General features: G+C 39.8%; 1 protein-coding gene across 1 annotated transcript; it reads right to left on the bottom strand.

Moving 5' to 3' along the window:
- Positions 1–29,739: 29,739 nt before the first annotated feature.
- LOC121990912 lies at positions 29,740–60,202 on the bottom strand. The gene is made up of 5 exons (XM_042544960.1): positions 60,041–60,202; positions 30,419–30,820; positions 30,258–30,319; positions 30,059–30,168; positions 29,740–29,798 (listed from the first exon to the last, which is right to left on the bottom strand). Exons 1-4 carry the CDS (start codon positions 60,200–60,202, stop codon positions 30,138–30,140), a joined length of 657 nt encoding a protein of 218 aa, XP_042400894.1. The 3' UTR covers positions 29,740–29,798; positions 30,059–30,137.
- Between the last annotated feature and the right edge of the window lie 11,887 nt (positions 60,203–72,089).

Below are 72,089 nucleotides of genomic sequence, written 5' to 3'. Positions count from 1 at the left end.
CATGAACTTCACATGCAATGCTTTATGATATGATAAGAGTATGACATGCTGTGATGTTTATTTGTTTATGTTAGGTCCTATTCATGATATGCTATGAGCTTAATTTCATGATATGCGGTGTGCTTAATTTCATGATATGCTATGTGCTTAAGTTCATGATATGCTGTGTGCTCAATTTCATGATATGCTATGTGCTTAACTTCATGATATGCTGTGTGCTCAAATTCATGATATGCTATGTGCTTAAACTCATGATATGTTATGTGCTCAAATTCATGATATGCTGTGTGCTCAAATTCATGATAGGTTGTGTGCTTAATTATGCATGTGATCATGATATGCTGTGTGCTCAAGTTCATGATATGTTGTGTGCTCAAATATACATGCTTTAAGCTATGCCTAAAGAGTTGCTTCCCTATAAGTGGGATCAAGAGCACTCTTCATGACATGAATATGACATGAGTGATATGGACTATGTAGATATGACATGCTATTTTACTTTTAAGGCTTGTACCAAGGGTGGGCTCCATAAGCGCCCCGGGGTCGATGGACTAAGAAACGGGCCTCGTTAGGGATGGGCTCCTAAGTGCCCTTAGGTCGATGGACTAAGAAACGAGCCTAGTATATGTATGCCTTGTAGGGTTCAAGACTTGCTACCTTGGACCTACTAGGACGCGCGCATTTATGTACGTGGTACAAGCCGGGATCCCCTCTTATGTTGAGATTATGTTTAAGTATGTATGTTAATAGTTTTCAAAAGACATGTTGCATATGTTTTCATGATGCATGTTTAAGAATACACCTTGCATAGACCTTATGATTATGCCATGATATTTATGATAACGTTATGATATGTCAAGGTGCATTTGATGATCATGTTATGCTATGCCATGATACCTTATGTTTATGCCATGATGGTTATGATGATGCTTATGACAAGTATGATGTTTATGTTATGCTATGCCATGATACCTTATGTTTATGCCATGATGTTTATGATGATGCTTATGACATGTATGATGATTATGTTGTGATTATGCCATGATATGCTACATGATATGAAGAAATTATCTACATGTGATATGACTTGTGTTTTAATATGCTATACGGTTTTTGTGAGTAGGAAAGGAACTTACTGAGCCATGAGTGCTCACAGCTTACTTTCTTGTACTACAGATAAGGGCAAGGGATGGATGAACTAGGGGAGCAGCAGGAGGGGCTAGAAGGACATGTGTGGTAGTGATCTGGGTAAGGATAAAGAAAATACCTACTTCCACTAAATAAGAATTATGCCTAGTTTTATGTCATTTACTTTATAACTTCATGACATTTTACTTTGTGTTGAGTATCATGACTCGAAAACAATATTAAGTATGCTATGTGGTTTATGTGATTAGATGATTAGTCATGGTGAATTTTAAAGTCATGAAAAGATTTTAAAATGTTACGAATAAGACTTCCGCTGTAATAAGTAAGTAAGTATGGTAAAGTAACCCCCGTGGCCTTAGCAGGAGGGGCGGGGCGTTACACCTACGACAACGGATAAAATCCATTGTCTTTTAATGTTTTTGTTGTAGTGCTCTATGCCATTCGGACTAAAGAATGCAAGAGTTACTTATCAAAGACTTATGAAGAAGGTCTTTCAAAAGCAAATTAGGTGGAACATGGATGATATCCTCATCAAATCTCTTCAAGCTACGAATTTGATCAAAGATATAGAAGAAACTTGTAGAACTTTGAGGTTGTATGTGCTTAAGCTTAACCCTTGCAAATGTTTATTCGGAGCTAAAAGTGAAAGATTTCTATGTTGGTTGCTATTCGGAATACCGTTCTAGTTCCCCTGTACAAAAATTTGTACAAGCATAGAACTTAACCTAGCTACCCATGTGCTCTACTGAAGTTAAACTTGGATTGCAAACGATGCTTAACATTATTAATTCAAGTTGCTCTTCAGAAGTTAAACTTACATTGGAAATGATACTTAACATTTTTACTCCAGGTTTAACCGATGTGATCTTCCTAAGTTAAGCCATATTACAGAAGTTGATTAAATATCTATTTCAAAGATCGACTTTCAAGTTAAACATGCCGAGGCACTAGACCTTCTTGGGTATGGGATCATCCACCACTTCCTAGACAAAGTCTTTCAAAGAAATCGGATATTTAACTTCTTACAGTAAACTAGATTTAACTACAGAGACCTCAATAGAAGCAAAATATCGAAACATGAAATCGAAACTCAAAAATGATAACAAAAACGATAGCATAAAATCGATAGCCTCTTGTGTTTGATTTTTCAAGATCTATACAAAGAACATGAACTAGTTATGATGCAGAAACAAATAACTAGTTATACCTTTCTTTGTAGCTTATAGACCTCTTGATCTTTTGTTGTATGCCTCTCCTTCTCTTGGACGTCGTGTGGACGACGATCTAACAAGATGAAATCCACCCAAGCTCCTTCTTTTCCTCCAAGACTTTTGAGCCACCAAGGGATGCCAAAATAGGAAACTTTCTTCCTTTCTTCTCCTTATTCTTCTCCTTCTAGTAACCGGCCACCTATGTAGAGTCTTCTCCATTTTCCTTCAAGTTTCAGCCACCAAGGAATATGGATGCCGACCTTAGAAAGAAGAAAAGAAGAAAAGAAGGAAGGTGTGCCACCGGCCTAAGGAAGAGAGAGGGAGGAAGGGGCCGGCCACACCAAGGAAAAGAGAGGAGAGAATAGGGTTGTGTTCTCTCTTGAGGCACTCTCTCCTTCTCTTTTATAATCCTTGGTCAAGGTAAAAGAGGAAAGTTTTAAACATAATTAAAATTTCCTTATTTGTGACCTCCCTTTAAAAAGGAAATTTTAACAACTATTAAAATCTCTCTTTTCTAAATTTCCTATTGTACATGGCAATAAAGGAAAGTTTTAAAATTAATCTCTCGCTTTTAAAACATATAGACAACTACAAAAAAGGAATGATTAATTAAAACTTCTCGTTTTAAAACATGGTTACAAAAAGGAAAATTTTATCAAAAATTAAAATCTCTCTTTTAAACATTATAAATAACTACAAATAAGGAACTATTTTAACAAAATTAAAATCTCTCTTTAATCCTTTGTAAATAGCTATAAAAGAAAGATTTTAAAACTCTCTTTCAAAACCATGAGGATGGCTATAAAAGGAACGTTTTTAACAAAATTAAAATCTTTCTTTTAACCATTGTAGATAACTACAAAAAAAGGGAAGATTTTAACAAAATAAAATCTCTCTTTTAACCATTGTAATTACTACAAATAAATAAAGATTTAACAAAATTTTATTTACAAAACTTTCTTTTATTTTACTTTGGCCAGCCCCATGCTTGGTCCCCAAGCATGGCTTGGCCGACCCCTACTTGGGCTCCATGAAGGGCTTGGCCGGCCCTAGCTTGGGCTCCAAGCTTGGCTTGGCCAGTCACAACAAGATGGGTAAGAAACTTGGCTTTAAGTGGATATAAGGTTTTAAAAATAAGAGGCTATAACAAGGACCGAGAGGAGAAATTGGTTTTGGTCTCCCGGTGAGCTTGAGCTTCCCGTGTTCACCCCGAACACCCAACTCAAGCTCATCAATAATAACTCATACTACTAAAGAGTTATTATTGCACTACCGCACAAATCTCATATTACAATATGGGCTCATTCGTATCATGAGTGTGGTAGTCTCCCTACGTTTAAGATATCGAATGTCCGCTAATTAAATAAGTTTCTGACAACTCACTTAATTAATATCTAGCTCCAAGAGACCTTATTGTGGACTAAGTCCACTTGCAGGGTTTACATGACAATCCTTATGAGCTCCTCAAGGGGACATCATCAACCTAGATTACTAGGACACACTTTTATTCTATAATCAACAACACACCATATAAATAATATCATTTTCCAACTTATCAGGCCTATTGATTTAACGAACTAAATCGCACCCTTTGATAAATTAAAGAAATAAATATTAAGTATACGTGCTTGTTATTATATCATGATTAAGAGTATGTACTTCCATAATAACAGAGGTTTTGTTCTTTTATGTAGTCAGTATAAAAAGAAACTACCTCAAATAGTCCTGCTCAATACACTCATAGTGTACTAGTATAATTTTATAGTCAAGATAAACTAATACCAGATTACACTACAACCACTCCAATGGTTTGCCCCATTCCATCTTGGTTGTGAGCTACTATTTATAATTTATAAGGAACTGATAACATGATCTTCCGTGTGTCTCCTCATACCATGTTATCTACAATATAAATTAAATAGACAACTACACTTACCATAAATATAGACTTTTGACCAGTGTGATTCTTATAAATGTTTATACAAAAAGCTAGGATTTTAGTATACATCATAACATTCTAGACTACATAGTCACAGAGCAAGGGATCGAAGCCAAACAAGTAAAGTACAAGCTCTACAGAACATGTAAAATACCGGGAAAATGGCGAATAAGGATAAGTTAATTTTATGGAATTTTTAGAAATTTTTCTGGAATTTTTCGGAGATCGTATGGATGAGTTTACGGGGATTAAAATGTGGCCCGGAAAAGCCTATTTAGGCTACCCCATTTAAGTGAGGAAAAGTTTTTTTTTTTTTTTTTTTTATCTTTTCCTTTTTCTTTTCTATTTTCCCCTAATCGCCGTCTTTTGCTCTAAACCTGCGCCATTTCTTCCCCAACGCCCTCCTCAGCCGCCACTGCCCACACACCGTCGACGATCCATTGCCGGCAGCCGATCCCTTCCTTTTCCTCTCTTCTGCCCGACGCCGACGACGCCAGGGAACAGAGAGTGAGCATTACGGCGCTGGCACTGCTTTGCCTTCCTCGAAGCCCTAGCCTCTGCCCCGAATTACTTCTTCTTTCTCTGCGCCTTCATCACCACCGGTGAGCAGGGAGCAACGCAAGGTTTCCTCAGCCCTAGCGCCTTCTCAGCTGCGTTTTCTCCACCCGACGGTCGTCGCAACCGAGGTTGTGCCCTAACCTCTCCACACAACGCCGAGCCTTGAATTTGATTCGCCGGACATCCCTTCCCTCTGTGCTGCTGCCACCTTCTCCGACCCCAGACCAGTGCCGAGCTTTATGCTTGATTGATTTTGCCAAGCCGTGCCCTAGCCGGATCTTGGAGGGTGCTTGGATTGAAATTCACTGGCATGTGAAATGTGAAGGTTTTAAATTTGAATTGGAGATTTTTGATTTAAGGTAAGTTATGTATAGTGTTTTGGTTGATCTCTTATTAGTATTAGGTTGATATGGATTGGTAACAGATTCTATTTGAGATGTTAATCTGTGATTACAGGACTAATGAGTAATTAGTTATCTTAGGTTGGAATTTCAGATGTGATTGAGGTGCGGATTGTGGATGATTTACATTGAGGACAGTAGCTTCATGGTTGCTCCGACTAGGATTTTCTGATCACCACTTCTCTGACTGCGAGGTGATAAAAGGAATACTCACTATTGGGTAAATTTAGTTTGATTCATGATGGTTGAATTGAGTCGATAAAATGAATTGTATTAGTTGAGATTGTTCTTGAGTTATAACAATTGGGACCACTTGGGATTGATTCAATTTGGGTTTCCTTAATCGAAAAGGAAATAGGTTTATTTATTTGGTCCTGATCTTCAGTTAGCTAAAGGATACTTGTCAGAGTAACTAAATTGAATATTTGTATGCAGGACCCTGGTTACGGGACGATTGTTCTGATGTGAGGATTGTTTATCACAGACTACAGTTAAAGGCGGATACCTTGACTTATCTTTTTGATATGTCTTGTTGATATGTCTAGTAGGTTATAGCATTTAATAATAATTATGTGTAAAATACCGGAAAATAGGCACTACCACTGTCCCTGTCAGGCGTTCATGATGTATTTCACCTATCGATGCTGAGGAGATACGTGTCTGACCCTACACATGTGCTGGCAGATATTCCAGTTCCAGTTCAGCCTGACATTACATATCAGGAGGTTCCGGTACAGATTCTTGACCGGAAAGAGCGTCAGTTGCGGAACAAGACTATCCGGCTGGGTAAAGTCGGATGGCAGCATCATTCAGACGAGGAGGCTACTTGGGAGCTCGAGGATACTATCCGAGCTCGATATCCCCATCTTTTCACTTGAGGTATGTGATTTAGTTTACCGTTCAGCATTTATACTTTCTGTCTGTTGTTAGTACTTGCTGATGGTAGATAACGAAATTTGGGGACCAAATTTTTATTAGTGGGGGAGAATGTAAAATACCGGAAAATAGGCGAATATTAATAAGGGAATTTTTCGAAATTTTTGGAAATTTTTCGGGAATTTTTCGGAGCTCGTATGGATAAGTTAACTGGGATAAAAACGGAGCCCCGGGAAAGCCTGTTTAGGCTACCCATTTAAGTGAGAAAATGTTTATTTATAAATACATTTTCTTTTCTTTTTTCTTTTTCTTATTTCTTTCTCACTCCGCCGAATCCATGCGCCGACGCTGAGTCTTCTTCTCCCGAATCCCTGCCCTAACCGGTGCCTTCTCCTCCTCTTCACCATTTCTTCTTCTTTCCTCCCTCGACAGCCATTTCTCACCACTGCCGAAGCCCTTCTCTGCCGACGCCGCACTTTCAAACCCCAGCGCCGATCGTTGTCGCTTGTGCCCTAGCGTCGGCCTTCTGCCCGCGACGCTGACCCCCTCTCCCGCCGGCGACGAGAGCCACCTTTACTCTCTCCTCCTCTGGTCCGACGAGCCACCGCCGGACACCCTTGCTCTCGGCCCCGTCGCGACGATCAGCGGCCACTGGATGTCGATGCGCGGAGATCACGCCATGCCCTAGCATTGTCGCCGACTGCCAGAATTGATCCAGCACACCTTGTGACACCGCCGATCCCTTGCCTCTGCCCTAGCCTTCAGCCGCGTGCCCTACTTGATCTTGGAGGTCACGGATTGGTGAAGTTTTGTGTAATGTGGGGTGTTTTTGATTCCGGCAGCAACCCCATCATGCAGCATCCTGTTCCAGCACCAACAGAGGCTAGGTAGTGAGGTAAGGATTAGAGAATTTTATCCTTGCTATAGATTCAGTGTTGTTTGAACTATTGTGATGATAGATTTGGATTTAGATATGAAGTAGAACTGGCTGTGGGGATTGTTCTTGGTGTTGGACAGCAACTCCATCTAGCTATTCTCTTTGATTTCAGTAGCAAGAACGACTGAGAGGTTGAGGTAAGATGAGTAGATTTTGTTCTTGAATCAGGTTATTGTTGGTTTTGGATATTCTGTTCTTGATCCGAATAGTGTAGTTTGTTTCTAGTATGAGTTGGATTTTGAGTTAGGTTTATGTGATTGTTGATTAGGGGTTTGCCCTAATTTAGTGTAAGAGATTTTTATTTAGCTATTTATAGGAGTATAGCTAAATAAAATATTTATTTATTGGTGACTCAGGGTTTTGACGCGAGACGAGTATCTCGACGTCGGATTTGGACCGATTGGACTTTTCCTATTGGAGGCGGGTACTTTTGACTTATTGTCTTTGATATGCTTAGTAATTAAATTAACAAGATGCATTAATTGTGTTTCTTACTTGTTTCGGTTAATCACTGCCCAATACATGCTATCTATTGATTGATTGTTTGTTTACATCTTGTATGGATATGTACCTGATTCCACATGCTCATGGGTAGTGATATAACCATATTTTACCATGTCAGGACCTAGGTTTGATACCTTATATGATCAGATACCTTGATATGATTCATTCGCTTTGGTGCACATTATGATATGTCCAGAGATTGGTTTAGTATATTACCATGTTTAGTGACATGCACCATTCGCATGATTGCATGCTGAGTGATTGATTGCTCCTTTATTTTCATCACTGTTCGGTGCTCCGTTGTGACGCTCATGGGTAGCGGGACACAGCGTGGTAGCACGTCAGTTTGGCTCTTCCGGTGCTCCGTTGGTCCGCTCATGGGTAGTGTGACGCAGCGTGTAGCACGTTAGAGATCCCTCCCCGTCACAGTGTACCGGGAGATGAGAGCATGGCGCTCCCCCATTTATGATTTGGGGTAGGAGTACTTATGTACTCCGACAGCATCCCGTCCACTCGATCACTCATCAGGAGTAGTGTTGCTGAGTGCATGGTTGTCACAGCCCTACCCACTTGGTCCCACTTTTGTTGTGAGTTGGCTGACTGGCGTCAGGGGTGACCATGACATTGGCATCATATGCATGATGCATTTATTGTTTGTGATTGTGTTTGCTGCATTTATATGCTGCATATTGTTTGGATACCTATGTTTGACATGCATACAGGTCTTCTATACCTTTCGGACTGTTTGTCCTTATACTGGGTCCTGGTTAGTACAGATTCTCTCCTATCTTCTTCGGTTTGCATTTACCTTTATCTTTATCAGGAGACTGTACGCATGATTAGTGCTAGGTGTTATTTCTTTACTTTGCATATCAATTGTACCTGCTGAGTGTTGGACTCACCCCGCCTCCATTGTTGTTATTTTCAGGTTGATGCTGTCAGGAGGGAGTTCCAGTTGCTAGTCCCCTGCAGACCTCCAGCTATTTGCTATCGTTTGTATTGTTTTTGATTCTCACTTGACTATATTTGGATTTGGATGTTGAATACTTAGATATTATATAATTTGTCTCGTTGATGGATTTGTTTTCGATTTTATACTACTACATGCCTGCCTGGACGGCAGAAGAGGTAAGAAAAAAAACAGATTTGGGCTTTACGAGTGTAGTTGAGTAGGGTTGATTTCGAGTCAGAGTATTATTATGTTGTTTATTTTATTAACTGTGTGGTTGTGACAGCCAGAGGCTGAATACATATATAAACTGCGTGATGATTGATTTTATTTACTGTTATTATTCCAGCCGCCTGTGGCTGAGGTATATGGGTTATGTAGAAGTTTCAGATTGTCCGCCGTACAGGGGAGATGTTGCCGAAATTTCTTCGGACAGGGACTCCTCTGGGGCGTGACATTATGTTCATCCTTATTTCGGTACATCACTACCGGATACTCGTTACATGCTTGTTTGCTCACCTGTTATACATTTTATGCTAGTATCCATATGATTATATATATGCTCAGTGAGGTAGTGACATACCATGCTTGTTATGTTCAGGACTTAGGTTTTTGATATCCTATCTGACCTGTGTACTTTAGTTCTTCGTATTTGACCATCGATACTACGATACTCATGTTATATATATGGATATGGTTATGCTGATCAGTTTATTGCTATGCTTAGTGTCACGCATCATGATTACATGCTGCGCGATTATCGACTCCACTATGGTAGAGCACATCGCCAGTCACATATACTGCACACACCACTACTCATGGATTAGTGGTATATCAGACAGGTGTGTGGCGGTTCTGCTGTTTGGCTCCGTTGGTTTGAGGAATCAACATGGTAGCCGGTAGACAGTTCTGCTCTATTTGGCTCCACTGGCATTTAGTGTAGCAGGGTAGTAGCCGGCAGACGGTGGACTCTGTTTGACTCCGTTGGTCAGGTGACTCAGCGTGGTAGCCGGTAGAGATACCTCCCCGTCATCGTGTACCGGGAGATGAGAGCATTGAGCTCCCCCATTTATGATTTAGGGTCAAAGGACAGGAGTACTCCGACAGCATCCCGTCCACTCGGTCACTCATCAGGAGCAGTGATGACAGAGTGCACGGTTGTCACAGCCCTACCCACTCGGCCTCACTATTGTGTGTGAGATGACTGACTGGCGTCAGGGGTGACCAGGACACATCATTGGCATCATACGCATTTATGCATTTACTGCTTGTGTTTGCTGCACTTATATGCTGCATTTGGATGGATGCATATGTTTGACATGCATACAGGATTTATGACACTTCCGATCTGACGACCTGATTATTCTGATAAGTGGCCCTGGTGAGTACAGTACTCTTCATCCTTTTCTATTATGCATTACCTACTTTTGTTCAGGAGACTGTACTCCATAGTTATTACTATTTGTTATAGTTTACTATACATGTCAACTAGGTATCTGCTGAGTTGTTGAACTCACCCCCGTGGACACTATCTTTTTCAGGTACTAGGTTATTTATGGAGTCGCTTGGAGTATCCTGCTTGTCGGTCCCCACGTCACATCAGAAGACTTGTCTCTGCCTTTGTTTATTGTTATTTTTTGTATATGTATTTGTGTACTTAGCTTTATGTTCCGGTTTTGTGTTCGGAGTGTTGTTTTGGTTATGTGGTGTAAGTCTAGCCGGCTAGCAGTGTTTTATTTGGTTTTGTATGGGCTTGTATTTTATGTTTATCCGCTGTATTGGTTTTGTTTCAGCCGTGTAAACTGATGATATGTATATAACTGCGTGGTTGTATGTATATTCCAGCCGTCTGTGGCTGATGTATATTATGCCTGTAGAAATGCTTCAGATTATCACCCGTACAGGGGAGGTGCTGCCGAAATTTCTTCAGACAGAGACTCCTCTGGGGCGTGATAATTTAGTGGTATCAGAGCCGGTATACGATACTTGCTATGTGATTTGGATTTTCGAGATTTGTCTGATATCAATTTATTTGGTATCAGAGTTCGGCTTATGAGTCTTATTTTCCTGTGTTTTGGATTTCGTGTTTTAGTCTTCTCGATGTGACTTTTCGAGTTTTGGGACCTGGCAGCAACAGGACATCTCCAAGCTATAGGAGGTATGTTGGTATATTGTCTTCCTACCTCTTGGTTAGTAAATGCACTATTGACTATTATAGTTTATCACATGTATTAGCATTCTTTATTAGTACCTGTCTGGTTGTTGTAGCATATATTACATATGATGGGATAGCCACTGATCTTGGTCGACCTTAATAGAGATTAAGGGTTATAGTTTCTAGTGATTTATCATATCATGCACCAGTAGTTTTTAGCTTCTGTTATTACTTGTTGGTTAGCAGATTGAGGCACATACCAGCCTCTGCTATTGTTAGCTGGGTAGTGGATGATACCTACACATTCTTGTTGACTTAGCCAGTAGAGTTTTTATACTAATATCTTTTGGATATTAGGGTACCCGATATGATGAAAATTGGTCATTTGGTGAGTTATCATGTTTGATCATTGTTGAGAATAGTTTGAGGTAGAGATGATATAAAAGTTGTCTGGATATGTATGATGGATATTATTAGATCACATTTTGTTTGCCATATCACATTTTATGTGGAAATTGTGACATTCTTCTACCACCCTGACTGTCTGTAATTGTTATACTGTTAGTATAATGGATAAACATTTTCAGCAACTACAAATTAGAAAATCATGGAAAAAAAAAATGAAAAGCAAAATGTTAGCAACCAGTATAATTCAGGGAAATACATAATCAGCAGAATTAATGTAACACTGAGACATTTCTAAAATGAAGCCCCAAAGCACTGAAGCTAGGTTTTGGTGTCATATCCAAGCTGAACGACTTAACCAAAATCTATCTTTACTGGTAAAGACCTTGTCTATTAATAACACAGTGATCACAACTTCCCCATTATCAATTCCAAGAAGCTTTGGAGAAAGTTCTCGATTTCCAAGAAGTCCTAGTAGTGAATTCTCCTTTTCACATTGCAGTGCATATATTATGAAGTTCTGCTAATTGATTTGGTTAAAACCTTGGTTATTTATTTGATGTATTTAGATCAAACCTCATCCGCATTTATCCAAACTTTGAAAATTTCAAAATATTGCACCTTGACCTTTGATAGTGAGATACTGAGATTGGATTGAACATTTGTTACTTACTCTTGGTAAAAGTTTATCAGAGCAACAATAACTTGGTGAAAACATAAAAAAAAATACTAATGAAAAATTTATCAACAAAAGGTTTTTTGTAGGAAAGAAATGAAAGGTTCTTTTAGTCTTGTTGGGGAAATTAATTCTTTTGCATGTGCAACATAAGAAATTTTTTTTTTATTTCCTAATTTTGGCTAATACTCATAATGGGTATTTTCTTTAGGTTTCTTGTTGAGGTTCATGTGCCACAATTGACGTGAAGCACAATTTACTTGCACATTGCTTTGTGGGGCATACCAAATGTTCATTTAATAGCCAACTAAATGTTTAATACTTTTATTTTAAACTAAGCTGACATGTTGTATGTTAGCATGGTTATTGCCTACTTGAATGGTTTGATATCCTGTCATCACTTACCTAGTTTTCTGGACTGATTTTGTTGCTGTGGTATAGTTAATAATATGGTATGAGGGAAAAGTGAAATGTAATAGTATCACTGGAACGTGAGCCAATTCAATGTCAGTAAAGTGGGATGTACTGAACTCATACACATATTGAAATGGTTTGATATAGAGAAGGATGAGTTGTATATCAGCCTGGTAGGTTGAATGTAATGGTTTTAGTGACAATTTGAATATGCACAGAGCTATCAAGCTGTATGTTCTGGTAGCATAGGGTTGGTCTCTTTGATTGAGCTAGTATGCTGATTATGCATGTCTATGTTGCATGTATATTATGATTGATATGTGTTGTAGGAGTCCTGTGGTAGACTGTCCATTTGCAAGTAGTATTTGTATACATGTTCTGATATAGTTATTGTAGGTTCCTTGTGAATTTTTAGCTATGTAGTTAGATGTATGTGTCTGATTGTATTATTGAAGATATCTTGTCGATTAAATTCGAGTTGTGGTATAAGTACATCTGTGGTGTTTTGATGGAGGTATCTTGTCGATTTAATCTGAGTTGTGATATGTACATATGTGTTTGGTGTGGTATCTGAGGTATCTTTTTGATTATGTTTGATTTGAGAGTGCACCTGGGTTTAGTATGCTTTATTGGAAGTTGATGTTGATTATACTCTTGGCATAGACGTAAATATGTCATGTGAGTGTTGTTAGAGGTGTATTGTCGATTATACCTACGATGATTTATGCACACGGGTTCAGTTTGTAATGTTGATGGTATCACACTGATTTTTACCTGTGTTATGAGTATGTTTGGTGTGTTCTAATTGCAGGATTATGTCGATCATACCTGTGTTGTGTGTGCCTGGTGTATGGTGGGTAGCATTATGATGATTCTACCTATGTTGGTGCCTACATTATGTTATTGGTGGTATTACCCTGTCAACTAAGTCTTCTATTTGTGGGTGACCGACCCACTAGGATGATGATAGAGTTGACTATGGATTTGATTTGCTTACTAGGTTGCTATATCCTAGGCTACCCACAGTGAGCTGTGGTAGAGAGATCTCGTGCAGTCTCTAGTTGGATAGTTAGGTGCCTTGGGCACTTATGTATTGGTTGTGGTGGAGCGTTGCTCCCACATATGGAGGATTTCTTGTGGTAGAGCGTTGCTCCCATATATGTGGTATTTCGTGTGATGGAGCGTTGCTCTCACACTAGAGGATCTATTCCTTGGTGATTTATGTTGTTGGTGATTAGATTTCTGACTTATTATTAGAGATCTTATGGATATGAATGTCTGTGATACAGATGTTATGTGTCTTGGTTTTTACCATTAGGGCTTGCAGAGCCTTAGATGTTTTCAGAGACTTGATGATTCTGGTATTCGAGGATGTTTGGATCGAATTCCATTGTCTTTGTTGACGATGATGTGATCTATTTCGGATCTGAGGTGAGTCATGTACACTACCTTTGCATAGATCTAGAGATGATTCGACGAGAACATCTATATGTGATTATCACTAGTGCTGATTTAGATTGTCTTGTGTGATGATGTTTGGGACACACGGTCACCAGTAGGAGTGTACCGTGGTTCCACAGGAGATAGAGGTTGTTACCGTTGGGAGCAGCCGAAATCAGTGTAGGAGATCCGCAGTCTTTTGTGACTCGCAGGATATTACAGACCTTTCGTCGAGGGTTTCTTCCGCATAGCTATGCTACTTTCACGCGTGACTATGAAAGGCGTGAAGTTCACGTGGTCCGAGGATTGCGAGACCAACTTCTGGAAGCTGAAGTGGAGATTGGTGTCAGCTTCGATTTTTTTGTTTTTGGTTTTACCTTTTGGAGAGGACGGATTTGTCCTCTACACCGACGCATCTATTCAGGGTTTGAGCGCTGTTCTGATGCAGCACGATAGAGTAGTCTCCTATGCTTCTCGTCGGTTGAAGAAGCATGAGAAGAACTACCCTGTACATGATATGGAGCTAGTCGCCATTATTTTTGCCATGAAGATTTGACGACATTGTTTATATGGCGTTACATTTGAGATTCTCACTGACCATAAGAGTCTCAAATATCTATTTACTTAGAAGGAACTTAATCTCCGACAGAGGAGATGGATGGAGTTCCTGAAGGATTATGATTGTACCATTAGCTATCACCCGGGGAGAGCTAATGTGGTTGCCGATGCACTTAGCCGGAAGTCTAGAGGGACTTTGGCTTGCTACCGAGTTGTGGTTACGGACTTGCTTCAGGGGTTCTCTGGATCGATTGGAAGATCTGTATTGCCGAGAGATCATCGGATTGCATGGTGTTCCTTTGAGTATTATTTCAGATAGAGACCCCTGGTTCACGTCTCGTTTCTAGCAGAGTTTGCAGCAGGCCTTGGGCACTGAGCTCTGTTTCAGTACAGCTTCCCATCCGCAGACAGATGGACAGTCAGAACGGACCATTCAGAATCTAGAGGTTTTGCTGAGATCGTGTGTATTGGATTTCGGAGGCAATTGGGAGGACCATCTGCCATTGGTAGAGTACGCCTACAACGACAGCTTTCTTTCGGCTATCCAGATGGCACCGTTTGAAGCGTTGTATGGTAGGTCTTATCGGACACCCACCCTCTGGGATGAGGTTGGGGAGACCCAGTTATTGGGACCTCATAGAGCTCAGCGTAAGGCAGAGTTGGTCCATACTATCAGACGGAGGATGTCAGAGGCACAGGATTGCCAGAAGAGTTAACTGATCGGAGACTTAGACTCTTAGAGTTCTCCATTTGCGACTATGTATTTCAGCGAGTTTCACCCAAGAAAGGGGTGGAGAGATTTGACCTCAGAGGTGAGCTAGCTTCGCGATACATTGGCTCTTTCCAGATCTTGGAGAGGATTGAAGTAGTAGCTTACCGGCTGGCACTACCATTGTTCCTGGCAGGTGTGCACGATGTATTCCACGTATCTATGCTGAGGAGATACGTACCCGATCCGACACATGTGCTGACAGATATACCAGTTTCCTTTCAGCCTGACGCCACCTACGAGGAGGTTCCGGTATGGATTTTGGACCGGAAAGAGCGTCAGTTGCGGAACAAGACTGTCCGGCTGGTTAAAGTCGGATGGCAGCATCATACAGACGAGGAGGCTACTTGGGAGCTCGAGGATACTAATCGAGCTCGATACCCCCATATGTTCACATGAGGTATGTGATTAAATTTACCGTTCGCATTTATACGCTTGCCTGATGTTGGTATTGCTGATGGTAGATAAGGAAATTTGGAGGACAAAATTTTTATTAGTGGGGGAGAATGTAAAATACCGGGAAAATGGCGAATAAGGATAAGTTAATTTTCTGGAATTTTTAGAAATTTTTCTGGAATTTTTCGGAGATCGTATGGACAAGTTTACGGGGATTAAAATGGGGCCCGGAAAAGCCTGTTTAGGCTACCCCATTTAAGCGAAGAAAAGTTATTTATTTATTTTTTTATCTTTTCTTTTTTCTTTTCTATTTTCCCCTAATCGCCATCTTTTGCTCTAAACCTGCGCCATTTCTTCCCCGACACCCTCCTCAGCCGCCACTGCCCACACACCGTCGACGATTCATTGCCGGCAGCTGATCCCTTCCTTTTCCTCTCTTCTGCCCGACGCCGACGACGCCAGGGAACAAAGAGTGAGCATTACGGCGCTGGCACTGCTTTGCCTGTTGGTTGCTACTCGGAAAACCTAGAGGTTCCACTGTACAAAAATTTTGTACAAAGGTCTGAACTTTTTCCTAGCTACCATGTGTTATTTTAAATTAAATTTTGGATCGCCTGCGGAACTTAACACGTTTGATCCAAAACTTAATCTATTTGTTCTTTTAGGTTTTGACTTGGATCTCCTGTGGAACTTAACACGTTCGACCCAAGTCACCTTAAGTTATTAATTCCATTAAATATTAATTTCCATAATTGGTTCCCAGTACTGACGTGGCGAGGCACATGGCCTTCTTGGATATGGGAGCAACCACCACCGACAAGACAAAACCTTTTATGGAAAGCTAATATTTAATTTCCTAAAATAACTTTAGGTTAACCGAAAGGAACAATCAAATCACAAGGAAAAAGAAAAACAAAAGAACACAACATCGAAAAACATATTCGAAATTCTAGAATCGTAAGCCTCTTGTATTTGGTATTATTTCCATAAATAACTAGTATGATGCGGAAAGGAAAAATTACTAGTTATACCTTCTAGAAAGACCCCTTGATCTTCTACCGTATTCCTCTTCTAACCTCGGACGTTGTGTGGGCAACGATCTTCCGAGATGAGAAACCACCAACCACCTTCTTCTCCTCCTAGCTAGGTTCGGCCACAACAAGGAAGCTTTACCAAGGATGAAGAACAAATCACCAACCAAGCTCCAAGAGATGCAAGCTTTCTCTCCTTCTTCTTCTTCTTCTCCAAGTAGTATCCGACCTCCACAAGATCTCCAAGCAATAGGGATGATTCGGCCACCACAAAGAGGAAGAGAAGAAAAGAGGTTGGCCGGCCACAACACCAAGGAAAAGAGGAAGAAAAATAATAGAAGTTGTACCTCATGAAGGCACCCCCTCCCCTTCTTTTATATTCCTTGGCCTTGGTAATTTAGGAAATTTAATTACAATAAAATTTCCTTAATTTTCCTTGACATGAATTAATTAAGAAAAATTAAACAAAATTTCTTAAAACAACATGTCTTGGCCGGCCACATCAAAGAGAAGCAAATTAGACAAGTTTCAATCAACAATTAAAACTTCCTTATTTGTCTTTGGAAATTTTAATAAATAAATTTTCCTTTTAAAATCCCTTCATGGTTGATAAAAAGAAATTTCTATAATTTTAATTTTCAACATGTGAATAATTTTTCAAAGAGAAAAAATAAAATATCTTTCCAATCATCAAATAAGGAAAGAGATCTAATCTCTTTCTTTTAATCTTTTGTAGATCTTTTAAAGAGAGATATTTTAATTTTAATTCTCTGTAATAAATTATATCTTCCACATAATAAAAATTAAAATTAAATTTTTTTTTAATTTAATGTGGTCGGCCCCTTCTAGCTTGGGTTCAAGCTAGGGCCGGCCACCCTAAACCATGCTTAGGCCGGCCCTAGCTTGATTCCCAAGCTAGCTTGGCCGGCCCCTTTTAGGTGGGTATAGAAGGTGGGTATAGGTGGGTATAGTACTCTATAAATAAGAGGCTACGATAGGGACCGAGAGGAGGAATTGGTTTTGGTCTCCCGATAAAATTAAGCATCCCGTGTTCGCCCCGAACACACAACTTAATTTTATCAATAATAATTCATTCCACTAGAGAACTATTATTGAACTACCGCACCAATCCCAAATTACATTTTTGGGCTCCTTCTTATTATGAGTGTGTTAGTCTCCCTGTGTTTAAGATGTCGAATGTCCACTAATTAAGTGAGTTACTGACAACTCATTTAATTAATATCTTATTCCAAGAATAGTACCACTCAACCTTATCGTCATGTCGGACTAAGTCCACCTGCAGGGTTTAACATGACAATCTTTATGAGCTCATCTTGGGGACATTATCAACCTAGATTACTAGGACAAAGTTTCCTTCTATAATCAACAACACACACTATAAGTGATATCATTTCCTAACTTATCGAGCTTATTGATTCATCGAACTAAATCTCACCCATTGATAAATTAAAGAAATAAATATCAAATATATGTGCTTGTTATTATATTAAAATTAAGAGCACACACTTCCATAATAACTGAGGTATTTGTTCCTTTATAAAGTCAGTATAAAAGAAACGACCTCAAATGGTCCTACTCAATACACTCTAAGTGTACTAGTGTAATTATATAGTCAGGATAAACTAATTCCTAATTACACTATGACCTTCCAATGGTTTGTTCCTTTCCATTTTGGTCATGAGCTACTGTTTATAATTTATAAGGTATTGATAACATCATTTTCTGTATGTGACACCACATACTATGTTATCTACAATATAAATTAATTGAACAACTACAACAAATGTAGATGATTTGACCAAATGTAATTCTTTATTCAGAATAAATGTTTACAAAAGCTTAGGCTTTCAGTATACACACTAACAATCTCCCACTTATACTAATGACTAAGCTGCCACATCTTCTGCCATACATCTGATTCCCATTCCCTCCACATGCCGATCGAAAGCTTTAGCTGGAAGGGCCTTAGTGAAAGGATCTGCCAGGTTATCTGCTGATGCAATCTTGGCGATGACAACTTCTCCTCGCTTCACGATATCTCGTATCAGGTGGTACTTGCGCTCTATATGTTTACTTGCCTTATGGGCTCGTGGTTCATTCGAGATTGCAACTGCACCACTATTATCACAATAAATTGTGATGATTTTGGGCAAACCAGGAATCACATCTAAGTCCATTAGAAAGTTCCTGAGTCATACTGCTTTTGAGCTACCTCATAGGCTGCTACATACTCAGCTTCCATGGTTGAGTCCGAAACGCATTTCTGCTTAACACTCCTCCATGCAATGGCTCCACCTCCTAAAGTAAACACATAGCCTGATGTAGACTTACTATTGTCCCTATCTGATTGGAAATCTGAATCCATGTATCCCACAGGGAGCAAATCATCTGCTTGGTAAACTAGCATATAATCTCTAGTCCTTCTCAGGTACTTTAATATATGTTTTACCGCAGTCCAATGTCCTTGTCCAGAGTTACTCTGATATCTGCTAACCATGTCCACGGCAAAATAGATATCAGGTCTCGTACATAGCATTGCATACATTAGGCTTCCTACAGCCGAAGCATAAGGAACTGCTTTCATGTCCTCTATCTCCTTTGATGTCTTCGGAGACATCTCTTTAGATAGAGCTACTCCATGCCTAAAAGGTAAGAAACCTTTCTTGGAATCCTGCATGCTAAAACGAGCAAGGATTGTCTCTATATATGAATCTTGGGACAGACACAACATTCTTTTCTTGCGATCCCTTATAACTTTGATCCCAAGAATGTGTGCATAATCTCCTAAGTCCTTCATATCAAATTGTTTGGACAACCATACCCTTATGTCCGATAATACCTTGACATTGTTGCCAATTAACAAAATATCATCTACGTATAGTACAAGAAATACCACCACGTTTCCGTTACACTTCTTGTATACACAAGACTCATCCGGACACTGAATAAATCCATATGACTGGATTACTTCATTAAACCGGATGTTCCAAGACCTTGAAGCTTTCTTCAGTCCATAAATGGACCGATTGAGCTTGCACACTAGATGCTCTTTGCCTTTTTCAATAAATCCTTCTGGTTGCTTCATATGGATGTTCTCTTCAAGACTTCCATTAAGGAAAGCTGTCTTGACATCCATTTGCCAAATCTCATAATCCATATGAGCAGCAATGGATAAGAGTATCCGGATAGACTTAAGCATGGCTACCGGTGAAAAGGTCTCCTCATAATCGATTCCCTCTTTCTGAGTGTACCCTTTCGCAACAAGCCTAGCTTTGAAGGTTTCTACCTTCCCGTCTGTCCCTCTTTTCTTTTTGTAAATCCACTTGCATCCAATGACTTTTACACCATCAGGTGGTTCTACAAGCTCCCAGACCTTATTAGAGTACATAGACTCTATTTCAGAATTCATTGCCTTTTGCCAAGATGTTGCATCTATATCTTGGAGTGCTTCGTCATATGTTCGGGGATCAGGTTCATGTTTACCTGGGATCAAGTCCGAAGACTCTCCCAAAAACATGAATCTTTCAGGCTGCCTTACAACCCTCCCACTACGATGAGGCACTTTCTGTGGTTGTGTATCATGTGTGACACGTGTTGATGTCTCTTGTGGTACTTCATCTTGTACTGTTGGTACTGAAGTAGACGTGTCCTCTCTAAGTTCTTCTAAAACAACTTTGCTACTGGGCTTGTGATCCATTATATAGTCTTCTTCTAAAAACTGGGCATTGGTGCTAACAATGACCTTCTGGTCTTTAGGACTATAAAATAAACCACCTTTCGTTCCTTTGGGATACCCCACAAACACGCGAACTTCTGTACGAGATTCTAACTTATCAGCATCTGGTTTCAGCAGATATGCTTGACTACCCCAAATCCGAATATGTCTTAGACTGGGCTTTCGCCCATTCCATAATTCTGTGGGAGTAGAAGAAACTGATTTAGAAGGTACTAAGTTCAGAAAGTACACTGCTGTTTCCAGAGCATATCCCCAAAATGAATTTGGTAATTCTGAATAACTCATCATCGATCTAACCATCTTCATAAGAGTCTTATTCCTTCGTTCTGCCACACCATTCTGTTGGGGTGTACCAGGTGCGGACAGTTGGGATTGAATCCCGGCCTCTGATAAGTAATTCCTAAACTCTTCTAAGAGGTATTCGCCACCACGATCAGATCGTAGTGTCTTGATACTTTTACCTAGTCGTTTCTCCACATCATCCTTGTCACGCCCCGAGAGTAAGGTTGTCCGACGAAAAATCGGACAGCACCTCCCCTGTAGCAGTGACAAATAGAATCGGTATACAACACCACAGATAATACATATGCAAATATATCACAACCACGCAGATAATACGCAGCCCACACGGCTGTAAAGTCAAACACAGCAGAAAACAAGAATAACAAAGATAAAATAAAAAAAACTCACCGCGGGCGGGCCCGGCTTGACTCATCGGCAAAACAACCAAATACAAATAACAAGTCCACAGCTCAATTATTACAATGCTAAATTCAAAGGTTTAACTCACAATAAAATGAAAACCAAAACCGTAAAACCATCCTCAGAAGTGACTGGGACCGGCAGTCGGGATCCTCCTCCAAGCGTACTAGCATCGCTATCAGCTACCTGGTGAAATTACCAATGCGGGTGGTGAGTATAAAACTCAGCGGGTAATAGGATAGACAGTGCATGAGTATAGTAAAGAGCAGGAATACAAAAGGATACAGTCTCGGAAAGATAAATAGCAGATACTACTAAGTAAACAAAGTATATTTCCATACCTGAAACCATATCCTAGGCTAACAGTGTAAGGTCTGAGGAAAACATAAACTTCTAGAGTACTACCCATAATCACCCAGATCACATGTAAGGTATACTGTAAAAGAAAACAGTGTCCAAGCATACATAGCAAATATATGTGGTATCAGAACAGCATAAGTAGACATATAACAGCAGAAGCAGGTATAATAGAAACGACGTATGCACGGATGGTCACCCCGCCCACCTCTCTGCACCACGACCCCTGTATGGTCGAGAGACCGGATCGATGACAACTGTACAACACTCCAACCGCCAATACTCTCGAGTGACCGAGCGGACAGTTTGCATAGTAGCTAAATAGCTACACAGCAATAGGGTCCCTGCGCCTCACAACTCCAGCCGCCACTACCCATGAGTGGCCGAGCGTGCGGCTTTGGCTAATGACTGTCTCAACCACAAGGGAGCCAAGGTCATCGGCGATGCATGCATGACATGGTGCGAATAATGCAACAGTCATCATATATACAAAAAATCAGGTATGCTACATGAATCTGCATGCTCAATACTAAGCATAAATAAACAGTAGTCAAACAGGTAAACATGACATATAGTATCTGCTAGTTATCAAGAATAATAACGGGAGACTGTATAGATACGAAAATGAGCATCTCGAAGATTGAGTGGATAAAGTATCAAGCACAAGAAATAAAATGAGTGGAGTCAAGATAAACTCTACTTTATCTGAGCTACTCATGCACCAAGAACAACAACTAAAGAAATAAGTAAAAGTACCCGCCTCTAAGTGTAGGCTGAATCCAATGCCAATCTCGTCACGACGCTCGTCCCGATCAAAGTCCTGTATCAACGTACAAAATTTAACTAACTACATATGAAACTAAATAACTATACTAATGTACATGACAGGTGAATTTAATCCAAGTTTCATTCATTACCCCAATGAAACCATTCTGACCTACTAACACTCAATCCACAACCCTAACCGTATGCCTTCAGATCATAAAATTAGGATTTCCCCAAATCATGCATTTTTCCCAATACACCAATGCACAAAAGATCGGTTCAATTAAACTAGGTATCGGAAAACCTAAACCTTACCTTACACCCCCACTGATCACTCACTGCCGGAAGGTGAGGTCTTCGGCTCAAGTCTTCCAATGATGTCCACTGCCAAGATTCATGAACAGAGCACCAACAGAGCCTTCAAACTATTGCAATCACACTATCAATGCACAAATTGAAAGGAGTACAACCGCAGATCCACAAATCTACTGTCCTAATACTGTAAATATCTTACCTACGAGTCCCGGATGATGACCAGCTGTTGGAGGTTGTGGCTGAGCCCCTCACAGAAAGCCACTGCCCAAAACCAATCCACAATCCGTTCATCCTCCAATCTGGGCACACATCATAACTTCCACAGCTACCAAAAAAAAAACCCTAAATAAACCATCCTTACCTCCAATACCTCAATGACTGCTACCACCACCAGCGGCGAGGCGAATTCCGACGAATTTGGCCAGGCCCTAAAGCTCGGGAAGATGAGGTATCTTCCTATGGTGCAGATCCTCGAACAGATTCGAGCTCCGGAAATGCGATTCAATCTCCGGCGTCCCCAAAGCCTAGATCTACTCTCCCGACCACGGATTCTTCGCGAGCAGTGGCGGTTTGAAGGGAACGCTGCAGTCGAGGCCGCCGACCACACGTGGAGGAGGCCGGAGACTCGTCTCGCAACCAAGCGCAGGCGATCGACCGCGGGCGAGCATCGATGCTGATCCCGTCGGCGGATAGGGTGAGCTCGAGGGGAAATCGGCGTTTCGGCGGAGTGGACACGAATGGAATGCGAAGGGAACGAGGTGGCCTTTAGGGCTCAAGTACTGTAGTTTCCTATTTATATAGGTAGGGTTTAATTACTCCACCTAATTAACTCCCTAATAAGCCTCTCAAATGGTGATTTCCATTATCCCTTTAAACCCTGTCATAAGTCCTCCAAATAAATCCAGAAAAATATATAAAAATTCCCAATAATCATTATAGGTTATTTTATTTTGTCGTATCTCACATTCTCCCCCTCTAATAAGAATTTGGTCCCCAAATTTACGACATAAATGCAATAAACAACCAACGACATGCGAGATCAATCATTAAATGAAATAACCTTCATACCTTCACCAAACAACCGTGGGTACCATGCTCGGATCTCATCCTCCAGCTCCCAGGTTGCCTCGTCATCTAAATGATGCTCCAATCCAACCTTGACCAATCGGATTGTCTTGTTTCGCAGCTGGCGTTCCTTGCGATCCAATATCCGCACTGGAGCCTCCTCATATGTTACATCTGGCTGAAGGGTGATCGAGACATCTGTCAAAATATGCGTAGGGTGTGGTACATATTTTCTCAACATAGATACGTGAAATACATCATGCACCCCGGCAAGTGAGGGAGGCAGCGCCAGTCGATATGCTACCTCACCGATCCTCTCAAGTATCTGAAAGGGTCCGATGTAACGAGGAGCTAACTTCCCTTTTAATCCAAACCTCCTCACTCCCTTGGCAGGAGACACTCGCAGGAACACATGATCGTCCACAGAGAACTCTAAAGGTCTCTGTCTCCGATTTGCATAACTTTTCTGTCGGTCCTGGGCTTCTGACATTCTGCGTCTGATGGTGCCAACCAACTCTGTATCTCGCTGAATACGCTGGGCCCCCAAGACTGATGATTCTCCAACCTCGTCCCATAGAGTAGGAGATCTACATGCTCTGCCATATAACGCCTCGAATGGTGCCATCTGAATCGCTGAGTGATAACTGTTATTGTATGCAAACTCCACCAAGTGCAAATGATCCTCCCAGCTACCGCCGAAGTCCATAACACACGATCTCAATAAATCCTCCAAGGTCTGGATAGTACGCTCCGACTGTCCATCCGTCTGAGGGTGGAATGCAGTACTAAAACGGAGTTCCGTACCCATGGCCTGCTGGAGACTCCGCCAAAATCGAGAGGTAAATCATGGATCTCTATCTGATATAATACTCAGAGGTATACCATGCAATCTGGTGATCTCTCTGCAGTATAACTCTGCCAATCGATCCAACGAATCCGTCCGACGGATCGGTAAGAAGTGTGCAGATTTGGTTAACCGATCAACGATTACCCAAATCGCATCATGACCCTTCCGGGTCCTGGGTAGTCCTACCACAAAATCCATCGTGATATGCTCCCATTTCCATTCCGGTATTTCTATCTTCTGCAGTAACCCAGCTGGTCTCTGATGCTCTGCCTTAATCTACTGACAAACTAAACACTGTGCCACAAATGTCGCATTATCCTTCTTCATACCATTCCACCAGTATGATCGTTTCAAATCCCTGTACATGCGAGTACCTCCTGGATGAATCGCAAATCTAGATCGATGTGCTTCCCGTAGTAAGTCCTCCTGAACAGGATGTGACTTAGGGACACACAATCTGCCACGGAAATACAGAATTCCACTATCATCACAGGCAAACTCTGTCTGCTGTCCTGAGGTAACCCTGCTACGTAAAAACTGCAGATACTGATCTGTAGCCTGAGCCTCTTTGATACGCTCTACTATAGGTGACTGAGCAACCATGGTGACTAGCAAGCCTCGCTCTGTCTGTGCTTGCTCCGTCAACCCCAACTCAGAGAAGCTCTGTATCAACTCTGTAACCATCACTCGGTGGCATGCCAAAACTCCATGGGATTTCCTGCTCAAAGCATCAGCCACCACGTTGGCTTTCCCCGGGTGATAGTTAATGGTGCAGTCATAGTCTTTCAAAAATTCCATCCATCTTCTCTGTCGCAAATTCAGTTCCTTCTGGGTAAACAGATACTTGAGACTTTTATGATCTGTATAAATCTCAAAGGTGATCCCATATAAATGATGTCGCCAAATCTTCAGCGCGAAGATGATAGCTGCCAACTCCAAATCATGGACTGGATAGTTCCTCTCATGATCCTTCAGCTGACGTGAGGCATATGACACCACACGATCGCGCTGCATAAGTACGGCACCCAATCCCTGATATGATGCATCCATGAAAAGTACAATTCCATCCACACCAGAGGGAAGTACTAACACTGGTGCCGTAACAAGCCTCCGCTTGAGCTCCTGGAAGCTCTGCTCACAAGATTCTGTCCAGCTAAACTTCTCTCCCTTCCGGGTCAATCGTGTCAATGGCAAGGCTATGCTGGAAAAACCCTCAACAAATCTCCGATAATACCCAGCTAATCCCAAGAAGCTATGAATCTCCTATACTGTCTTCGGCTGCTCCCAACTAGTGATGGCCTCAATCTTCTGTGGATCCACAGATATCCCTCTGCTGGAGACAACGTGTCCAAGAAAACCCACCGAAGGCAGCCAAAAGGCGCATTTACTAAACTTCGCATAGAGGTGTTCTCGCCGTAGCGTCTCCAAAACTATGCGAAGATGTCGCCTGTGTTCCTCCTCAGACCGGGAATAGATCAGAATATCGTCAATGAACACAATAACGAACTGATCCAAGTACTCGAGGAATACTCTGTTCATCAGATCCATGAACACTGCTGGGGCATTAGTAAGCCCAAATGGCATTACCAAGAACTCGTAATGACCATAACGAGTGCGAAATGCTGTCTTCGGAATATCCGCATCTCCAACCCTGAGCTGATGATAGCCTGAGCGCAAATCAATCTTTGAATATACACAGGTATCCTTCAGCTGATCAAATAAATCCTCTATACGTGGCAGTGGATATTTGTTCTTGACAGTGACCGTATTCAGCTGTTGGTAATCAATACATAATCTCAGTGATCCGTCTTTCTTCTTAACGAATAATACTGGTGCTCCCCACGGAGAAACACTGGGACGGATAAATCCTCTGTCCAACAGCTCCTGCAACTGAACCTTCAGCTCCTCTAACTCCTTTGGTGCCATGCGATAGGGGGTCTTAGATACCGGTGCGGTTCTCGAAACCAACTCAATGGTAAACTTGACTTGCCTTTTAGGAGGAAAACCGGGGAGTTCGTCAGGGAACACATCTGGAAATTCTCGGACGATAGCAACATCCGAGAGCTGTGGTAATGCATCTGAACCAGCTTTAACCATGGACAGCAAATATCCCTGACAACCCTGTGCCAACAATCTCCTCGCTTGCATTGCTGATATGACTGCTATCCCATCACTTTTGGTTCCAAAGAATACCCAAGATGGTAGACCGGGAGGTCGGAAAGTGACTACTCTAGCTCCGCAATCGACTGTGGCATGGTTCATGGCCAACCAATCCATGCCTAATATTATATCAAATTCCACCATCTCTAATACCTGCAGATCCACCATAATAGTCTGACCATTGAAGTCTAAAGGACATCCTTTGACTTCCAGACTAATACTTAGTACCTCGCCAGATGGTAAAGATACTGTCAGCCCGTGTGTCCGACGACTAGGCAATCTCCCGATTTTACCCAGAAATATCCGAGATATGAATGAATGAGAACTACTAGTATCTATCAACAAATCTGCAGTAAATGTATAAACTGAAATAGTACCTCGGAAAACTGATCCCTCAGCTCGCTGTGCCTCCTCCCGTGTAACAGGATAAACACGACCCACCTCTGAGCTCGGGGAACCGGCTGCTGATAATGAGTCTGAGGCTGATATGCTAGATAAAGCTGAGGTGGATGAAAATCTGGCTGTACTGGAAGGGCCTGATGAGAAGACGTCGCAGCAGAATACTATGTAGTCGCTGGTTCCTGACCCTGAATATGATATATCTGTCCCTGAGAAGACGGTGGTCGCTGCTGACGTGGAGCACCTTGACTCTTCTGTGATCCTTTCTGTGGTCGCATCTGTGAGGGTTGTCCCCCCTGTGATGTACCCTTAGTAGCCTCCAACTGTGCCTTCAACGTACAATCCCGACTCTCATGCCCTGGTTGTTTGCAATAATAACAAATGGGATGATCCAACGGGCAATGAAATTTGGTATGGCTCTTGGAGCCACACTGGTAACATCTGGATCCCGTTCTATCTTTCTTCCAACCATGCTGAGTAGGACGAGATGTTCCATCAGATGTCCGTCCTGACTTCTGCGGCCAAGAAGATCCTCCCGTGGTAGCCTGTGAACTCTGGCCTTTGTTCCCTCTCTTTTGTGACGACTGCTTATCATGGCCTTTCTCCCGATTTACCTGCTGCTGAGTCATCTCGATAAACAGTGCACGATCCAAAACTTCTCGGTAGGAGCTACCTGGAAATCCTGACATCCTGAGCTGAATATATGCTGCTAAACCCTGGGTGAACTGCTGCATCCGATCATAATCCTGCGCCACCAAATGAGGGCAAAACTCAGCCAATCTGCAGAATTCAGCATTGTACTCCATCACCGATCGATCACCCTGCTTGAGATTCAGGAATTCCTGGCGTCGAGCTAAACAAAATGTGGCTGGAAAATACTCCGCTCAAAAGCATCCCGGAACATCGCCCATGTGATGCGCTGTTCCCCAAAGATTGTCTTCTCCATCTCCCACCATGTGACTGCCTGATCCCGGAGATGATACGCAGCCAATTCCACTTTCTCTTCATCTGAACAACTCATGTATCCGAAAGTGCTTTCCAAATTCTTTAACCAGCCCACGCAATGCCCGTGGATCCGCCTCAGTATAGAGTAACCGTCCTGACTGACGGACTTTGCCAACAAATGGTATACGCGCTTCATCTCTCATCCATTCAGAGTAGCAGGAGTAGGAAATGCCGATGGTATCCCGAGGAACTCGAGGCTGAAATTCCGATTTCACCAAGGTATGATCAAGGATCTCCGAGGCCGACGCCCCGATCTCTAGGAGTCTCGATGGGTCTGCCCTCATCAACTGCCTCTACAAGTTGGATCCCTAGAAGAATCCGCCTCCCGAGTCACAACCGGGTTCCTCCCTCAATGGGTTGTTTACGTGGTCGTCTCCCACCACGAGAACCGCCACCGCCGACCACGTCTCATACCTGGTGTAAACCACTAATAAGTACTACAAACAATTTAAGTTCGTACTTGTAAAACTTACAGCCTGTAACTTGGAGGTGTTCCGTCGCCGCCTGGTCCCAAATCCCAAAAAGTCACTACGAGGAATAAAATCACGGAAAAATCCAAAACGTACGAATCTGGCATTGTAAACCTGTGGCTCTGATACCAAATAATTGTCACGCCCCGAGAGTAAGGTTGTCCGACGAAAAATCGGGCAGCACCTCCCCTGTAGCAGTGACAAATAGAACCGGTATACAACACCACAGATAATACATATGCAAATATATCACAACCACGCAGATAATATGCAGCCCACACGGCTGTAAAGTCAAACACAGCGGAAAACAAGAATAACAAAGATAAAATAACAAAAACTCACCGCGGGCCGGCCCGGATTGACTCATCGGCAAAACAACCAAATACAAATAACAAGTCCACAGCTCAATTATTACAATGCTAAATTCAAAGGTTTAACTCACAATAAAATGAAAACCAAAACCGTAAAACCATCCTCAGAAGTGACATGGGACCGGCAGTCGGGATCCTCCTCCAAGCGTACTAGCATCGATATCAGCTACCTGGTGAAATTACAAATGCGGGTGGTGAGTATAAAACTCAGCGGGTAATAGGATAGACAGTGCATGAGTATAGTAAAGAACAGGAATACAAAAGGATACAGTCTCGGAAAGATAAATAGCAGATACTACTAAGTAAACAAAGTATATTTCCATACCTGAAATCATATCCTAGGCTAACAGTGTAAGGTCTGAGGAAAACATAAACTGCTAGAGTACTACCCATAATCACCCAGATCACATGTAAGGTATACTGTAAAAGAAAACAGTGTCCAAGCATACATAGCAAATATATGTGGTATCAGAACAGCATAAGTAGACATATAACAGCAGAAGCAGGTATAATAGAAACGACGTATGCACGGATGGTCACCCCGCCCACCTCTCTGCACCACGACCCCTGTATGGTAGAGAGACCGGATCGATGACAACTGTACAACACTCCAGCCGCCACTACTCTCGAGTGACCGAGCGGACAGTTTGCATAGTAGCTAAATAGCTACACAGCAATAGGGTCCCTGCGCCTCACAACTCCAGCCGCCACTACCCATGAGTGACCGAGTGCAGCGCGACAGGACATGCGGCATGCTCCAGCCGCCACTACCCATGAGTGGCCGAGCGTGCGGCTTTGGCTAATGACCGTCTCAACCACAAGGGAGCCAAGGTCATCGGCGATGCATGCATGACATGGTGCGAATAATGCAACAGTCATCATATATACAAAAAATCAGGTATGCTACATGAATCCGCATGCTCAATACTAAGCATAAATATAAGTAGTCAAACAGGTAAACATGACATATAGTATCTGCTAGTTATCAAGAATAATAACGGGAGACTGTATAGATACGAAAATGAGTATCTCGAAGATTGAGTGGATAAAGTATCAAGCACAAGAAATAAAATGAGTGGAGTCAAGATAAACTCTACTTTATCTGAGCTACTCATGCACCAAGAACAACAACTAAAGAAATAAGTAAAAGTACCCGCCTCTAAGTGTAGGCTGAATCCAACGCCAATCTCGTCACGACGCTCGTCCCGATCAAAGTCCTGTATCAACGTACAAAATTTAACTAACTACATATGAAACTAAATAACTATACTAATGTACATGACAGGTGAATTTAATCCAAGTTTCATTCATTACCCCAATGAAACCATTCTGATCTACTAACACTCAATCCACAACCCTAACCGTATGCCTTCAGATCATAAAATTAGGATTTCCCCAAATCATACATTTTTCCTAATACACCAATGCACAAAATATCGGTTCAATTAAACTAGGTATCGGAAAACCTAAACCTTACCTTACACCCCCACTGATCACTCACTGCCGGAAGGTGAGGTCTTCGACTCAAGTCTTCCAATGATGTCCACTGCCAAGATTCATGAACAGAGCTCCAACAGAGCCTTCAAACTATTGCAATCACACTATCAATGCACAAATCAAATGGAGTACAACCGCAGATCCACAAATCTACTGGCCTAATACTGTAAATATCTTACCTATGAGTCCCGGATGATGACCAGCTGTTGGAGGTTGTGGTCGAGCCCCTCACAGCAAGCCACTGCCCAAAACCAATCCACAATCCGTTCATCCTCCAATCTGGGCACACATCATAACTTCCACAGCTACCAAAAAAAAACCCTAAACAAACCATCCTTACCTCCAATACCTCAATGACTGCTACGACCACCAGCGGCGAGGCGAATTCCGACGAATTTGGCCAGGCCCTAAAGCTCGGGAAGATGAGGTATCTTCCTATGGTGCAAATCCTCGACCAGATTCGAGCTCCGGAATGGCGATTCAATCTCCGACGTCCCCAAAGCCCAGATCTACTCTCCCGACCACGGATTCTTCGCGAGCAGTGGCGGTTTGAAGGGAACGCTGCAGTCGAGGCCGCCGACCACACGTGGAGGAGGCCGGAGACTCGTCTCGCAACCAAGCGCAGGCGATCGACCGCGGGCGAGCGTCGATGCTGATCCCGTCGGCGGATAGGGTGAGCTCGAGGGGAAATCGGCGTTTCGGCGGAGTGGACACGAAGGGAATGCAAAGGGAACGAGGCGGCCTTTAGGGCTCAAGTACTGTAGTTTCCTATTTATATAGGTAGGGTTTAATTACTCCACCTAATTAACTCCCTAATAAGCCTCTCAAATGGTGATTTCCATTATCCCTTTAAACCCTGTCATAAGTCCTCCAAATAAATCCAGAAAAATATATAAAAATTTTGAATAATCATTATAGGTTTTTTTTATTTTGCCGTATCTCACAATCCTTGTACTCTTTGAACTTATCAAAGCACTCGGACTTGCGGCGCATTAGGTAATATATATCCGTATCTTGAATAATCGTCTATGAAAGAGACAAAATATTCAAAACCTCCTCTTGCCTGGACAGACATAGGACCACACAAATCAGAATGAACCAATTCTAACACTTCTTTGGCTCTATACCCCTTGGCCTTAAAAGGCCTCTTGGTCATTTTACCTTCTAAGCAAGATTCACAAGTTGGAAAATTTTCCAACTCTAATGAACCTAAAAGTCCATCGGCCATAAGCCTCTGAATCCTACTTAAGTTAATATGACCAAGCCTTAGATGCCAAAGATATGCTTGGTTCATTTCTGAAGGTTCTTTTCTTTTATTATAGTTAGAAGATGAGTTATAAATTTCCATGTTTTGCTTTGTGGGAGAATTTGGATTTAAAATATACAAATTGCCAACAAATGTACCAGAACAGATAATCACTTTATTTCTCTTAATAATTACATCATTACTAAAAGAAAACTGAATATCCATCAAAAAATAATTTAGAAACTGAAATTAAATTCTTTCTAAAACTGGATACATAAAGACAATTTCTTAAAACCAAATTTCTATTTCTATTAAAAGATAAATAGACGTCTCCCACTGCAACAGCCGCCACCTTAGTAGCATTGCCCATGTAGACGATAATCTCTCCTTCAGATAGTCGTCGGGTTTCTTGGAACCCCTGCAAGGAATTACAGACATGATCAGTGGCTCCCATATCTACACACCAGGTGCTGGTAGATAACACCGCTAAACATGTTTCAACAACTAGAGCATGAGATATACCTTTGTTGTTCTGATTCCTACGAGGATAGTCCGCCTTCCAACGCCCTGACTGCTTGTAGATGAAGCACTTGCCCTTCAGCTTCTTCACTCCAGCTTTAGGTCCCGTACTCTGAGATTTATTCACTATCTTTGCTGAACCAACTTGTTTCTTCTTCTTCTTTCCTTTCGGTTTAGAAGTAGAACCATTTTCAGCATAGTGAATATGAGAATTGTGACGAAACAAACCTTCTGCTGCCTGAAGTTCTGTCAGTAGTTCCGCCAATGAATATACCCTTTTGTTCATATTGTAATTCAGGCGGAATTGCTCAAAACTTCTAGGTAGTGTTTGGAGGATCATATCGATCCAGGTTTCCCCATCAATTTCTCCTCCAAGGATTTGTATCTCGTTTAGATAAGCCATCATCTTTAGGATATGATCCCTCACAGGAGTACCCTCTTGCATGGTGGTTGTCATTATCTTTCTCATGGCTTCTTGCCTAGAAGCCCGATCCTGATGACCAAAGAGTTCCTTGAGATTGTTCATAATATCATAGGCTGTTGGTAAATCTTGATGCTGATGTTACAATACATTTGACATTGAAGCCAAAATGTAACACCGCGCCATCTCATCTGCTTTTACCCATTTCCTATGATATTCAATCTCCTCTTGGGTAGATTCCCCAGTGAGTGCATCAGGACAAGGTTCAGTCAGTACAAACTTATAGCTTTCAGCAGTAAGAACAATGTCCAGGTTCCTTTTCCAATCTATATAGTTAGGACCAGTAAGTCTATTCTGTTGTAGTATGATGGACAGTGGGTTGAAAGTCATCCTAAGAATCACAAATAACTTTTGGTCAGAACTCTAAATTTAGAATAATATTGATTTCTCAAACAATACTATTTTAAATTAACTAACACCTTAAAACACCGCGAATGTTGTATGCCACGATAGTGTGGACGTATACAAATTCAGCATTTGTAAAAGGAGGGTTTAACCCATTAATTTTACTATCTTGTCAACCTAACTTTTTGACAAATAAAATTAATAGTTGGTATCCTTTGGTCACACGAATAATAGCAGTGACTCCGATGGAGAGGATACTATTAGACGTGCCTAAGTGTATACCACTACTTGACACTAAGTCCATTAATAAGATTGTGCCCCTTCCGATGGGGAAGATCACACACTCTTAATCAACTTCCTATAGTCATCCAAAATGGAAGTTTGTTCTAGTGATCCACAAACAAGCTCATCCGATATGGAGGAAGGCACTCAGAGCCAACGCGCAAGCTTGTTTGCATCACTTACAAACCAGTAATGGAGACCGTGGAAATTATTTAAAATCCCTCTCCCATTTAGTTATTTATAAATGAGGAATTTTAACTATGCTAGCCTACTAGACATGTATACTAACATGCACACACAGAACAATATAAAAGCAATAAATAGAAAATCTAATTTTCAACTATTATGGCTTTTATCTTTGGTTGTCCTCCGTGTGTTGTCATCCCAAGCTGCTGCCATATTTGGCCACCGCCACCGGGTCTAGCTGTCGCATCCATCTTGCTCCTTGTTCCGCTGCGCCTCTGGTCCTCAGAAGGTTCCACGCTTTGCAAGATTCGTTCCGCGACATAAATAGAATTTTACAATTTTGATCCTATATTCCTCGAAGGAATGTACATGTAAACTAGATCGAACATAAAATAAAAATTTACATCCATCGATCCTATATTCTATAAAAGGAATGTACATGTAACTAGATCAAAAATAAAATCCTAATAAAAACTAAATACAGCTCCTGCTGTATTTTATAATACAATCATGCACACACATATAAATTGCCCTTGACATGTCCAAGGGTCCAATCACACACATAAAAAACTATAAGCCATAATAGTTGGATCCTGCATCCACAAAGTTAGCACATCCTACTATTAACCTGCCTAAATTATGTATGACATGTGCATAATTAAACTAATACCAAATACACAGAGGCAAAACCCTAGCTCTGATACCAATTGTTGGTTGCTACTCGGAAAACCTAGAGGTTCCACTGTACAAAAATTTTGTACAAAGGTCTGAACCTTTTCCTAGCTACCATGTGTTCTTTTAAATTAAATTTTGGATCGCCTGCGGAACTTAACACGTTTGATCCAAAACTTAATCTATTTGTTCTTTTAGGTTTTGACTTGGATCTCCTGCGGAACTTAACACGTTCGACCCAAGTCACCTTAAGTTATTAATTCCATTAAATATTAATTTCTATAATTGGTTCCCAGTACTGACGTGGCGAGGCACATGACCTTCTTGGATATGGGAGCAACCACCACCGACTAGACAAAACCTTTTATGGAAAGCTAATATTTAATTTCCTAAAATAACTTTAGGTTAACCGAAAGGAACAATCAAATCACAAGGAAAAAGAAAAATAAAAGAACACAACATCGAAAAACATATTCGAAATTCTAGAATCGTAAGCCTCTTGTATTTGGTATTATTTCCATAAATAACTAGTATGATGCGGAAAGGAAAAATTACTAGTTATACCTTCTAGAAAGACCCCTTGATCTTCTACCGTATTCCTCTTCTAACCTCAGAAGTTGTGTGGGAAACAATCTTCCGAGATGTGAAACCACCAACCACCTTCTTCTCCTCCTAGCTAGGTTCGGCCACAACAACGAAGCTTTACCAAGGATGAAGAAAAAATCACCAACCAAGCTCCAAGGGATGCAAGCTTTCTCTCCTTCTTCTTCTTCTTCTCCAAGTAGTATCTGGCCTCCACAAGATCTCCAAGCAATAGGGATGATTCGGCCACCACAAAGAGGAAGAGAAGAAAAGAGGTTGGCCGGCCACAACACCAAGGAAAAGAGGAAGAGAAATAATAGAAGTTGTACCTCATGAAGGCACCCCCTCCCCTTCTTTTATATTCCTTAGCCTTGGTAATTTAGGAAATTTAATTACAATAAAATTTCCTTAATTTTACTTGACATGAATTAATTAAGAAAAATTAAACAAAATTTCTTAAAACAACATGTCTTGGCCGGCCACATCAAAGAGAAGCAAATTAGACAAGTTTCAATCAACAATTAAAACTTCCTTATTTGTCTTTGGAAATTTTAAAAAATAAATTTTCCTTTTAAAATCCCTTAATGGTTGATAAAAAGAAATTTCTATAATTTTAATTTTCAACATGTGAATAATTTTTCAAAGAGAAAAAATAAAATATCTTTCCAATCTTCAAATAAAGAAAGAGATCTAATCTCTTTCTTTTAATCTTTTGTAGATCTTTTAAAAAGAGATATTTTAATTTTAATTCTCTGTAATAAATTATATCTTCCACATAATAAAACTTAAAATTAAAATTCTTTTTAATTTAATGTGGCCGGCCCCCTCTAGCTTGGGTTCAAGCTAGGGCCGACCACCCTAAACCATGCTTAGGCCGTCCCTAGCTTGATTCCCAAGCTAGCTTGGCCGGCCCCTTTTAGGTGGGTATAGAAGGTGGGTATAGGTGGGTATAGTACTCTATAAATAAGAGGCTACGATAGGGACCGAGAGGAGGAATTGGTTTTGGTCTCCCGATAAAATTAAGCATCCCGTGTTCGCCCCGAACACACAACTTAATTTTATCAATAATAATTCATTCCACTAGAGAACTATTATTGAACTACCGCACCAATCCCAAATTATATTTTTGGGCTCCTTCTTATTATGAGTGTATTAGTCTCCCTGTGTTTAAGATGTTGAATGTCCACTAATTAAGTGAGTTACTGACAACTCATTTAATTAATATCTTAATCCAAGAATAGTACCACTCAACCTTATCGTCATGTCGGACTAAGTCCACCTGCAGGGTTTAACATGACAATCTTTATGAGCTCATCTTGGGGACATTATCAACCTAGATTACTAGGACACAGTTTCCTTCTATAATCAACAACACACACTATAAGTGATATCATTTCCCAACTTATCGAGCTTATTGATTCATCGAACTAAATCTCACCCATTGATAAATTAAAGAAATAAATATCAAATATATGTGCTTGTTATTATATTAGGATTAAGAGCACACACTTCCATAATAACTAAGGTATTTGTTCCTTTACAAAGTCAGTATAAAAGAAACGACCTCAAATGGTCCTACTCAATACACTATAAGTGTACTAGTGTAATTATATAGTCAAGATAAACTAATCCTAATTACACTATGACCTTCCAATGGTTTGTTCCTTTCCATTTTCGTCATGAGCTACTGTTTATAATTTATAAGGTATTGATAACATCATCTTCTGTATATGACACCACATAATATGTTATCTACAATATAAATTAATTGAACAACTACAACAAATGTAGATGATTTGACCAAATGTGATTCTTTATTCAGAATAAATGTTTATAAAAGCTTAGGCTTTCAGTATACACACTAACAATCTCCCACTTATACTAATGACTAAGCTGCCACATCTTCTGCCATACATCTGATTCCCATTCCCTCCACATGCCGATCGAAAGCTTTAGCTGGAAGGGCCTTAGTGAAAGGATCTGCCAGGTTATCTGCTGTTGCAATCTTGGCGATGATAACTTCTCCTCGCTTCACGATATCTCGTATCAGGTGGTACTTGCGCTCTATATGTTTACTTGCCTTATGGGCTCGTGGTTCCTTCAAGTTTGCAACTGCACCGCTATTATCACAATAAATTGTGATGATTTTGGACAAACCAGGAATCACATCTAAGTCCATTAGAAAGTTCCTGAGCCATACTGCTTCTTTAGCTGGCTCAGAGGCTTTTACATACTCAACTTCCATGGTTGAGTTCGAAACGCATTTCTGCTTAACACTCCTCCATGCAATGGCTCCACCTCCTAAAGTAAACACATAGCCTAATGTAGACTTACTATTGTCCCTATCTGATTGGAAATCTGAATCCGTGTATCCCACAGGGAGCAAATCATCTGCTTGGTAAACTAGCATATAATCTCTAGTCCTTCTCAGGTACTTTAATATATGTTTTACCGCAGTCCAATGTCCTTGTCCAGGGTTACTCTGATATCTGCTAACCATGCCCACGGCAAAATAGATATCAGGTCTCGTACATAGCATTGCATACATTATGCTTCCTACAGCCGAAGCATAAGGAACTTCTTTCATGTCCTCTATCTCCTTTGATGTCTTCGGAGACATCTCTTTAGATAGAGCTACTCCATGCCTAAAAGGTAAGAAACCTTTCTTGGAATCCTGCATGCTAAAACGAGTAAGGATTGTATCTATATATGAAGCTTGGGATAGACACAACATTCTTTTCTTGCGATCCCTTATAACTTTGATCCCAAGAATGTGTGCACAATCTCCTAAGTCCTTCATATCAAATTGTTTGGCCATTGGAGTTCAGTGTCGGAGACTTAGTATTCCTCAAGGTAGCTCCTATGAAGGGAGTAATGTGGTTCGGTAAGAAGGGAAAGCTAAGCCCGCGTTATGTGGGACCATACCAGGTTCTGAAAAGAATCGACAAGGTAGCATATGAAATAGAGCTGCCTCAAGAGATGTCAGCCATTCATAACGTGTTCCACGTTTCGATGCTGAAGAAATGTATTCCGAACACAGACCAAGTGATCGAACCACAGCCGGTACAAGTGCAAGAGGACCTAACCTACGAGTGCCGACCAATTCAGATATTGGATCGAGACGTCAAAAGACTAAGGAACAAAGAAGTACCCTTAGTAAAGGTCCTATGGCAAAATCAAAAGTACGAAGAAGCCACGTGGGAACGAGAAGATGATATGAAACAAAAATATCCGGAGCTATTTTAAAGTTCGAGGATGAACTTTTTATGAGGTATGGGGTACTGTAACACCCACAAAATTATAAGATAAGTATATGGGTGTTATTTGCTTTAGAGCATAAAAGTAAGAAGAATCAAAAGAAAAAGAAATAAGAGAAATAAAAAGAGAGGTGAAGGTTTGAACCTTGGACCTCTCACAAAGGATAGAAATAAAATTTGTATGATAACCACCAGGATAATGAATAACATATGAATGGAAAATGATGGGAATTGTAGTTAAAAGTGAGGATATAATTAAGTAAGGGAACAAGAGAAAATCAAGTAGCTTTCTTCCTCTTGTTTACCTCTTGGTTAAGAAAAGGAATAAGCAAAAGACAAGTTGTCTTTTCTATTTTTTCTCTCTTTTCTCTCTATTTTTCTTGGGAATTAAGAGAGTGAGGATGAGAAGAATTAAGGGAGATGAATGGGGACATATTCCCATTAGGAAAGGATATAAATGAATTAAAGATAAAGGGAAGCAAATTTCATCTTTGTTTCTTCCACCTACTTAGCATAAAAAGGAAAGAGAGGAAAGGATTTCATTTTCTTCCTTCTTCCTCAACATTGCCGAAACTACAGCTCTCCTCCCTCATCTCCAAAAGCCAAGTTTAGGTTTTCTCTCTAAGAGAAAACTAAATTTCAAGAAGGAGCCTTCAAGGTGTACCCTTCCAAGCAAGAAAATCAAAAGGAGTGCTAGAAGAAGAAGCTCTCTTCTTCCTCTTCACCAAGGGTACCATTTCCTTAAGGATCAACAAGTGAACACTAAGTAAGCTTCCCCTCACCTGTGGTACAATAGCTCATATGGTTTTCATGAAGATAGATTGCTTAAAAAAAACCTAGGGTTGCTTCATGGAAATTTCGGCCAAGACAAAAGAAAGAGTAAGAAATTTTAAACTAGTTATGCTTATTATATTTCTTGTGACATGTATCTTATGTAGGAGGTTAATCTAATGTTTCCATGCTAGAATGATTAATGAGAACTTAGATCCATGAACCTTAGACTCTCGGCCAAGCATGAACAAGAGGACTAGGTAAGCTTAAGACTAAAACTAAACATGCTCCCTTGTTCTTGTGTTATGTACCCTATGATAATGGTGTTGTTAACTTTTTCTTTTACTTGTATGTTGATTGAAACTCCATTTTCATGCTCATGAATATTCGGCCATGGAAGAACTAAAGGCCTAGGAGAGCTTTAAACCTAAAACTAAGCATGTTATGATTTTTCCTAAGACAAGATATGAAGCTAAAATGTTATGCCCATGATTGTATGTTGGTTTGAACTCTATTTCATGCTTATGAAGATTCGGCCATGTTGAGATTTGAGGCCTAGGAAAGTTTAAAACAAGTTTAAGATGCTCATGACCTTCTTGATGAAATGATATGAAACTAGTTTGATGTTCTTATGTTTGCTTGTTACATAGAAATTTGGTTACATATGACTTTCGGCCACACAAAGTTTTAAGGCTAGGATGCTTAGATTTTAAACTAAGTTTATTCATGTTGTTTCTTGTAATGATGCCATGAAAATTGTGTAGGGTTTCCATGCTTTTAGGCCACATGAAAAAACAAATCTATGCCTCACATGTTACAGCCACTATTGGTCTAAAGGCCTAGGGAAACTTAGAACCCAACTTAGATATGCTCATGATGTTTCTTGTAATAAATGCTATGAAATGTGTTTGTGGTTTCCATGCTCTTATGCCACTAGAAACCTAGTTTCCATGCTAACATGTTTCGGCCACCTTAAATTAATAGGCTTAGGAAGTTTGGAACTCGAACCAAATGTGCTTATGATGTTCCTCAAGAAATGTGTAGGATATTGGCTTAAGGTTCAACACTTTCATGCTACTTGTAACCTAGAATGAGGCTTGCTAGGGTTCGGCCATGATAAGGTTAGAAGCTTAGGGAACTTAGAACCCAAACTAAACATGCTCAAGTTGTTCCTTATGAAATATGATATGATATGAGTTTAGGGTTTACATGTTTGCATGTTACTTAGAACTTGTTTGCTCTTCATGAAGGTTTCGGCCATGAAAGAATTAGAAACCTAGGAGGGCTTAAAAATTTAGGTTAACATGCTTAGGATCTTTCTTATGATAGGATGTGAAGTTATCATGAGATTATTATGTTTGTATGTTGTCTAGAGTTCATGCCCCTACTCTTGAACTTTCGGCCATAATAGGTTTAGTGACCTAGATGTGCCTCACATGCTATGTTATGAATTAAGAGATGTTATTTAATGATTTCATGTATGATTATGACTTTCTATGATAGGTGATATGTTCATTATGTATGCTTATGATCCATGCATGTGCTATGTGCCCAATTATGCATGCTTTATGATATGATAAATGACATGTTCATTATGTATGCTTATGATCCATGCATGTGCTGTGTGCCCAAATATGCATGCTTTATGATATGATAAATGACATGTTCATTATGTATGCTTATGATCCATGCATGTGCTGTGTGCCCAAATATGCATGTTTTATGATATGTTAAGAAATATGATATGCATGAAATGATAAGAACTATGATATGTATGACATGCTACTTTACTTTATGTATGGCTTGTACCAAGGGTGGGCTCCATAAGCGCCCCGGGGTCGATGGACTAAGAAACGGGCCTCGTTAGGGATGAGCTCCTAAGTGCCCCTAGGTCGATGGACTAAGAAACGGTCCTAGTATGTATGCCTTGTAGGGTTCAAGACTTGCTACCTTGGACCTACATAGGACGCGCACATTTATGTATGTGGTACAAGCCGGGGCCCTAATCATGTTGAGATTATGTTTAAGTATGTATATTACAAGTTTTCAAAAGACATGTTGCATATGTTTCATGATACATGTTTAGGAATTCACCTTGCATATACTTTATGATTATGCCATGATATTTATGATGATGTTATGCTATGTCAGGATACATTTGATGTTCATGTTAGAATATGCCATGATACTTTATGATGATTATGTTACGATATGCCATGATATGCTGCTTGATATGATAAATTTGTCTCCATGCATTTTGACTTGTGATTTTGATATGCTATACGGTTTTTGTGAGTAGGAAAGGAACTTACTGAGCCATGCGTGCTCACAGCTTACTTTCTTGTACCACAGATAAAGGCAAGGAATGGATGAACTAGGGGAGCAGCAGGATGGGCTAGAAGGATGTGTGTGGTAGTGGCTTGGCTAAAGGGAAAGACCTGCTTTTGTTTAATAAGAAATATGCCATGTTTATGTTATTACTTTATGACTCCATGACATTAAGTATGTGTTGGGTATTATTACTCAAAAATCATGTTAAGTATGCTATGTGGTTTTTTTTATGTCCATGGTGATTTTAAAGTAAGGAAAAGTTTTTAAATTCACTAAGTAAGACTTCCGCTGTAGTAAGTAGGTATGTATGTCTAAGTAACCCCCGTCCCCTTAGCAGGAGGGGCGGGGCGTTACAATAAAACTTGCCTCCCGAGCGCCCGGATCCCTTGCGGGCGCCCGGACCACCTTTCTCCAGGGACCATTTTTCCTGCAAGACAAGGTTAGTCCGAGGCAAATATATAGATTATAACCTGCAAAATAGAGTGTTAGTTCAGTTTATAGTTTAACAAAAAGAGTATGACTTAGATTCCATCTTTCCGAAACCGGAATCTAGTCACGATCTCGACTTAGATATCCGAAATGGATCTAAGCCGGATTGACGCCTAATGTTGTAACGACCCACCTTCTACTGGCTACGCTGTAAGGCCGGATCGTCACATTATACTATTGCTAGCTATTCTTAATGTGCGGAAAACTGAACTAATTTAAAACTTCACTAAACTAATACAATTTCCTTGTTCTATATGTGCTAAGGGATGCAATCTAAGGTATACATGGTATATCCTACATCCCGTTAGGTCAAGGAGCTGAGTTACAAGGTTCCTGGTTGAAACCCAGCTTCCCAATCGATTGAGAGTGAACTCAATCGATTGGAAGCTATTGGATCGATCCCCTGATAGATTCAGCGTGCTACTATGCACGGACAAGATTCTGGATCGATCGGCTATCGATCCATCCTGACTAATCGATCCATTGATCGATTCAGTGCGCTACTGTGCGCGGGGTAATATTTTGGATCGATCGACTGATCGATCCAGACTTACCAATCGATCCAGCGATCGATTCAGAAGCTCTCTGTTCGAGAGGCCAATTCCCCGGTCGATCCAGTGATCGATTCCAGAGCTAACTATTCGCGAAAATCATCTCTCAATCGATCAACCGATCGATTGAGGTCCCTCCAATCGATTGACCGATCGATTGGAGTTTCTGATTTCGCTGTAGAACTCTGATTTCAGAGCTCGATCATAGACAAGTCAATATAATATACCTAAAATGCCTAGAGAACATTGTAATTAGTCTTCACTAACATTATGCATGATTTACTACTCATCAATAAGCTAGCTAGTGTCCTAGGCATGGCATAAGCATGGTTTCACAATTCAACACTCTTAAAATACTAAAAGTGCATAAACATTAAAAGAACAAAAGGTTCTAATTCTTTAAATTTGCTAGTTCCCAAGGGTCTTCATTCCAAGTTCCTGCCCACACACATCCTTGTAACATTGTCCTCCAGCCTCCGCTAGTCCATCTTTCCTTTACCTTTATCTGCACTATAAGGAAAAGAAGTATCTATAAGCTTACGCTTAGTAAGAAACCATCAACCTCACAAAACATGCAAATGATGCATTTTATGATTTTAAAACATGCCACTTAACATATATATGCTGTCAATCGAAATCCAAGCTGAAGATCATGATGAACACACTAAACATGGCATAACATTAAACTAGGCATGACAACCAGTGCTAATCATAACTATTGTATTGTATCAACAAGAAACTAAACTGATGCAAAAGCTAGGCTAAGCTAATACTAAACTAATGCTAAAGCTGTATTGAATTCACATAACTATTTTGTGAAGTTTTTAAAACTATTTATCATAAATAAACGAAAATACATAATCATGCTGCTGATGGGCCCGGCAACTGTACTTAATGTGCGCGCATCCCTAACTAAACCCGGGGTTGCAAATTCCGAATCTAGTAGGGTTTACTAGGTTATCTAAACCTAGGGACGACTATGGGAGCCCAACCCAATGGACATCTAGTCCAGTACAATGCCACTGTTGAAAATAAAATATTGGTTATAGCTGAATTTTTCTTATCTTGCTATTTCTAGGTTATCTGAACCTAGAGCTAGGTTATCTGAACCTAGAGGCAACTGTGGGAGCCCACCCATTCGACCGTAGTCCCATATAAGCTGAAGCAAGACTACATATGCTATTTTAAATGCTTCTACTGTAACTACTGAGCTATTAAAATGCCTACTGTAGCATTTTACTGAGTTAAACATTTTATCAAACGCTTGGTGTGCACTAGAACACACCCTACATACTGAAAATCTGCATACGACTAAACTAATGCATAAAACACACGAACAGAGCTACTTATACTGCAGGTGAGAGGTTTCTTACCTCCTGCTCGAAGTTTCTTACAAATCTAAACGCTAGGTTTCCGGTGGAGAAGATCCCTTCGTTGATCTCCTCGTGTCTACGTGTTCCTCTCGCGGAGAAGAGCGTCCTCGTGCCGGAGTTGTCGCCGAAAGGTGCCCTTACGTCTCTAGGAGTGAAACCCTAGGTCTCTCGGGGCCTTGGTGTGCCGTGAGGTGAGGAAGAGGAGGGAGCGGCGTGAGGGTTGAGGAGGAGTTGCCGAAACATGTAAAACCAATCCCCACTTAAGTTTCTTATTTATATTAAGTGGTTAATTCGACCAACTTAAATATAAATATAATTGGTTCCCTCTCCTTTCAGCACGGCCCTGCTGGGTTCACTTGGTTATTAGAGTCCTCTATAAGGCATAGGGCCCATAGGTCTCGGGTTCAATTCCCGCCTAGACCATTTTACGTTTCTATTTGTTTTTGCTACCTCCGCTACTCTAAAATTCCATAAAAATATACTAAAATTCCCAGAAAATAATAGAATATTTCTAATAATTTATTTGAAAATTTTCGGGCGTTACAATCCCCCATACCTTATAAAAAGTTCGTCCTCAAACTTAGAATAACTCTGGGTACTTCTGTCTCATACTGGCTTCTGTCTCCCAGGTTGCCTCTTCTGCTGTGTGACTTTGCCAAATAACTTTTACTAATGGTACCTCTTTATTCCGCAATTTCTTAACTGCTTGGTCTATTATTTGAATAGGTCGACTGTCATAGCTGAGGTCTTCGCGGACTTGTACCGACTGGGGCTCAATCACCTGGGTGGCATCTGGGATATGCTTCTTCAGCATAGAGACATGAAATACATTGTGGATAGCTGACATCTCCTGAGGCAGCTCTAGCTCATAAGCTACCTTGCCAACTCTTCTGGTGATAAGGTAGGGTACCACATATCTGGGACTTAGTTTGCCCTTCTTCCCAAAACGCATTACTCCCTTCATGGGAGCTACTCTGAGAAATACTGTATCCCCAACTGAAAATTCTAAGGGTCTGCGCCGTGTATCAGCATAGCTTTTCTGGTGGCTCTAAGCTGTCTCTATCCTCTGGCGGATCTGCTGTATAGCTGCCATGGTGTCTGCTACTAGATCTGTCTGAAGTTCTAGTTCCTTCTGTTCACCACTCTCATACCAGCAGATTGGAGATCTACACCTCCGCCCATAGAGAGCCTCGTAGGGTGTCATACCGATAGTGGCCTGATAGCTGTTGGTGTATGCAAATTCTGCTAAACTCATATATTTGCACCAACTTCCCTTGAAGTCTAGGGCACATGCTCGGAGCATATCTTTGAGTACCTGATTTACTCGCTTCGTTTGACCATCTGTCTGAGGATGGAAACATGTGCTAAATTTTAACTTGGTGCCCAATGCTGACTGTACACACTCCCAAAAGTGTGATGTGAATCTACTGTCTCTGTCTGAAATAATGGTCCGTGGGACTCCATGCAGTCTAACGATCTCCTTGAGATACAACTGAGCTAGCTGTTCCATGGAGTAGGATATCCTGATAGCTAAGAAGTGGGCTGATTTAGTTAACCTGTCAACTATTACCTAGATGGTATCAAAACCATTCGTGGTTCTGGGTAGTCCCACTATGAAGTCCATAGAAATGTCTTCCCACTTCCATTCTGGGATCTGGATAGGCTGTAGAACTCCTCCTAGTCTCTGGTGTTCTGCCTTGACTCTTTGGCAAGTCAGACAGGTGATAACATATCTAGCGATGTCTCTTTTCATCCCAGGCCACCAAAAATGTTTCTTTACATCTTGATACATCTTGGTGGAACCCGGATGCATCGCATAGGGAGTTCCGTGAGCCTCATCTAAGATCTTCCTCCATAGTTCCTCTTGGTCTGGAACACAAAGTCTATCACCAAAATATAATGCCCCACTGTCTGATACTCTGAACTCTCCACTTTCTGATCCTACTAGTCCTTGCTTGATTTTCTAAATTTCAGGATCCTGTCCCTGAGCTGTCTGGATGTCACCAAGCAAGGTGGATTCTAATGTCATAGTAGAGAGCTGTCCCACTATAAGTTCGAGGCTAAAATCTATGATCTCCTTCTGTAGGGGCGGTGACATGGCTGCTAGTGATAGTAAGGTGGCCCTGGACTTCCTGCTAAGTGCATCTGCCACCTTATTGGCTTTTCCTGGATGGTAGAGGATGTCTACATCATAATCTTTGACCAGTTCGAGCCATCTACGCTGTCGCATATTCAGATCCTTCTGAGTAAAGAAGTACTTCAGGCTCTGAAGATCTGTATACACTCTACACTGAGCTCCATACAGGTAATGTCTCCAAATTTTGAGAACGAACACGACTGCTGCAAGTTCGAGGTCATGAGTAGGGTAGTTCCTCTCATAATCCTTGAGTTGTCTGGAGGCAGAGGCGATCACCTTGCCTTCTTGCATTAGTACTGCTCCTAGTCCCAATTTAGAGGCGTCACTATAAATATCAAAGCTATCTGTGTTTTCTGGTAGAGTCAGAATAGGTGCACTGGTCAATCTCCTTTTTAACTCGCTGAAGCTGTTCTCATAGTCCTCTGTCCACTGAAATTTTCTGTTCTTTCTGGTAAGAGCTGTCAGTGGGGAGGCTATCCTGGAGAAGTCCTCTACGAATTTTCTGTAATAACCTTCTAGTCCCAAAAAGCTCCTGATCTCACTGGCGTTTTTGGGTCTTTTCCAGTTACTCACAGCTTTTATTTTACTAGGGTCTACCATAATACCATCCTTGGAGACAATGTGACCCAGGAAGGCTACCTGATCGAGCCAGAATTCACATTTCGTGAACTTGGCGTACAGCTAGTTCTGCTGAAGGGTCTTCAGTACTATCTTCAGGTGCTCTACGTGTTCTTCCTGAGTTTTGGAATAGATAAGAATGTCATCGATGAATACGATAACGAACTTATCTAAGTATTCTCTGAATACCCTGTTCATGAGATCCATGAAAGTAGCTGGAGCATTTGTCACGCCAAAGGGCATGACTACGAACTCATAATGTCCGTATCTGGTCCTGAAGGCTATCTTAGGTATATCGCCTTCTTTAACTCTAACCTGGTGATATCCTGATCTGAGATCTATTTTAGAGAACACTGCTGCTCCCTTTAGCTGATCGAACAGGTCATCTATTCTGGGAAGAGGATACCTGTTCTTAATCGTGACTTGGTTTAGTGCTCTGTAATCTATACACAGGTGCATGCTCCCGTCCTTCTTCTTCACGAACAATACAGGCGCTCCCCATGGTGAGTGACTAGGACGTATGAAGCCCTTGTCAAGCAGATCCTGTAGTTGCTCCTGAAGTTCCTTCAGTTCTGCTGGAGTCATGCGGTAGGGTGCTTTGGAGATGGGATTTGTTCTGGGAATAAGTTCTATCTCAAATTCTATCTCCCTGTCTGGTGCTAGGCCTGGTAACTCCTCAGGAAAGACTGCTGGGTAGTCACACACGACTCGGACCTCCTCTAGCTTTCGGTCCTTGTCCTGGCTGCTACTGACTACATGTGCTAAGAATCCCGTACATCCTGAATCTAGTAGTTTCTGTGCCTTCAGAGCTGAGAGAAACTTCTTGCCCTTTCTCTTTGGTTCTCCGACGAACCCAAACTGCACTCCTGCTTCGGGTTGGAATACAATTCTATGTTTACGGCACTCTATAGAGGCACCGTACTTCATCAGAAAGTCCATTCCAAAAATGACATCGTAATCAGTCATATCTAGCACTATCAGATCACAAAAGAGTTCTCTGACTGCTATAATGACTGGCACTGCTCTGAGCCAGTGCTTAGATGCCATAATTTCTCCCGAAGGTAGTGTTGTCAGAAACTGACCACTGAATACCTCTGGGGGTACTGCTAACTTTTCGGCGAATGCCCTGGATATATAAGAATAGGTTGCCCCAGTATCGAATAAGACAGTTGCACTTTGCTGTAAAATACTAATCTGACCTGTAACAACTGTCGAGGCATTCACTACATCCTCTTTGGTGAGTGAATAGATCCTTACGTTCGTCATGGCTGAGGGGGCTTCTAGTCTGCCTTGACTGATGTGTGGACCATCTAAAACGGCCTGCATCTGGTGCAACTGTGCTGGCTTGACCTCGTACTGAATCGGCTATGGTGGAGGCAAGCTGGTCTTGTTTGGGCATTGTTTAGCCATATGTCCCTCCTGGCCACATTCGAAACATCCTCGAGTGCCCTTGCGACAAACTCCTGGGTGGAATCTCCCACAAATAGAACACTTGGGATAGCTGGGCTGTTTACTAGCTGGTCCTCCTTTTGGGTAACTCCCTGGTTTGCGTTTGTTGCTGGAGTTCCCTTTCCAATTAGAGCCGTGGGAGTTGTGGCCTTGGTGTTTCTGAGTACCTGAGCCTCCCTGCCCCTTGGACTCTGAGAGGACTTACTTCTGTTGTTTGATATTGTTCTGGTAGTGCTCGGTGGTCAAAGCACTGCTTACTAGTTCTTCAGTGGTTTGTAGCCTATGGACGCCGTTGGTCACGTTCATTGCTATTTCTGGCCTGAGCATCTTGAGCATCAACCGGACTCGTTCTTTTTCAGTGCTGACTAATTCAGGGCATAGACGAGTCAATCTATTGAATTTCTTCACGGCTTCCTCCACTGAAAGGTTGCCTTGGCGAAATTTAGTGAACTCGTCGTAGTGGCGGTTTGTAACCTGCATGTGAAAGAACTCTTCAAAGAATTCTCTCTCGAAGTCAGCCCATGTCATCTGGTTCACTGGACGCTTCACTTTAATTCTCTCCCACCACATCCCTACATCCCCTGACAGGCAGAAAGAGGCACATTTCACTTTCTCATGTTCTAGCCAGTCCAGAAGCTCCATCGTACTCTCCAGTGTTTTGAACCAGGCTTGAGCATCCCATGGTTCGCTGGTGCCTGAGAAGTTCTCGGGCTTGATTCACTGCCACTGGATCAGATAGGCTTCTCTCCTTGTCTCTACTGCTGGGGCTACTGGAGCTGTAGGCTGGACTGGTGGAACCTCTATAACTACTGGAGTTGCTATATTTGATTCCGGGGTGACAGTGGAAGTGTTCTGCTGATTAGCTTTTAAGGTGGCTATCTCATGTTGTTGTTCTGCTAATTGTTTCTGTAACTGAACCACTAATGTTGTAAGGTCTGGGGGAGGCGCTGAGCTGCCTGCCTCTTGCTGGGGTACAGTAGCTGGTGCCCTCTTAGCTGAGCGTCCTATTGTCATTTCTAGAAACATAGAGGACATACATAACTAAGCTAATCATGTTTACATAACTACTACTATCATGTTAAATGCTATCAAATATTAACATGCTTTAGTTATCCATAAACATGATCTATAACAAGAAAGCAAGAAACATAAATAAAGTGAGAGACGTTCTTACTTGGAAGATGCAGGTTCAATGCTGATGTGTGTGTAGGAAGTATGGAATCTGCTCTGATACCACTCTGTAACGACCCGCCTTCTACTGGCTAAGCTGTAAGGCTGGATCGTCACATTATACTGTTGCTAGCTATTCTTAATGTGCGGAAAACTGAACTAATTTAAAACTTCGCTAAACTAATACAATTTCCTTGTTCTATATGTGCTAAGGGATGCAATCTAAGGTATACATGGTATATCCTACATCCCCTATGGTCAAGGAGCTGAGTTACAAGGTTTCCTGGTCGAAACCCAGCTTCCCAATCGATTGAGAGTGAACTCAATCGATTGGAAGCTATTGGATCGATCCCCTGATCGATTCAGCGTGCTACTGTGCACGGACAAGATTCTGGATCGATCGGCTGATCGATCCGTCCTGACTAATCGATCTATTGATCGATTCAGTGCACTACTGTGCGTGGGGTAATATTTTGGATCGATCGACTGATCGATCCAGACTTACCAATCGATCTAGCGATCGATTCAGAAGCTCTCTGTTCGCGAGGCCAATTCCCCGGTCGATCCAGTGATCAATTCCAGAGCTTACTATTCACGGAAATCAGCTCTCAATAGATCAACCAATCGATTGAGGTCCCTCCAATCGATCGACCGATCGATTGGAGTTTCTGATTTCACTGCAGAACTCTGATTTCAGAGCTAAATCATACACAACTCAATATAATATACCTAAAATGCCTAGAGAACATTGTAATTAGTCTTCACTAACATTATGCATGATTTACTACTCATCAATAAGCAAGCTAGTGTCCTAGGCATGGCATAAGCATGGTTTCACAATTCAACACTCTTAAAATACTAAAAGTGCATAAAAATTAAAAGAACAAAAGGTTCTAATTCTTTAAATTTACTAGTTCCCAAGGGTCTTCATTCCAAGTTCCTGCCCACACACATCCTTGTAACATTGTCCTCCAGCCTCTGCTAGTCCATCTTTCCTTTACCTTTATCTGCAGTATAAGGAAAAGAAGTATCTGTAAGCTTACGCTTAGTAAGAAACCATCTACCTCACAAAACATGCAAACGATGCATTTTATGATTTTAAAACATGCCACTTAACATATATATGCTGTCAATCGAAATCCAAGCTGAAGATCATGATGAACACACTAAACATGGCATAACATTAAACTAGGCATGACAACCAGTGCTAATCATAACTATTGTATTGTATCAACAAGAAACTAAACTGATACAAAAGTTGGGCTAAGCTAATACTAAACTAATGCTAAAGCTGTATTGAATTCACATAACTATTTTGTGAAGTTTTTAAAACTATTTATCATAAATAGATGAAAATACATAATCATCCTGTTGACGGGCCCGGCAACTTTACTTACTGTGCGCGCATCCCTAACTAAACCCGGGGTTGCAAATTCTGAATCTAGTAGGGTTTACTAGGTTATCTAAACCTAGGGATGACTATGGGAGCCCAACCCAATGGACATCTAGTCTAGTACAGTGTCACTGCTGAAAATAAAATACTGGTTATAGCTGAATTTTTCTTATCTTGCTATTTCTAGGTTATCTGAACCTAGAGCTAGGTTATCTGAACATAGAGGCGACTGTGCGAGCCCACCCATTGGACCATAGTCCCATATAAGCTGAAGCAAGACTACATATGCTATTTTAAATGCTTCTGCTGCAATTACTGAGCTATTAAAATGCCTACTGTAGCATTTTACTAAGTTAAGCGTTTTATCAAACGCTTGGTGTGCACTAGAACACACCCTACGTACTGAAAATCTTCATACGACTAAACTAATGCATAAAACACACGAACAGAGCTACTTATACTGCAGGTGAGGGGTTTCTTACCTCCTGCTCGAACTTTCTTACAAATCTAAACGCTAGGTTTCCGGTGGAGAAGATCCCTTCGTTGATCTCCTCGCGTCTACGTGTTCCTCTCGCGGAGAAGAGCGTCCTCGTGCCGGAGTTGTCGCCGGAAGGTGCCCTTACATCTCTAGGAGTGAAACCCTAGGTCTCTCGGGGCCTTGGTGTGCTGTGAGGTGAGGAAGAGGAGGGGGCGGCGTGAGGGTTGAGGAGGAGTTGCCGAAACATGTAAAACCAATCCCCACTTAAGTTTCCTATTTATATTAAGTGGTTAATTCGGCCAACTTAAATATAAATATAATTGGTTCCCTCTCCTTTCACCACGGCTCTGCTGGGTTCACTTGTTTATTTGAGTCCTCTATAAGGCATAGGGCCCATAGGTTTCGGGTTCAATTCCTGCCTAGACCATTTTACGTTTCTATTTGTTTTTGCTACCTCCGCTACTATAAAATTCCATAAAAATATCCTAAAATTCCCAAAAAATAATAGAATATTTCTAATAATTTATTTGGAAATTTTCGGGCGTTACAAATGTTCCCTTCCCGGGAACGCATCCACACAGTCACTCCCTTCCAGTGACTTACTTTTACTCACCTGCTAGACGTCCGGTCAGCCCTTTGACCCATCTGGACTTCTCGCCAAGCGTCCGGTCAGCCTGTCAACCCGCTTGGACTTCTCGCCAGCTATCCTGTCAGCCCGTCAACCTAGCTGGACTTCTGGCCTAGCGTCCGGTCAGCCAGTCGACCTACTTGGACTTCGTTCCAGACATCCGGTCAGCCCGTCGACCTATCTGGACATAGCCTGCACACTCGATCAGAGTGTTAGATCACGACAAACCTAACTTAACCTGATTTGTCATTCATCAAAACCTGAGTTAGGCCGTTAGTGCTAACCGCACCAACAATCTCCCCCTTTTTGATGGAATGACAACCTGGTTAAGTTAGTGAAAAATATGCGAGTAAAAACCAGCATGAGGTTCAAGTTTAGACATTTTGTTCTAGCATGAGGTTTAAGTTAGTTTTTACCTTTGACATTTTGTTTCTCTAAGTTAACCACCTATCTCTCCCCCTTTGGCATTCATCAAATTAGGACATAAGTTAAACATTTAAAAATACAGAATACAGAATGATGTCAAGTTAACTTGGGGGAGTATTAACTTTTGAAGACTTGTTTAAATTATTAGCTTTAGCTTTTGGAAAATAGCTAAGTTTTGAAAGAGTGGCCAACTTTTTAAGGATCATTTACAAAATTAATTTAATTTTCAAAAATGACTTTGCAAACTCAAAAGAGAATTTTCTAATCAAAATTTTGAAAAGCTAATTTTCTAATATAAGTGTAAAGTTTCAAATTTTAGGATCAAGGTAAATTTTCAAAATATGTTTCAATTTTGAAGTATTTTTCAAACATAAGTTTTGAAAATCAAAATTTTAAGGCTAAGTTTTCAAAACTAGATTTTCCAAACAACATTTTTCAAATTTGAAAAAGATTTCAAAGCTGAGTTTTAAAAGCTATTTACTGATTGAAACTAAGTTTGAAAAAAATCTTAGTTTATAAAATCTAATTGAATAATTTAGTTTTATAAAGGCTAGTTTTAAAAATATTTGAAACATAAGATTTTAAAAACTAAGTTTTAAAACTTTTCTTTTCAAGATTTATTAAGTTTGTAAAAACTTTAAATTTGAAACCAAAATTCAATTTGAATAAAAAATATTAGAAAAGATATTATGTTTAAGGTGGAGAAAATAATTTTGGTGTTAAGTGTGAAAATAAGTTGATTTAATCCTCCCCCGAAACCTGACATTTAAAATAAAGCTTTTGAAAATATTTGCTAGGAATATTTAATATAAGATTTTCAAAGTAATTTTTTTTTAATAAATTGAGGTAGAATTTTCTAAAGAGATTTTAAGGAGAAAAAAGTAACAATTAAGCATTTAAGGAGATTAAAAAGATAAACCTCCCCCTGAATTTGATACTCCCCTTAATTTAATATCTCCCCCTTAAGTTAATACTACCATTTGGTTATATTAAATTTTACACCTCAATACATTTTTGTACCTAAGTGTTTTGGTGGATGCAGTGTTAGTAACACTTATGTTTATCGAGTATATTATTTATATAAGTATTTTTTATATACTTGGTATAGTTTTTTGATAAGAATAAGATTATTGAAATTTATGAATAATCAATTATTCTTAATAATAAGTAATAAGTAATTTATTACAAACTTAATAATAGTTAATCATTATCAATAGTTTATTGATTAACTTTTATTTTACTTGACTTATCTGATTAAATTTCGTATTAATTGTCTTAATATCAATGGATAATAGTTATAATTAATCTTTCGTTTTTCATTTATTTTATCTTTAAGTTTTGATTAAGTAACCTAAGTTACGTTTAATTAGGATTACCTAAGTTACGTTTATTTTGACTAACGTCAAAATTAAGATTGATTGAGTTAAATTAGAGTTTAATAAGATCATATCTAATTTAAAGTATAATTGATTACAGTTAATGTTTGAAGTTTCTACTTTAATTATTTACTTTTTAATTGTAAAAATTTCAGTTTTAAATTTCATTTTTAATTGAAGCTTTAAATTTTATTTTAAGTTAATTTAAGTTTTAACTTTAAGTTACAATTTAAATTATAAAGTTTCAATTACCTTAAGTGTCTTAGTTTTAGAATGACTTTTAATATCTTTTAATTTTTAAATAATTTTAAAAAGAATTTCAAAATAATTTTTAAAATATTTTTAAAAAATATTTTTAAAATGATTTTTTAAAGTAAAAGTGAAAGATTTAAAGGATTTTTAAAATGCATAATTTTTTTTTAAAGAATTTTTAAAATAGTTTTTAAAATAATTTTTAAAGTAATTTTTTTAAAATAAGGATTATAAAATGGTTTTTTTTTTTAAAAAGGATTTTCAAAAGGATTTTTAAATAATTTTTAAAAGAATTTTTTAAAGAGTTTTTAAAAAGATTTTTAGAAGAATTTTTTCATGATTTTTAAAATAATTTTTAAAATGATTTTTAAAATAATTTTTATATGATTTTTAAAAGAATGTTTAAATGATTTTTAAAAGAATTTTTAAATGATTATTAAAAGAATTTTTAAATGATTTTTAGAAGAATTTTTTAAAACGATTTTAAAAAGAATTTTTACATGATTTTTAAAAGAATTTTTTAAATACTTTTTAAAAGTATTTTTAAATAATTTTTAGAAGAATTTTTAAAACAAATTTTTAAATAATTTTTTAGATATTTTATTTTTTAAAAAATTTTAAATAATTTTAAAAGAAAATGATTTTTAATAGAATTTTTAAAATGAGTTTTAAAAGTTTTTTAAAATAATTTTTAAAAGAGTTTTAAAAATGAATTAAAAAGAATTTTTAAAAAATTTTAAAAAATATTTTTAAATAATTTTTAAAAAAAATTTAAATAATTTTTTAGATAATTTTCTTTAAATAATTTTTAAATGATTTTTAAAATAATTTTTAAAATGATTTTTAAAATAATTTATAAAATGATTTTTAAAATAATTTATAAAATGATATTTAAAAGAATTTTTAAATAATTTTTAAAGAATTTTTAAAATGAGTTTAAAAAGTTTTTTTTTAAATGATTTTTTAAAATAGTTTTTGAAAAAACTTTAAAATGATTTTTAAAAGAGTTTTCAAATTATTTTTTAAAGTAATTTTAAATGATTTTTAAAAGAATTTTTAAATAATTTTAAAAAGAATTTTTTTAAATGATTTTTAAAATAATTTTTAAAAGTATTTTTAAATAATTTTTAAAAGAATTTTTAAAATGAGTTTTAAAAGTTTTTTAAAATAATTTTTAGAAGAGTTTTTAAAATGATATTTAAAAGGATCTTTAAATGTTTTTTAAAAGAATTTTTAAATAGTTTTTAAAAAGAGTTTTAAATGTTTTTATTTTTTAAAATGATTTTTAAAAGGATCTTTAAATGTTTTTTAAAAGAATTTTTAAATGATTTTTAAAAGAATTTTTAAATAATTTTTAAAAAGAGTTTTAAATGTTTTTTTTAAAAATAAATTTTAAAAGAGTTTTTAAAATGATTTTTAAAATAATTTTTTAAAACAATTTTTAAAAGAGTTTTAAATAATTTTTAAAGAATTTTTAAAATTGATTTTAAAGAAATGTTTTTTTTAAAGAATTTTTAAAGTAATTTTTAAAATAGTTTTTAAAGAATTTTTAAAATAGTTTTTAAAGAATTTATAAATTAGTGTTTAAAGAACTTTTAAAGAATTTTTAAAATAATTTTTAAAATAGTTTTTAAAGAATTTTTAAAATAATTTTTAAAGTAATTTTTAAAATAGTTTTTAAAGAATTTTTAAAATAGTTTTTAAGTTAAAATAATTTTTTTTTTAGGTTAAAATAATAATTTATTAAGTTGAAATAATTTTTAAGGTAAAATATTTTTAAGTAAAAAAAATTTAAGTTTAAGTTTTAATTTTTAAAATTAATTTTTAAGTTTAAAAAAATTAGGTTTTAATTTTTAAAATAAATTTTTTAATTTTAATTTTATTTAGTTTTAGTTTTAATTTAAATTTAATTTAATTTAGTTTTAGTTTTAATTTTAATTTAATTTTAGTTTTAATTTTAATTTAGTATTAATTTAATTTAATTTTAATTTTATTTAATGTCCTTAGTCATCTCACCCAATCTATGTTTTCAATCAGGGAATCCTATAATTTTGTGAGATGAATTAGATTCAATTTTAGAGTTTGTTTTTAACTTGTGTTAGATTCAGGTTTAGATTTGGGTTCAGCAAATAGGCGTTCTCTGGATAAACTTCTGGGCTATGGTGAGTCACTCGGACATCATTAAAGTAACCATGCCTTCGAGGTTTTCTAAATAGTACTATCCACTGGACTTAGTACAAAACCTTGGTCTAACTGGTTAGGATCCACAAATGGTAGCTTCGGTCAGTTCCACTTAGCCAAATGCACCAGGTCGAAGTCATATCTTCCTAGACATGCATAGACTAAGCTTCCCTAACGTACTATCATCCAAAATTTCACCAGTACCATTTTTCAAGTTAAACTTGAACCCTTTTTAACTAATCCTAATTACCCTGTCGGGTAGGTTGGTTAGGGTAACCCTGCCGGGTAGGTTAGTTTTGGAGGTGCCAGCTATTCTGGAGCCTCCCCCTGAATTAATGACCATTTAATTTAATTTTGTTCTCGGTTTATGTCTATTTCTTTTATAATTATATTTTACTTGATAATAGTTTACATTTTGTTGAGTTTTAATATGTTTAGACTTTAAACTTTTTGGTTCAAGTTTGTATTCTGGTTTTTATTTGGTTTATTTGACTTTATATAATATATTTTATCTTTAGGGATATAATATTGGTTAGCTCCTATTTCCGTGGTCAAACACGCTTTCGGAACCCAGACTTTGTTCGTTGATTTGTGTTGGGTTACTAATGATTTATATGTTTTATTTGAGTTCAACTTATATCCGAGTCCGGTTTTATTATAACATGCTTTTTGATTGTTTAGTATTAAATCTAAATTTTTTGATCTAGTAGTAAATTTTTCTAACATAATTTTTAAGTTGTTAATTTATAATTTTAATGATGAATTCTCCTCCTCAAGTGTTAGATCTTGAGTTGGTTTATTATTTACAACTTGTTCCTTGAGGATTTAATTTTCCTCAAGGAGCAATTTGTTTTTATTTTCCAACTTAACTAATTTATTATTTAAGCACGAAATAATTTTAAAAAATTTCCGGTTTAAGTTTAGGAATACCTCTTCGGAACCTTCGGAAACGAGTACGGACTCGTGGCTCGATTTGGGTTCAGACCCGTCTTCCGATTCATCTTCTGACTCTGCTTCGCGGGCCATCAGCGCGAGGTGGCTCTGGTGTTTTTGATCTTCTGCTTCCAACTCTTCCGAGGAGGAGTCGTCCCACGTCGCTTTGAGGGCCTTCTTTTTGGTTGGCTTCGGTTTGTCGATTTTTAATCTCGGGCACTCGTTCTTGTAGTGGCCCTTCATGTTGCATCCGAAGCACGTCACGCTCCTCGATTCGGTTGGAGAATTGATCTTTTGAAGGTCCTTCTTGTTGGTGCGGGAAGCATCCGATGATCGAACCTGAGTTTTGATAATGGCAAAGGATTCAAAGTTAAGTTGTTTGTGATCTAACGTGCTTGACTAAGTGTTTCAGGAAAGTCCTAACTGCCGTTAGGCAGGTGAAAACCCTAAGGGGTGGTAACCCTAGGTGGAGAAAAGTCCTAACTGCGGTTAGGCAAGGTGAAAACCCTAGGGGGTGGTAACCCTAGGTCATAGGGGGTGGTAACCCTATGCGGAAAGTCTTGGCAGGTCGATGGCTTCAGGCAAAACTCCTAGGGGGTGGTAACCCTAGGTGGAAAGTCCTGGTGTCGCGAACCAGGTGAAAGACTGGACTAGCCGGGAAGCGGATGTCTAGCAGAAAGTCTGGAAGCGTCGAGTGCTGAGCAAAAGTCCAGTTGATCTGAAGGATCGACTGACAACAGGTAAATCTCCTGAGTGGAGTAGGTGAGGGCGCGTTCCCCGTAGAGGGAACAGTAGGCGTCGGGTCGACCTAGGGTTTCCGGTTGGAAATCCAAAGTCAGACTCGGACAGTCAGGAGACTGTCTATACTTCAGTTATCATATTTATTGTGCTAACTTTGTGTTGCAGGGTAGTGTTTGGGACTAACGTATCTTGCAGGTGCAAAGGAGCAACCTAAAGCCTCGGATGAACAGTGTCCGAGGTGCCTTCATGGAGCTTGGAGGCGCCTCGGGTGCAAGGTTGGAGCTGGCTGCGAGAAGCTGTTCAAGGCGCCTTGATGAACAGTGGAAAGCGCCTTGAATAGATGAAGGCGCCCTGGTGAATAGTGGAAGGCGCCTTGAATCTGTGATAAGGTTCGACCAGTTCGCCCCTTATCTCCGCGGCTGACTCGGCTAATTCAAGGCGCCTTGGTGAACAGTAGAAGGCGCCTTGAACAACCTTTATAAGAGGTCTCGACCAGCAGCTCTCAATAACAAGTTCCAAGCTTTACTTCTGCGGTGTGCTGCTCAAGAGTCGATTCTAAAGTGCTGTTGCAGTCGCCGACGACCCGAAGCCTCATTTATTATTACTCTGTTGTCGGTATTACTTCAATTTCAGTTGTACTTAATTCCTTGTACTTATTCGCGATATTTTAGTTGTTGCCCATGGAAAGCGATCAAGGATCGCGGGCCTTCGAGTAGGAGTCGATCTAGGCTCCGAACGAAGTAAACGATTATGTCTCTGTGTTTGTGTTTATTTACATTTCCGCTGCGTATTTTACTCCGATAGTTTTACGAATCGAACGAAATAGCCATGAGCGCTATTCACCCCCCCCTCTAGCGCATCTCGATCCAACACTTCTTGCTGAAGCTTCTTTTCCTCCTGGTGAACATCTTCCTTACCAGGTTCACCAGGTGTTCTTCATCTTCAGAGTTCTGGTTAGAGTCTTCTTCCGGTTCAGACTTGTTCTTCTTTTCTTTTGAGGAACCTGCAAATAAGGCTACACCTTTCTCGACCCCGGCGTTAGTTTGCTCATGCAGTTCTAATTCACAGAAAAGCTCATCTAATTTTATTTTAGATAAATTTTTAGATATCTTGTAGGCATCTACGATCGATGCCCATAAGCTGTTGTGTGGAAGGGCGTTTAGGGCATACCTTATTAAGTCTCGGTTCTCCATTTCGTGCCCTATTGCGTGGAGTCCATTGAGAATGTCTTTAATTCTTGCGTGTAGTTGGCTGGCCGTTTCTCCTTCCTGCATTTTATGTTAAAAATTCTATTTAAGAGCAAGTCTCGCTTTGTTACCTTAGCGTCGCTCGTTCCTTCGTGCCGCTCGATCAGTTTGTCCCACAGCTCTTTGGCGTTCTTATGTGGTCCGACCCGGTTTAGTTCTTCTCTTGTCAATCCACACTGTAGGGTGTTGATTGCCTTGTTCTCTGTTGATACCTTCTTTTTTAGGTCTGATGTCCAATCTTCTGGATCCAGTAGATTCATGGAACTGTCTACTGGTATTTTGTAGGGTCTGGTGACGCTCATCCACTAGTCGAAGTCTGTCTTGAGATACACTTCCATTCGCTTCTTCCAGTACGACAAGTCATCCCCGTTGAAGAGGGGAGGTCGCACTGTGCTGAAGCCCTCGATTTGCGACATTTTTAATCTGTACACAGAAAATATAGAGAGGTACCAAGACTTGGTCTTAGATTAGTAGTGCAGGAAGAATTAAATAAAAATAACTAAATTGGTGATGCACCAATTTAGTTTTAATTACGATGAAAAAAAAATTCCAAAGGGGTAATAATTCCAGTTTGGATCTTTGCGAAAAACTGAAATCCGAAAATAAAAATAAAGAAAACAATCACCCCTTGTCTGATTGGTGGTTGCACCAAATCAGAGCGGTACCAGCTCTGATACCACTTGTTGGATCATGAAGTTTTGATAGGGGGGGGGGGGTGAATATCGATTACAAAAATTTCGATAAGAGTAAGCGCAGCGGAAAAGAAAATCAATGCTAATACAGAACCAATTTTACTTGATTCGGAGCCTGTGTTGACTCCTACTCCAAGGCCCGCACACGAGGGTGCTTTCGATGGGAAATTCACTAGCAATTCAATAACTATTACAAACTAATACAGGAATGCTAATGAAAAACAAAGTAAAGCTATACCGATAGAAGAAGAAATTAAAAGAACAGCGTTGTTGGAACTTCACAGCGTTGCAGGTGCGTAGCAAAGTAGATTCTGAGTTGTTGTTGAAGCTCCACCCCTGCCCCTTCTTTTATATGAAGCTCGGGGCGCCCCAGATCCCTTCCGGGCGCCGTGGTGGGGCGTGGCAGGTCCAACCAGTGAGCTCCACGTGGCGACGACGCGATGGGATAAAACTTGCCTCTCGGGCGCCCGGACCACCTTTCTCCAGGGACCATCTTTCCTACAAGACAAGGTTAGTCCGAGGCAAATATATAGATTATAACCTGTAAAACAGAGTGTTAGTTCAGTTTATAGTTTAGCAAAAAGAGTATGACTTAGATTCTGTCTTTCCGAGACCGGAATCTAGTCACGATCACGACTTAGATATCCGAAATGGATCTAAGCCGGATCGACGCCTAATGTTCCCTTCCCGGGAACACGTCCTCAAAGTCACTCCCTTCCAGTGACTTACCTTTACTCACCTGCCAGACGTCCGGTCAGCCCTTCGACCTGTCTGGACTTCTCGCCAAGCGTCCGATCAGCTCGTCAACCCGCTTGGACTTCTCGCCAGCTATTCGGTCCGGCCATCGACCTAGCTGGACTTCTCACCAAGCGTCCGGTCAGCCTGTCGACCCGCTTGGAGTTCATGCCAGACATTCGGTCAGCCCGTCGACTTGTCTGGACTTAGCCTGCACACTCGATCAGAGTGTTAGATCACGACAAACCTAACTTAACCTGATTTGTCATTCATCAAAACCTGAGTTAGACCGTTAGTGCTACCCGCACCAACAGTGTGTAGCGGAAAGATCACTTAGAATTCATTGTTCTCAGCTCCTGCTCGAGACAGGCTTATAAAGCCCGTTGAGGGCACCTCCAACATCCTAAATGGCGCCCTTAACTCTGCCAATTTCGCAGCGAGTATGAGATCTGAAGAAGTCACCTCTTATATGCCTGAGGGCGCCCTTAACCTCCATGAGGCCGCCTCGCACCAAGGTCCAGGGTACCCTCAAGCTCCATGAGGGCGCCCTCACGCCAGTGTCCAAGGTGTCCTCAAGCTCCATGAGGGCGCCCTTGCGCCTTGCAACGAGGTTGCTTCTCCAGGTTCATTTCTTCCAAAATATATTAGTCCAGCATACCCTGCAAAATAAAGTTAGGATAATAGCGATATGTAAAATTAAAGTATTTGACAGTCATCAGGCTGTCCGATTCTGACTTCGGATTCTCGACCGGAAACCCTAGGTCGAACCAACGCCTACTGTTCCTTCACCGGGGAACGTGTCCTCACCTACTCCACTCAGGAGAGTTTACCTGTTGCCAGTTGATCCTCCAGCCCAACTAGACTTTTGCTCAGCGCCCAAGACTCCAGGACTTTCCGCTAGACGTCCGCTCCACGACCTGCCCAGTCTTTCACCTGGTTCACGACACCAGGACTTTCCACCTAGAGTCCTCGACTATAGGACATTTCCCGAAGTCCTCGGCTCGGCAAGACTTTCCGTCTAGGGTTACCATCCCCTAGGACCTAGGGTTACCTCCCCCTAGGGTTTTCCACCTGCCTAACCGCAACTAGGACTTTTGCTTAAGTACACTTAGGACTTTCGTGTAAGCTTATTCAACCTTGTTAGATACTAAGACAACCTAACTTTAAACCCTTTGACATAATCAAAACACAAGTTCGATCATCGGATGCTTCCCGCACCAACAGAGGCATCTGAAAGATTGATCAACGTCCGCTCCACGACCCACCCAGTCTTTCACCTGGTTCACGACACCAGGACTTTCCACCTAGAGTCCTCGACTCTAGGACTTTTGCCCGAATTCCTCGACTCGCCAAGACTTTCAGCCTAGAGTTACCATTCCCTAGGACCTAGGGTTACCTTCCCCTAGGGTTTTCCACCTGCCTAACCGCAACTAAGACTTTTACCTAAGTACACTTAGGACTTTCCTGTAAGCTTATTCAACCTTGTTAGATACCAAGACAACCTAACTTTAAACCCTTTGACATAATCAAAACACAAGTTCGATCATCGGATGCTTCCCACACCAACAGAGGCATCTGGAAGATTGATCAAACGGACAACTGAACTTAGTAAGTATGATATACAATACCAACCTAGTGTAGCCATTAAAGCTCAGGCCTTAGCTAACTTTATAACAAAAGTACAGGGCCCTGAAACCAAGGAAACTTGGAAGATATATGTAGATGGATCATCTACTTGGCAGGATAGTGGGATAGGTATTCTTGTTATATTGCCTAGGAAAGATCGAATGTACTTATTTGTTCAATTAAATTACCAAGCAACTAATAATGAAGTAGAATACGAGGCATTGATATCAGGATTGTAGGCTACGTGACATGTTGTAGTCGCCTAGGTTGTAATCTACTAGATTCTCAGTTGACGGCTCAACAATTGTTTGACAACTTTGAGATTAATAATGAGCACCTTACGTTATATGTAGAATCTTTTGACAAATTAAAAGTTGAATTCTAAGAAATGACCATATAGAAGATTGCTCGATCAGATAATCAAATAGAAGATGAGTTAGCCAAATTAGCTTCTACCATAATTCCCTGGAATTTAGATAAGCTTGTGGAGCAAACATTATTAGTGGCTTGCATTGAGCGGCAGGCCGACCTAGAGCTACAAAGTGACCGGAGAATGTGAATCATCTTATTTTTACAATAAGGTACTCTATCCACCAATGAGGAGCAAGCACGGGTACTCAAGAAAAGGGCTAGTCAGTTTACTATGATTAGAGATAGTCTTTATAAGAGAGTCTTTTCTTGTCATTTACTCAAATGCATTGGGTTGAACGATGTGTAGTATATTTTGCAAGAAGTGCATCAGGGTTTCTGTGGAAGTCATCCAAGGGGTCATTCTCTCATCCAAAAACTATTATTGGCTGGGTATTTTTGACCTACTCTACAAGCTGATGCATCTCAATTAGTAAGGATCTATTTATCTTGTCCGAAGCACTAAAACATCCTGCATCACCCCACAAAACTGCTTAAAATCTCCATGGTTTCTTGCCCATTTGATTAGTGTGGGATGGATATAGTAAGGTATTTTCTCTTGGCATCTATTCAGAGGAGCTTTTTACTGGTAGTAGTAGATTATTTCTCAAAATGGGTGGAAGTTAAGGTCTTAGCTAAAATAATGGAGCACATGGTTATTAAATTCTTATGGAAAAATATTATCTGCATATCTGTATAATCTAGTTTCTAGTAATGGAAGGTAATTTCAAGTTAGAAGGATAAGAGAATGGTGTCTGGGGTATGGTATTACACAAGCTTTCATGTTTGTAGCTTATCCATAAAGTAATGGGCAAGTTGAAGTAACAAATAGAGAAATTATCAAATGACTCAAAACTAAATTAGATCATGTTGAGTGCAGTTGGGTGAATGAATTACATAGTATATTATGTGTAGTATCCAGAAACTCAATGTTTTAATTAAAGGGGGTTCACTTGATTTAATTAGAAATTTATTTAATTAAGTTAGTCTACCATTAAGAAATTTAGATTAATCAAATAATAGAATATAAATATATAAAATTTTCATATAGATAATTCATTAAAAATAATAATAATAATAATAATAATAATAATAATTGACATATTATATATAAAATATATAATATAGATTATATAAGAAACGTAACATTTTGATATATAATTTAGATATTATTATATATATGATATCCATATGGATATGTATATAAATTTGATCCCTATATATAATATATAAAAGAATAGTATCAAAATAACGTGTAGATAATTATAACATTATAAGATAGGAATTATATAAATATATAGATATGGATATTGATTTTTACAAAGACCGAGTAAATTAAAATTTATATAATGAAATTGATAAAATTTAGATAAAGTCCTAAGCCTCCACCTCTTTAAAGAAATCTTCAAAAACTCTAGAGGATTTTGGCGACCCCTAAGAAGCTTCATCCTCCTTAACATTCTCCATTGGTCCTAGTGCTCAACGAGAAAATAAAGAAGGGAGAAATCGAAAGCATGTTCCTTAACTTGTAATGCTCTAGTTAGCTTTTATAGTCTTATAAATTTCGGGTATCATATCATGTTCATGTTCTTTTGCATATACTCCGCTTTAGGTTCTCTTCTTGTGCTCCAAATTGTTGTATCGTCGATTAAGTTTAGTTTGTCAATTGCTTTGCTTTAAATTTAAGCAAAGCACATGTAGACATTGTAGGTTTTTACGGTTATGGAACGGATCATGTTTTAGCCTAGTACGTTCTTATTTCTTAGATCAATAATGTGCCCGTTAATTTAAGTTATGCAAAAGAGATAGGTTGGGTTGGAGGATTTCTAGATGGGAACTTGGGGAAATTCGTGTGGCTTTAATGATAAGTTATATAGTTTCAATACAGTTAAACGTTTAGACAGATAAAGGATATGCTTTGGTTTCTGTTTTATTGCTGAACATCTTAATGCACTAACAGATCATGGAAGATGCTAATGTTGTGCTATCCTCGTATTGATCCCCTGCCACGTGACACATATACAGCTTTTAATGCATTAAACAGTTCTTGAGATATGAAAATAATAATAATAATAATAATAAACCCTATTCAAAGCATATTTATACATTTATCCTCTTCTATGTTGCGTTACATGTGCATGCCTGTATCAAGTTTAGAGAACGCTCAAGAAGTTTTTTCATGCTCATGTACTTGTCGGCTAGAGACTCGGTCTCAGCCCGGAGATTGGTCTTGGCCAGGATCTCAGCCATGTTTTAATAATCATGTATGCTATGGTTATACGTAAATGTAAGGTCCCGGCCATGCATAAGAAATCATGAATGCTAAATGAAAAGGATGTATCCACCTATGTTGGATATGTATGAGGAAGGTGATTCGACCGCGGCTAAAATAAATCTTTCACGGATTTAGTTATGAAATGGGGACAAAGTTCGAGATCTCATCAAAATCTATACGGTTGAGTGTGACTGGTGTCCTTAACTCAAAAACTCACAAAATTTATGTGGTTGAGTGTGATCGATGTCCTTAACCCGGGAGCTCGCCCAATCTACGTGGTCGAGTGTGACCGGTGTCCTTAGCCCGGGAGCTCGCCAAATCTACGTGGTTGAGTGTGACCGGTGTCCTCAGCCCAGGAGCTTGCCAAATCTACGTGGTCGAGTGTGACCGGTGTCCTTAGTACGAGAGCTCGCCAATTTTACGTGGTCATGTGTGATTAGTGTCCTTAGCCTGCGAGCTCACCAAAACTACGTGGTCGAGTGTGATCGGTGCCCTTAGCCTGGGAGCTCACCAAAATTTTATGTGGTTGAGTGTGACCGGTGCCTTTAGCCCGAGAACTCACCAAACTATGTAGTTAAGTGTGACCGGTGACCTTAACTCGGGAGCTCACTAACCCTATGTGATTATGTTTATTCTCTTGCTTAGTCATTTACATGCTTATGCTTAAGTTTTTGTTCATCCATAGTGTTGGTGTGGGAAGTATCCGACGATCGAACCTGTGTTTTGATTATGTCAAAGGAACCAAAGTTAAGTTATCTTATTATCTAACAAGTTTGATGAGATTGCAAGAAAGTCCTAAGTGCACTTAGGCAAAATTCCTAGCTACGGTTTGGCAGGTGGAAAACCCTAGGGGGTGGTAACCCTAGGTGAGGAAAAGTCTTAGTTACGATTAGGCAAAGGGAAAACCCTAGGGGATGGTAACCGTAGGTCATAGGGGATGGTAACCCTAGGCAGAAAGTCTTGGTGGGCCGAGGGCTACGGGCAAAAGTCCTAGAGTTGGGGACTCTAAGTGGAAAGTTCTAGTGTCACGAACCAGGTGGAAGACTGGACGAGTCATGGAGCAGGTGTCCAACAGAAAGTCCTGGAACCTCGGACACTGAGGAAAAGTTCAGTCGGTCTGGAGGGCCGATCTGGTAATAGTTATATTCTCTTGAGTGGAGTAGTGAGAACGCGTTCCCCGGTGAGGGAACAGTAGGCGTCGGTTCGACCTAGGGTTTCCGGTTGGAAATCCGAAGTCAGAACCGGATAGTCTGATGACTGTCAAATATTTATCTTAACCTTATTGTGCCTAACTCTGTTTTGCAAGATATATTTTATATTTTGGACTAACACATCTTGCAGGGAGTAAAAAAGATGTAAAGCTCGGATGAACAGTACCCAAGGCACCCTCTATGGAGTTTGGAGGCGCCTCGGGTGCACTAGTCGAACACCTCCGCGCAGTAGGGCAGAGGGCGCCCTGAACGCTGGGCAAAGGGCACCCTCCATGGAGCTGAGGGCGCCCTAGACGATAGTTGATGGAGTCAAAGAAAGAGAACAACAAGCTAACGATATGGATCATGGTCAACCCACTCTAGATGTTAATGATGCTCCATTATGCATTAATGGAGGTCCAATTACAAGGGCTAAGACTAGAAAGATGAAGGAAGCACTTAATGTACTAATTGAAGATGTGAAGGCCAAAGCTACCATTCGGCATAGTCAACCTAATTCAAGCCTCATATGAGCTTAATTAGCACTTAAGTCTCATGTCTATATAGTAGGGATATGTAAGCTTTGTAACGCCCGCCCTTACCCTAACTGATGGTCAGGGTGGCACTACGCGAACATACATACATGCATAAGAAATCATTACAGCGGAAGAAAAATTTTGTTCTTTTTTTTTTCTCTTTACAACTTAAAACTTAATCATATAACCAAAGCATGTGAACATGCTAGCATTCATGTATATAAAAATTTATTTACTATCTATTACTTGAAACATGATACATGCTTGTCTAACTAAAGCATAAATCATACTAAGATAAGAAGAAAACTAAACATGTATACTGCTTTCTAGAGCTCATGATCACTAACAGTTCTCTAAATAAAAAAGTACTTAGCATTTCGAGGTATCATGGAAGCAAGGGTAAGTATAGCTCACCTTAAGTATAAAACATCCAACAAGTCAAGCTAATATCATCAAAAGTAGCAAGAAAGAAATAGTTCACATGCAAAAACTTAAAATATATATAAGTTCTGAAAACACAAAACAGATCTCTTCCACCATGCCACTGCCACACACAACCTTTGCCCCTCCTACTGCTCCCTTTAGTTTAACCATGCTTTACCCTTTTCTGCAGTACAAGGAAAATAAAACTATAAGCACATAGGCTTAGTAAGATCCTTTCCTACTCACCAAAACATACATCATCAAGTGGATATAAACTAATGACATGTTCCTCTAATCAAACAAGCATAAGCATAAGGTAGTAGCATGTTCATTTAGACATCATAGACATATCACACAAGAGCATTTTCATGAAGCATAATAATCATGTAGCATGAGATAAGCATATATAAGATGTTCTTTTGAAAACATATATCATAATCATATAGCATGAAACAAACATATGCAAGATGTTCTTTTGAAAACATATATCATATCATATAGCATGAAACAAACATATGCATGATGTTCTTTTGAAAACATATATCATATAGGTATTTAAACATAAATCTCAACATGAGGGCCCGACATTGTACCACATACATGAATTGCGCGCATCCTAAATAAATCCGAGGTAGCAAATCTCGAACCTACTAGGAACTAGGCTCGTTTCCTTGACCATCGACCTAGGGGCAACTTAGGAGCCCATCCCATGGACCATTCTTAGGGTCCAGTACAAGCCAATACAAAAGTAAAATAGTATATCATGTTCTTGTCATATCATGAAACATAGCATGTTCTTGTCATATCATGAAGCATATCATGTTCTTGTCATATCATGAAGCATATCATGTTCTTGTCATATCATGAAGCATATCATGTTCTTGTGATAAAATGAAGCATATCACATAGCATAACATAGAGAGTCATTAGCATGCATGGTTAGGGTTTTGAACTTTCCATAATTCCTAATCCACATCTTAGCCGAAACTTGCATGGACATGATCTTAAATTTTTAAGCAACTTTAACCAAGGAAAGCATCATACTAGCATCACATCATACATAGCATAACATGGGAGAAAACATAAGCAAGTCTAGTTGGAATTAAGCTTCCCAAAGTCCCTTCCTTTCTTCTTGGCCGAAACTTACAAGGTATGGCCTTAGGTTTTAAGCACTTTTAAAACAAGGAAAGTATCATACTAACATGGTACTCATCCTAACATGGGAGAACTTTAGCAAAATAAAAGGACTTCTCACCCTATTTTTCCTTGGTTGGCCGAAACTTACAAGAGGTGTCATCCTAGGTGTTAAGCAACATAAAGCATGGAAACTTTGCACTAACATCATATAATGGATTACACACCATGAGTAAGCATAGTTAGGTTTTAAAACTTTCCTAAATCCATTTTATTCCTCCTTGGCTGAAACCTAAGAGCATGGTTCTAAGGTTTTTTTAGCAACTTTAAAATATGAAAACCTTAACTAACATAATATAGTAGATCACATACCATAAGGAATCATAAGCAAGCATAGTTTAGGTTTAAAACTTTCTTAAATCTAATTTATTCCTTCTTGGCCGAAACCCTAAGAGCATGGTTCTAGGGTTTTTAGCAACTTTAAAACATGAAAACCTTAACTAACATAACATAGTAAATCACATACCATAAGGAATCATAAGCAAGCATAGTTTAGGCTTAACAACTTTCTTAAATTCATCTTATTCTTTCTTGGCCGAAACCTAAGAGCATGATTCTAGGTTTTTAGCAACTTTAAAACATGAAAACCTTAACTAACATAATATAGTGGATCACATACCATAAGGAATCATAAACAAACATAGTTTAGGTTTAAAAACTTTCTTAAATTCATCTTATTCCTTCTTGGCCGAAACCTAAGATCATGGTTCTAGGTTTTTAGCAACTTTAAAACATGAAAACCTTAACTAGCATAATATAGTGGATCACATACCATAAGGAATCATAAACAAACATAGTTTAGGTTTAAAAACTTTCTTAAATTCATCTTATTCCTTCTTGGCCGAAACCTAAGAGCATGGTTCTAGGTTTTTAGCAACTTTAAAACATGAAAACCTTAACTAACATAATATAGTAGATCACATACCATAAGGAATCATAAACAAACATAGTTTAGGTTTAAAAACTTTCTTAAATCTATTTTGTTCCTTCTTGGCCGAACCCTAAGAGCATGGTTCTAGGGTTTTTAGCAACTTTAAAACATGAAAACCTTAACTAACATAATATAGTGGATCACATACCATAAGGAATCACAAACAAACATAGTTTAGGTTTAAAAACGTTCTTAAATTTATTTTGTTTCTTCTTGGCCGAACCCTGAGAGCATGGTTTTAGGGTTTTTAGCAACTTTAAAATATGAAAACCTTAACTAACATAATATAGTGGATCACATACCATAAGGAATCACAAACAAACATAGTTTAGGTTTAAAAACTTTCTTAAATCTATTTTGTTCCTTCTTGGACAAACCCTAAGAGCATGGTTCTAGGGTTTTTAGCAAGTTTTAGAACATAAAAACCTCGAAAGCTACTTGTACTGCAGGTGAGGGAAATACTTACTTCCTCTTGCTTGGGTTTACTAAGAGAATACCCTTGGTGAAGAAGAAGAAGGAGCCCCTTTTCACTTCTAAAATTCCCTTTTCTTTATTCTTTTTCTTGCAAGAAGAAGTGTGTTTCAAGGACCTCCCTTTGTGAAGTTTTCTTGTGGAAAAGCCCTTAACTTGAATTCGGCAATGGGAGAAAGAGGAGCTTGGATTTTCTGTGAAGGAAGGAGAAGGAGGAAGAAGGAAAAGAATAACTTTTCTTTCCCTTTCTTCTATTTATTCTCCATGAAAGGGAGAAGGGAAAATACCTTTTTATTCTTCCTTTCATTTATTCTAAATGAAGGGAGAAGGGAAAATGAACTCTTCATGCTAAATGAAAGGGGAGAAAGAAAAGATAAACTTTTCTTCTAAGTGAAGGGAGAAAGGTGTCCCTTCACCATCCCTACCCTTAACTACAATTCCCCTTTCCTTCCTACCAATACTTTCTCTTGGCCTATTGGTTATCCCATACTACTTAAAACTTGCCACTTGTTAAGACGTTCAAGCTTCAAGCCTTGACCACTTTTTTTTTTTCCTTTTTGGTTCCTGATTCTATCTAAGAAGCTGGACAAGATGGAGATCTGGAAGAAAGAAACCCCCCGCGCCGATGAAGGATAATGTCGTGCTGATGAAGAATAATGTCTGCTAAATACCAATCTGAGAAACCCAAAGCGGATCGGAAAGAAGTAGAGTCACCGGAGATTTTCCTCGTGCGAAGACCCGATGATGAAGAAGAAAACCAAATATGAAGAGAAGAAACCCAAATACGAAGCTTCCAAGACTTCCTACGCACAGGAGACCAACCAACACTATCGTCAGTGACCTAAGACCGGGGTGGGAATCCCTGGCTAGGCCCTCTGATGCTCAAGTCAGTGATCTCTCCTCGTGTGTAAGAAGGAAGAAGAAGAAGATGAACAGTAGCCCAGAAAATTAGGGTTACCAGTGTGCACGATGATGTGAACTGGTAACCCTAATTTTCTGGACTATTGTTCATCTTCTCTTCTTCCTTCTTACACACGAGGAGAGATCACTGACTTGAGCGTCGGAGGGCCTAGCCAGGGATTCCCACTCCGGTCTTAGGTCACTGACGATAGTGTTGGTTGGTCTCCTATGCGCAGGAAGTCTTGGAAGCTTCGTATTTGGGTTTCTTCTCTTCATATTTGGTTTTCTTCTTCATCATCGGGTCTTCGCACGAGGAAAATCTCCGATGACTCTACTTCTTTTCGATCCACTTTGGGTTTCTCGGATTGGTATTTGGCAGACATTATTCTTCATCAGCACGACATTATCCTTCATCGACGCGGTGGGTTTCTTTCTTCCAGATCTCCATCTTGTCCAGCTTCTCAGACAGGATCAAAATTGGCGCCGTCTGTGGGAATCTCACCTGAATCTGAGACTACATGATGGAAGAGGCCGGAAAATCAAACCTACTTACTATCAGTCATGAGGATTTGGATTTTCTCATCAACTCACATGTCCAGAAAGCCTTGCAACAGCAGCAACAACAAATTCAAGCCCACACTGGAGCTACTCTGCCAACAGCTCATAATCCGGCAATATCAACTACCGAGCATCGGAAAGGGAAGGAGCTAGAAGAAGAGGAACATGCATATTTTCCTCCAACTGTTGTTTCTCCGACGAGACGTCCCCGAGACTTCCTTCGCACTCCTATGGAGTAGGGGGTAGAAGGCCTGTGTTCCAAGAATCCTCTAGTGAAGCACCCGATAAAGAAAAGCGTAAGATCAAAATGATAACTAGTGATAGCTCACCTGAGAAAGTCATCTCCCCATTCTCTCAAAGCGTACTAGAGGATCCGCTTCCTAAGCGGTATCAAAATCTTCAGATCGGGGAATATACTGGAACAACAGATCCAGAAGATCATCTGTTGAAATTCGAGAATGTAGCATTATTACAACAGTTTTCTGATGGGCTGAAGTGTAGGATGTTTCTCACTACCCTCGGAGGAGCTGCACAAAGATGGTTCAAAAGGTTACCAGAGAAATCTATTCGAAAATTTAAGGACTTCAAGAAAGTCTTTCTACACCATTTCTCCAGCAACAAGAGATATCATAAGACTCCTTGGAGTTTATTTTCAATCAAGCAGGCGTCTAAAGAATCTATCCGAGCATACATTAAAAGGTTCAATCAGGTAGCTATTGATGTGCCTAATGCTACTACTGAAATATTAGTAAGTGCTTTCTCTCAAGGTTTGAATGATAATGATTTCTTTAAAGATTTGGTAAGAAATCCCCCTGTTAATTTTGATTCCTTGATTGAGTGGGCTACTGAGTTTATTAATGTAGAAGAAGCTCAAGCTGCTCGTAGAAAGGAGGGTGTCACCTCTTCTCCTACCCAAATTAAGGAGAAAGCTCCAGCCCCTGTGCCTCCACCAAGGGGTCCTAGAATAACTCATCCACCCCATCGACAACCAGAGTATCGTCCACAAGCTGTACAACATGTGGAGATACAGCCAGAGGCACTAAGGAGGTGGTGAACTTATCATAAAACTAGCAGTCATCATACTGAAGATTGTTTCGTTTTATGAAATAGACGAGTCAATAGGGAACGATATCAGAGGCAGAACTACAATCGACAGCAATACCCCAGGCAGCAAAGTCCACCCAAACTGGAATATCGCCCGGTCGAGCCTCGGCAGGAGGTAATACCAGTCCCGGCCGGTACTAGTCAACTGTCAGAAAAATCACCTTCTGAAGCTGTGATGACTCGACAGGAAGAAAACAGAAACAATGCTACTCGAGGCAATATCAATATGATTGCGGGCGGACCCACTGATGGGGATTCTAATAGAGCCAGAAAAGCACATGCCCGAAGATTGGAGATTCATGCAGTAGGGTGCAGCATGGAACGAGCAGCTGGTCCTGAAATAAGTATCGGACCCAGAGATCTTGAGGGGGTAGAAATACCTCATGATGATGCCCTGATCATCAAAGCTGTGATAGCTAACTACGCCATTGCCCGTACCTTCATAGACACGGGCAGTTCCGTCAATATTATATTCAAGAAGGCCTTCGATCAGATACAAATTGATCCAAGTGAACTTCAACAAATCGTTACTCCTCTGTATGGATTCACAGGCAATGAAGTACAACCTTTAGGTCAAATAAAGTTGGCCATTTCTCTGGGAGAAGAGCCTCTGATAAGAACCAGGAGATCTTATTTTATGGTTGTAGACGCTCCCTCCTCTTATAATGTGATATTGGGTCGACCTGCCTTAAATGAGTTTATGGCGGTCGTTTCTACTTTTTGTCAAAAGATCAAATTTCCTGTGGATGATCAAGTTGGAGAGGTGCGGGGCGATCAAAAGACAGCCTGAAAATGTTACGTAGAAATAATTCAAGCTGAAGCTAACACTGCCCGAAAGATTCAGAGAATGGAGG

Source organism: Zingiber officinale, chromosome 6B (assembly GCF_018446385.1).
Source record: "Zingiber officinale cultivar Zhangliang chromosome 6B, Zo_v1.1, whole genome shotgun sequence".
NCBI lineage: Eukaryota > Viridiplantae > Streptophyta > Magnoliopsida > Zingiberales > Zingiberaceae > Zingiber > Zingiber officinale.
Note: the sequence above shows the minus strand (reverse complement) of the source record. Positions and strands in the feature narration are given on the sequence as shown.

Excerpts from the sequence above, each read along its gene's own strand:
- LOC121990912 (XM_042544960.1), bottom strand. The coding sequence starts at position 60,202 with ATGGAGCTTGAGGACACCTTGGACACTGGCGTGAGGGCGCCCTCATGG. Across the intron at positions 30,320-30,418 it reads CAGTCATTGAGGTATTGGAG|TGGCTTGCTGTGAGGGGCTC; the intron begins GTAAGGATGGTT and ends GGTTTTGGGCAG. Across the intron at positions 30,169-30,257 it reads TCATCATCCGGGACTCATAG|TTTGAAGGCTCTGTTGGAGC; the intron begins GTAAGATATTTA and ends TGATTGCAATAG.